Source organism: Mercenaria mercenaria, chromosome 14 (assembly GCF_021730395.1).
Source record: "Mercenaria mercenaria strain notata chromosome 14, MADL_Memer_1, whole genome shotgun sequence".
Lineage (NCBI taxonomy): Eukaryota > Metazoa > Mollusca > Bivalvia > Venerida > Veneridae > Mercenaria > Mercenaria mercenaria.
The window spans coordinates 53,998,893-54,067,833 of record NC_069374.1 but is presented as its reverse complement, the minus strand read 5'-3'; the positions used below and the strand labels follow the sequence as shown (position 1 = coordinate 54,067,833).

Below are 68,941 nucleotides of genomic sequence, written 5' to 3'. Positions count from 1 at the left end.
CGGTGAAATAAACAGAAATCCCCGTCTAAATTTGCGCCACAATCAGGTTTTTAACTTTTTTGCGGTGGATTTACAGCACAAGTTGAAATTTAAATGCCTAACTTAGTCGCGTGTCTAGCAGGTCGACAAGTCGATGTTGGAAACAGAATTCCGCATCTTTTAGCTCCGCACAGCTTGGAGGTGTGACCTTAGCATACATCGTTAAAATCGTCCTGGTATAAAAATTTGACGTTTTGCGCGATATTATCGACTTGTTTGGGTTTTTTAAAATCTTTTTTGTTGTGGGAATTTGACATCACGAAAAGCTAAAATTAAGCTCGCAAAACTTCCACTTTTCGCGCAAGATTACAGATCGACAAGTTAAAATTTAACACGATATGCCAGCGCAAAAAGTAGAAAATAAGGGCTTTATTTCAAGTTTTCGCGGTCCAATTTAGATAACAAGTTGATGGCGGAAACAGGATTCCGTAATTATCAATACATCTGTATGAAAATGTAATACAACACTCCCGGAGAAATTCCATAAAAGGAAACCGTCTTTAAAGAGCAAATACATTGCATACTACCTTGTACTGAATAGTGTGCCATTATACAATGTCACCACATAATTACAGGGGATCAAAGATAAGAGACACTTTAGTTTGTCGCATATAAGATTTAAAGTTTCCATCAAAATTTTGGCAAAACAACGAAGGTTACCATAGAAGTAGTTGGGACGTCATGTAAGTACGATTTTTTTATCATTTACAATACTTTGTCGTGTTTGTAAAAACATTCACTCACTATACCTATGATACAAGGTTAATTACCGTCCAATATATGACATTGACCGTCGTTTTTCGGCGTTAGCTGAATAACATGGATTTTGACCCAGATTGTATAGTAATCTGGACATGGAACAGGTGCGTGCTGAGAAGATAAACCATTTATTAGCAGAGCTACCCGACAGCGTCGCATTACGGTTAGACGTGTGAAAAAGAAAATGAATAAAACTGTGTACAGACATTACTATCGAGTTGAAAATTCGTGGTAAGTTTTTGGAATCGGTGTTGTTCGGGTTTCTTCCAGTACGCAATGCTCATAGTAATTAATCAGTAAGACGTCAATAGACGCTTGCTGTTTACAGTTGACAAAAGCGTTTCGCTTACTGCTTTGAACGTTGAATAAAAATGTAAATGAGCGCCTGATAATAAGAATTTAGTACTAAATACATTTTCTACGAAGAAAGAAAGGTAAAATACAATATTTTCAGTGTGAAACGATTTTCGTCACGCTGCCGCAACTGAAGTTTATTATATATACTTATATTTGTGGTGATGATGTCATACTTCCACACTGGTGCAGTGGTTAGCAAGGTCGCGTTGAAATCCAAAGGTCGGCAGTTCGATCCTGACCAGAAGCGTCTTTTTTGTTTTTAATTTCTTTTTTATTTCAGTTTTTTTTTTATTTTATTAATTATGGGTTTTGAAAGTATTGTAAAAACAATAAAGTTATTCATGTGATATTTAACAAGTGTTTTGTTAGTGATGTCAGGTTCCAATGTTGTACTGTCTGTAGCCTACAGTTGTCAGTAGATAAAACTTTTTTTTAAAAAAAAAAAAAGGCTTTTGGATCAAAATTTACAGGCATTGAACTGTGAAAAACACAAAATGCTCTTCTCCCTGTTAACATATATTTCATCCACAAGCTTAAAAATCACTGACCAGAGTTTATTACTAGAAAAAAAACTATTGACTATAAATTATCAATAAACATCAAAAAGGCTCCTACTAGTAACTACCATTCCTAATCTGTATCAGTTGTGCTAAAAGATTAACCATAAAAATGTTAACTTCGCAGTTCAGTAAATAAAACAGAAGTTTTCGAGAATTTCGGCAAAAAAGTGATTTTCTCTGGGTAAAATTCTCATCATTTACATGTACAAAGCTACTGGTCGGGGGCCACCAACCGGACACTTTTAGAGGTTTTTCGCCATTTTCTCTTTCATTTCCTTCATTACAACTGTGAAATTTCACATGAACATAGTTAGGTGCACCCTTAAGAAGAAGACTTAATTTGTTTACCCCTAACGAATGATTAATGCCCTTTCTAGGGCCGAATGTAGGGTCAACTAAACTATTTACTTTCACTGCTTGGCAGTACCATATATCTGGACAGTTTTTATTTTTTACAACTTATGGGAACCTCTGTACTGATGACATTTTGCTATGTGATGTGAAAACGAGTCGAAGTATTCTGACTATTCATTATTGGCCTGAAAGATATAAATTTTATTCAGATTCTTTTTGTGTGGAAAACTGCTATATGAAAGTAAGAAATGCAGTGCGGATTTCCAAATCCCCCATGATAGTTTCATGCTTCAGTATGAATGACGAAATAAAAAAATGAAATTTCCTCCTCAATAAGTTATTTTTGTCAGATATAATTCCACATCATTGTTAAAAAATCAAATGTGTGTTTGACTAATAAAAGATTGCTAAAATTACAGCAAAATTTAGCAGCTACGAAACTGTCCGGTTTGGTGGTCGTCCGAATTTGGTGGTCCTCAACCAGTAGTCTTTTGGTTTTTAAACAAGCTTTGTACATGTTAATGATTTTCATTCTCCCATACCAGAGGTCTATCATAGCAGTATTTTGCCTTAAAGTTGGACACATTATTCTTTCTAAAAAGAACTCAATCTGACTAAAGTACATCTCCTATTACGCTACGCATAGGATCTGACAACGAGCTATTGATGGCCTCGTTCTGACAACCCTTCCGCTAGCCAATCAAAAGCTACCTTACAGCATTCTGTAAGCTTTATAAAGTCTTGGGTTTTGATATCAACAATTTTTAAGTCGAAAGATTTCAGACAGCCGGTTAGCTCAGTCGGTAGGGCACTTGCTCTTTAAACGAGAGGTTCCAGGTTCGTGCCCTGGGTTAACTACAAATTTTTCTTTCTCTTTGACATTCGAACAAGTTGTCTGATTGGTTCAAACAAAAATAGATTTGCGAAAATAAAAATAGCAATATTGGAAATCCAAAATAAGTAGAAGACGAATGTGAATGGGTCGTTTTCAGATCTTCGTTTAGAAGATCAAGTACTTTAGTCAGATTGAAAAAGAACTGTAACTTTCTTTAGATTTAATCTTAATGCATTCTAAGACATTCATTCATTAATCAGGAATTATCATTAATTCATGAAAATTTTAATAGATCTTAAAGAACATAAACTTCCTAAAACGGATCCATAATCCCAGGTCATTCCAGCAGCAGTCCTTTAATTTTCAAGGGGCACTGGTGATTTTTCAAGGGAGCTCTGCCTTCTAGGTAGCACCTAAGTTCATATTAAGTCTTAAATGACATTGATTATCAGAAGGCACATATTAAATGAAACATATTTAGTAGTTTTGTTAGCCTAAACAAAAATGATATATACTAATTTAAAGTTTTTAGTAATTTATCACCGCTAGAGAAATCGAAAGTAAACTTCTTCCCCCGTTGCGTGCCTCGCTTATGGATGAATGAGTTGTGGCTGGTTGTAACTGTAGAATCAGTATACCCGGTGTCGGACTGTACGCGGTTTCGAACACACGGCAAATTGATGTTCTGCGTGAAAATAAAGCAGAAAATTTAACAATTCTTTGTTATTATTTTATGAAACTGAGTTATTCCTTACATAATTTGACACCAGGAGTCTTTCCCCACTGAAGCCTCGCTCTGGCAAGTGCGACAAAAACAATAACAACATCAATGGAGGCCAGTAGGTCAGCTGAAATTTTTTAAATTTCATGAAAATAATGACTATGCAAACAACAACAATGTGCAAATTAAATTTAAAAAATACTATTCCATCATATATTGTGTAAGTATTTACCTATTACTTTACCAGAATAAAAATATTTCAACATTTATTGAAGGTATCCCAATCTGCAAATGTTTGATTTTTTTAAACTTAGAACTTAATCGAGTAATTAGAGTTATAGGGGTCACTACTAGTGGTTTTAAAAGTTAGGGTTTTATTTTCATGTCAACTGCTTTAGCCTTTTCCTGTACGCTGGTCGACATATTGTGCTAGTAGGTTACCTATGGGGGATTCTGACAGAATCAGCCAGGATGTCAAATCATGCTTATATCACTGAAAGGATACCTATTGATCATTTAAATTTGCTGCTTAGTTGGAATATTTGCAAATGAATAATATGTTCGTATATGCATATCCAAATATTTTCTGTCTGTACATTCTGTTTAATTCTGAAATTTTCATGCGCCAAACATTATTACCTCTACGCCGTTTGTCTTTTTAAAGACATTTCTTGTTTAATTATGCCTTCGACACATAACAATACACTTATTGATTTGCTTGACGGTCAGTAGCCTAAACTGTTTTGCCAGAGATCCAGAAGGCCGAAGGCTGACAGTTTTTATTGTCACATGACACACTCATAATGAATGCCCAACAATAGTTAATGCCACTGTCCTGTAGTCCAACGATAAATTCTATTTGGGTAAAGTAAAAATATGTCTAACCACAATTTAGAAGAATTCTATAAATTGTAAAATGGTATTTATATACTGGGACATTGCAATCTTTAGTATTAGAAATAAACTTTGTTTGGCAAAGTGGGTTATGTGACCGTTAAAGAAGAATAGGGATAAGAAATAAGTTGAAATGTCACTTGTAAAATTAATAGTTTAACTCTGGTTTTGGCAAAGATAAGGAAGAAAAATATACGCATTCGTGTAAGTAGGATTCTTTATATTTTATAATCTTGTCCTATTATTTTACTCAACAAAAGTTATAACAATTTTCATTTAGGAAAATTGATTAAAATATCAACACAAGTTTGAAGTAGATCTCTTATTCTTTTCAGAAAAAAAGCTTTTGTTTGCATTATTTTAATTACACAATCTAACGATTGTGTTTTGTGTGTATTTTCTTTTCTCTCTCTCTATCTTTGTGGCACTTACAACTACCATTATGTTTAAGGACATGTTGTACTCCTTTTCCACAATGGCAAATCTATGAATACTATTTACTGTTAAATATTTATCAAGACCTAAACAAAACATTGTCAAACAGATACTTTTTAACCCTTATCACGCTGGACACGACTGAACTGTTCGCCATTCAGACAGTATCTTTTGGTAAGCACCCCTTTTCATAGTTAATGGTACTGTCCAAATTGAAAAATGAACGAGTTCATTATAGAAATTTAGAAGAGTGAGGGTTAATGTTACTGTTATTGGTATTTCAGCATGATGAACATCAAACTGACGTGTACATCTGTCATCCTACAGCTGCTGTTTATATTTCAAGGTAAATTCATGAGAGTACAATAATGCTGTATTAACATTTTAGTTTTTATTTATTTTGGTTAACTTTTTAAGAACTATTTTCGCTTTCAAGCCATTCTTGAAGACCCAACCTGCCGCCGATGCCATACCCTTAAGGCTAACCATTTTATGTTAGAGTTGGTTCTTACGTCACAGGCACCTGCCAAACCGAGTAATGTTCAATCTCATTTGACCCCGCACCGAGCTTTCAAAGTCATTTAGGACCTCCTCATTCACAGTTCAGTGGTTTACAAAACAGTAATTATATTTAAACTAAGTGGATGGATATATATTATTATTTAATCTCTTCTCTTTGAAGTTCCATGCTTGATTTTCGTTCTACTTTTATGAAATTTTCAGTGCAGGGACAGTTTGACCCTATTGCGTTCACCCTCGGACAGGATTCCCACGTCAACATCCTGGATGTAGCAAATGCTACCCAAATACCATTTTCTGTGGTAAATATTTAAATTTGATTTAGGTTGTAGACCTGTGATGACATCTGTTTACGGATTCCCATATTCGATTTCGCCATTCTCCGGATGCTATGATTTCTTTTCATTATTTCCGAAGGATGCCGAAGTAGTATACGGAGGTTACGCAATCGCGCGGAAATAGCCGATTGTCATTACGGGTTCATCACCTTTTCATTGTCGTTTGGTGTTGTTATAATAAAGAGATATGCTAACTCTGTATTGACTAATTTAAGGATAAGGCATTGCTGCAACTACTTTAACGCCTTTAATGATCAGGTACACTAGAATCCCGTGCTGGTTAACGCTTTTTTGCTTTTACAAAAACCTAAGATTGCCTTCTTGGTAAAAATCATAAACGTTGAATTGCTAGTAATGTAGTGGACAAATTACTGAACATTCATTCCTATACGACATTCATGGAAAAACAACAACGAAAACTGGTATCAAACCGTAATAAGAACTTTGTTCATTGCGCTAATTTTATGTATGTTCTTCCCATTATTTTTGATTTCCTATTTTTGCGATTTTGCGTGGTTTTGTTTTAATCTTTGTCTCTAAGGATCAGTGTTGCAAGTTGGCAAGCAAAATGTTGATTCAAATAGTTTAAGCTTTTCTTTGTTTATTTTCACAGATGTTCACTAACCAACTTTCTTTGTTTATATTTTCAAAGGTGATCACTAACCACCAAGCTGCCTCACTTAACTCGGGCGTTTTCACATGTAGCGAAGCTGGATTGTACAAATTTCAAGTTTACTCTCTCACGAAGAGTGATACTAACGTGTTTCTCGAGCTATACGTCAATGATAAACTTGTCGCATCGCTTTGGGGCCACACCCCTGGAGACTATGCGGCCGCCGGAAATGCTGTTATTCTACCGCTGATGAGCGGAGATTTCGTAAAGGTCATGTCCAGGAGCCAGTATGCTGTTAATGTATATGGGACCCCAGATGAAATATACACGACTTTTACCGGCGTTCAGCTTGGCTCTCTGGAATTAAGTAAGTCGCTGTTTCAAAACATCAGTTGAGCCGCGCCATGAGAGAACAAACATAGTGCACTTGCGACCAGTCTGGTCAGACTCCATGCTGTCCGCTTTCAAGGCCTATAATTGCAATTAGAAAAACCGTTAGCGAATAGCATGGTTGCGCAGGCTGGTCTGGATCCATGCTGGTCGCAAATACACCCATGGTGCAGCTCATAGCTTAAGAATAAACTGTTAAATCCGCATACAAGACAACACTCTTAATATGGAACGCCAGATATGTCTTATGTTAGATGAATACGAGGTATCTTCTTTATTTAGGGTTGTATCTTCTCAAGATCCTGTTATGTCTCAGTAATTACTGTATTATCATGTTGATTTGTAATGCTATCATGACTAACATATGTACTGTTTTGTCAATGTATAATTTTGTTAATCGACCTTCCTATTTTCTTAAAGCAAATGCTATCGTATCCATTGAACATATCTTGTCAGAGTGACGTATTTTTTGTTAATCGACTATTTTGTTTTCGGAAAGGAACATGCTATCATGTCCAGTGTTGTATTATCTTGTCAGAATGACGTGCGATTTTGTTGAACGACTACCCTATGCTCTCATGACCAGTATTCCGATCCCATACATAAACAATGTAAAAACAATTGTTTTGCCAACCACCAGATAAACAGGTGTTAATGCGTGACGTCACGGCGATCTCTCCTATATATTATCTTGTCAGAGTGACATACTATTTTGTTAAACGACCATCCTAATATCTCAAAGCAACATTCTGTCTTGTTATAGTGACGGACTATTTTGTCAAACGACAAAGTAACAAGCTATCATGTCCAGTAAATTTACTATCTTGTCAGAATGACATACTTTTTTTTAAACGACCATGCTATTTTCTCAAAGTAACATAATATCTTGTCAGAGTGACGTACTAATTTGTTAAACGACCACCCTATCTTCTCAAAGTAACATAACATCTTGTCAGAGTGACGTACTTATTTTGTTAAACGACCATCCTATTTTCTCAAAATAACATGTTATCATGTCCAGTGAACATACTACCGGTATCTGTATAGGTAGTATACATACTGGACATGATATAATGTTACTTTGAGAAAACAGGATGGTCGTTTAAAAAAATAGTATGTCACTCTGACAAGTTAGTATGTTCAATGGACATGATAGCATGTTACTTTGAGAAAATAGGATGGTCGTTAAACAAAAAAGTATGTCACTCTAACAAGATAGTATACATACTAGACATGATAGCATATTCCTGTCAGAAAATAGCATGGTCGTTTAACAAAATAATACGTCACTCTGACAAAAGATAGTATTTTAGGTGGACATGATAGCATGTTGCTTTAAGAAAATAGGACGGTCGTTTAACAACGTCACTCTGACAAAATAGTACATACGTTAGAGATGATAGCATTGCAAGTCAACATGATAACACAGTAATTAACAAGACATAACAAGGTCTTGAGAAGATACTGCTCTAAATAAAGAAGATATCTTGTATTCATCTAACAAAAGACTGCACCGGCGTTCCATATTTTAAGACATATAAGTATTAAAAGTAGTCAAAACTACAAAAACTTTTTAAAACAAATCACTTTATTTTTAACCAACGTTTCGGCAACATTAGCCTTCTTCAGGGTTCAAAATAAACATAACAAAGGAAGTGACGTCAACGTCAAACGACGTCGATGACGAAAACGTCAAAATTAAACAAAGAGTTTGGCGTAAAAATCATAAAAAGAATCATAGTATGATACATAAATACTGGTGAAAAAATGCAGTATAAGTGCAATGATTAAGGAATGGCACCAGTAAAAACTGATTATGGAATACATACACAGTAATAATATATACGTATATAACGAGTATTTCAGAAAGGCATTAATACAGAATTTTTGAATTCATTCCTTGTGGAGACACAGTGCCCAAACGATACATCCAGGAAGTCTCTTTTAAAAGCCTTTTCCAATGATTAGTTACTTTATCAATGGGCATAAAAGAGAAATCCTGAATAGTATGTCCTTGAGAATTAAAATGTTCAGAAACAGGTTGTGCAGTTACGGCTGTCTGTTGTGTATTACTTTTACCAGCACTGCTACAAGTTAATTAATCAACTATGGAGGGGGTTAGGCATATTGGTTGCTTAACTGTGTCATGAAAGTGCATACCTTAACAGATGCATGCTATCAGTTAAATTCCTTCAAAAATTGTACATTTTCAAAAATGGTCTTACATCAATGCCAATAAAGTGCCGAGCATAATTTGCGCTTAAATTCGCCTGTCTCACTGAGTCCCATTACTGGTCATAAGGGCTTTTATAATTTGATGGCTAAAAATGTACTTGCGCGTAAAATTCAGGACTCTTAAATATTTAAACCTTTTGAATATATTAAAAAAATACGCCCGATTTCTCGATGTCGAATTTAGTTTCCAGTAAGCCATTTAAGAGCATCCAGTATTTTTTAAAAAAAAACTTTTTGCAATTTTCAGCATATTTATTTTTGCCATAATTGTTTCGTTTGTTATACTGGTTTGTGCATTTGTTGAACTGTTTTTGTGAAATGAATCACAGAACCCGGCAGAGTTGGAAAAATGTTCAGTTCAGACATGGTGTCTTCCACATAGTCATCATAAAAATCATTCACCTCGGCGGGGGATCGAGCTCGCAGTCTACAGGGCTAAATGGCAGATTTTTTGCAACATTGCTGAAATAATAGATCTTTGAAAATAGACAAACTAACATGCCTTATTTTTATTTCCATTTTATGAAGACACTGAAGGTTCTAAATTGTCGGCATTTTCCGTCACTTTAAATCAACACCAGGATATAATTGGAGGCCAGAACGTCTTGTACAATAATATACTAACTGACGTAAATGGAGCTTATGATGTCACATCCGGCGTATACACAGTGCCCTCTAGCGGACTGTACATTTTTCACTTCTTCAGGTAATGTTTAATTTCAGATATCGTAGAATTCTTACGACTTTTTTCCGCAACAGATCAAAGAGCATAGCATTTTAAAAATCCCAACTGCCTGTGACGGGATTCGAGTCCGTGTTGCTCGGGTGCTAGTCCATTGCTCTAACCACTGAACCAAAGAGTCGGCTTCCTTACGCACTTGTCTGAGATTGGCTTAAAACTTACAGGCTCCACGTAAGCGACCGTAACAGCCCCTGTTCAAAATAGTCATTATTTATGATGACTTGTAAGACATCTGGCATAGAAAGTGCCATTTTCGGCACGAATTAAAGTCCGGACAAGATCCCATCTTTCGACTTTTAGGCGTAACAAACTAAAGGGCAAAGCATTTTATAACGAAATATCCCAACTGCTTGTTGAGAGATTCGAACCCATGTCAGTTGGGTGCTAGTCCAATGCTCCAACCACTGAACTTAAGAATCGACTCCCAGACGCAGTTGTCACAGATTGGCTTTAAACGTGCAGGTTTTGCGTAAGCGACAGTAACAGTATGATTTTATATTTCTAATGAATTTACACCGTATTGGTTCGGCACTTCGGCCGATAAGGTTTTTTCTCCGTTTGCAATATATGCAATCCCCGGTTGGAAACCATATTCTCCGTATGCGCTTCACATATAGTTGAATGTTAATTGACACTGTGCCCACTTCCTTAAAGTAAACCTAAAGGCTTATAATGCCTTTGTTTTGTTTAAAATGTGCCTACCACATTTTCCGTTATGATCATAAAATATATTAAATATCAAATTCTTTTTAAATCCTATTTCCGGTAATTGTTTTCTATAATACTTGTTTTGATTTGAATATTGATGAACATATTAGAAAGTTTTATTGAATATTTTGTTTTTATTACCTCCCTTTATCAATTAACTTTAAATGTTTATGTGCAGTATTAAAAGTAGAGCGTTTCTAACCATGTTAGTATGTATACCATCTATTTTGATAGCTGTTTCATCTGTTTTTAACATAAAAATCTGTAAAACTGTCTGCAACTACGCGTTGTTCACACCTGTTTTACCTCTCATTAATAAATTTTACGATGGAGATGAAAATAATAGAAAATTCTATGTAAAATGTCTTTTTATGTAAGGTTATTTAGTTAGTTACCTTATAGCTTAGCCCGCCAGAACAAAGAGTTATACCAAGACCTGTACCACAACAATCAGTATGTGTGTTCGATATACGGACTAACCGACCAGGACTGGGCTGACGCCGGAAATACCGTGCTGCTGCATCTCAAACAAAATGATGAAATCAGCATCCGTGCGGATGGAAACAACAGTCTTTACGGAGCCGCCGATCAGATTTATACCACTTTCTCAGGGGCTCAGTTGGTCACAGACACTGATATGAACTCTGGTCGTAAGTGGTTTCTGGCGTTACATTTTATTATGTTTTTCGAATAATTATCGAAATATTAGAGTGATATTTTAAAAAAAAACTATATCTGTTATTTTCACAGTGAAAAATCCAAATATGTTTTTCACTGGTAAGAAATGATAAAATCAGTAAATTTAGTCAAACCATGAAATGAAAAGAAAATTTGTTTGTTTTACGTGTAAGATTGAAATATCTTTTACTAATGAACACAATATCTTACATTTCCACTCTTGGTAATATCGCTTGTGAAAGATATTTCAATCCTAGACTGAAACAAACAAATATCCTCTATTTAAAATATATATCATATTATCGTTATATAACGCCCATTTCATGATAAACACGTTCAAAGTTGCTTTACATATAGCCAACGCAGCCACACAGGGCGCGAAATTCATCCTCTACTAGCACACACAGAGATATCCGACCAGAGGGACAGATTGAGATAAAGCCCTCAGAACAGATAGAGAGAAATTCTTTTTAGATACAGGTGTGTCTGGCTAACTTAGCCTAGCTCTTTGCGAATAGGCAGTCTGGTTCTTTAACGTGCTCGGTGTATAGCACCGATACACGCAAAACCCAACCAGTACAGGCCTTTTACAAGGGTGTATCCAGGGCGATATGATTTATTCGAACGGGAAATGAGGTGGGCGTGGGGATGGGGTGAACTCCTCCCGCTGGTGGCGGCACGGAAGACCTCCTCCTGAACATTTTTGAAATATTGACTTCATTTGGTGCAGTCTGGCTGCTTTTTAGGGTAGTACTTTGACAAAAAATTATACACACATGCGTATTACGCCCTTGTCTTAGTTAGGTGGGAGACACTCAAGAACATCTCAGAAATTTCCGATTCGAACCCTAGACCTCTGCATTGACAGTCAAGCGTGTTACCGCTAGACAACCGGCCCACTTTATCTAGTATCTGTTTCATTTGTTTCGCATTTATATGCTATAAAAATGAACAAAGGCAAATATTGTTACAAAGCAGAAGCTGTAACCACGGTCATTTGGACAAACTCTTTGTTTTGCAATAAAATGCTTAGATTCAGACAGAGGTTTATAGTATAAATCATATGTGCAGCTGTCTATTGTTCTGAAACCAGAAATTATCACGTTTATATTCACCTTAACCCCACCTTTACTTATATACATGGAATCAACTGACAATTTATCGGTACTACCTTTTTAATTACGATCCCTGCTGTTTGGTCTGTCTTCCAAATAATCAGTCATTGTAATTTCGATGGACTGCCTTTGCACAGAACACATATACCAGTCTGTTTTGCGAAGGACGGGTCAATTAAAAAAAACCCCAAAAAAACCCAATTATAGTCAATTTGTTAGACTGTGCTTTGAAAATACATTATCCGTTTTTTAGAAGGAAAAACATACTGCATTTGCTGATTTTAAATATCTGCAGAAAAACACTCAGTTCTTTGAAGTAGTTTGCATTCAGTTTTATGCATTTACTGACTGCCTATTTGAGAAAAGTCACGCATAACAATTTCCGCTTACCATCATGCCAGAGCTAGAAGAACCAATCACTGTTTCTGTAACAAATTGGATTTGTTCTATTTTTAGAAGAAAAAATCATTGCGTTCTCTGTTGGACTGTCCCATCATGCAACAGTCACCAGTAATAACAAGGTTATATTCGACCGGATCTTCCTTGATCTTCAACACGCGTATAATCAGATGTCTGGAGAATTTATTGTCCCTGTATCTGGACTGTACGAGTTCAACTACCATGCCCTTGGCAAGCAGAATGGAAAAATCTGGCTCGAATTGGTACATAACTACAGGTTTGTCGTGCTTTAGAAATATTTTTGTTTTGTTAATTTCGATTGTGTCGACGTGCATGCATTTTATGTCTTATTATTTATTATTAATCTTTATCTAACCGTATCTGACTATCATCACTTAGAAATGATGGGTTTTACTTAGATATGCATAAAATTAAATGTTACAGTCGTATTATAATCTTAATCATGGGCACCGTAAAATCTAAGTAGGGTTGCCTACACATATCTGAATCATTGGCACTCACTGAGATTTGAATACTTGATACTCAGAGCCAGAGCATGCCAGCCGCAGTTTTATTTACTTAGAAACGAAGCAAAGAAAAATAAAAGTAGTCTCGATATATGAAAGTCTACAAAATGTACAATGGATCTCATATCCCATAGCTCTACATTGAAAAGCGAAACTCATTTCTTCAGTTACTTTTCTCGGACTTTTTATTTTAAGCGACACGAAGAAATTAAATGCACTGAGTACATATGTTAACTTTATACTTTGCAGTATTGTTATTATGTCTCCAACCAAAAAGTAGTGTGGGAGACATATTGATTTACCTCTCTCTCTCTCACTCTCTCTCTCTCTCTCTCTGTGTGCGTGTGTGTGTGTGTGTGTGTGTGTGTGTAACAAAGCTTGTCCGCACTCTAAGTCGAACGTTTCTCATCTGATTTTCACCAAACTTGAACAAAATGTGTTTGACCATAAGACCTCTGCCAAGTTCGATAATTAGCCAAATCCATCCAGGCACTTTTGAATTATGGCCCTTGAATTACTGATTTGATCCACTCGTCCAGACCATCCAACTGAATCCACCCATCAAGACCATCCAGAGAAACTAGACATTTTTGATAGGAACCACTCGTTTGAACAAACAAGGCAGTTGCGGGAGACATGCGCTTTTTTCAAAAGCATCTCTAGTTTATTTTTTATTTTACAGATATGTAAACTCTCTGTACAGCCACACACCCAACCACTACGCCACTGCCGGAAATTCTGCTGTCCTAGACTTAGACGCTGGGGACGTGGTCTTTGTAAAATCTCATGGTGACGTGGACCTGTATGGCACCGATAAGGAAGTTTATTGTACTTTCACTGGGTATTTACTTGCCCCAATTAGTACCAACAATGAAATTGTTGGCTAAAATAAAGTCACACTTATACAATTAGTTTTGTGTTCTGTCATCGTTTTTTGCACACAGTATCTCAGATTCATGACCCTAGCAGTACCTATTGTAAATAAAATTCAGTGATAATAAATAACCATGAAATCGTACCTCGATACATAAAAAAATATTCAATAACTGACTGATATGCTAGCAAAACAACATAAGATCTGAATGTAAAATCCGAAAATAAATTGAGAAATAATTCTTAATACATGTTTCGTGCATTGATCGTACATGTCTTCTAGTATGTCGTGCCGACTAGCCTTATCTTATCACTCTTGCTTCATGTTGCTTCATAAAAGGACGTGTTTGGCATCTTCATATGAGTCGCACCGTGAGAATCCTAACATATTGCGTTTGCGACCAGCATGGATCCAGACCAGCCTGCACATCCGCGCAGTCTGGTCAGGAGCCATGCTGTTTGCTTTCAACGCCTATTGCAATTAGAGAAACCGTTAGCGAACAGCATGGAATCTGACCAGACTGCGTGGATGCGCAGGCTGGTCTGGATCCATGCTGGTTGCAAACGCACTATGTTGGTTTTCTCATGGTGTGGCTCAATATTTTGGCGACTAAACTTTTGCACATACATATACCCTTAATAGTTATGCTTTTTGCAAATCACTACGAATCACGAATAATCCAGATAAAAGGTTGTTAACGTAATAGGCCATATGTCGCGAAAAGGCTGTGGCTCATAAGACAAATGCTGTAATTGACATGAAAAGTTGTTTTGGCAGTGCGTGTCAACGAAGTGACTGTTTTTGTTGTTGTTGTAATATCTAAATTATTAGATGCATTCGGAAAACGTGTCAACTATTTTACTGCTTCACAGTAATTATAGTAGTAAGTGTTGAAACTCGGAAATGAATAACAAAGGCCTTCGCCCTCATTAGCTTTCGCTCGATTCTTTAGTCTTTGCGCATGGCCGCTCAATTAAACGATACTCGATAATTAATTAAAGGGTTCATTAATTGTTTGTACACTGTGGTGCCACACCGACGAGCGCCATGTTCATAAATTTGCTTTACATACATGCATCAGATGCAAGATTCATTGTAGATCGGACACTACTAATTTGGATAAACGTAGAAAATCGTTTCTTTGTATATTTTTGTTAGGTAGTGTCTGTACTTCTACACATATGAAAAAATAACTTTTAACAACGCGAATGCCTTATCAATGTTAGGAATCTAAATGTAGGTTATCAGCTCTTGCAAAAGAAAGAAACAGCAGTTCTAACACAAGGCCGATGCTATGATAAAATGCGTAAGATGTGTCAGACTGATTATGACTTCCTCCGATATTACTTCTCGGAGCATGCGTTTCGTATATGGCTCTTATATATACTTGTGGGTGGACACACGTGATTCAAATATAGTTAGTCCATCAGCGAGTAGGTGAAAACAGACCGAGTGCAACTGCACCATCCCCGCCCACCACACCTTATTCGACAAAGGAAAGTGGAATATCATATGCAATGTTCAGAGTTTGCCCTAATCTGGCATACGTAGGTCAGGTTAACAAAAGCATAAAAATTGTACGTCCACATCGTCAAAAAAGCATGCCAGTAAAACGACATGCTGCCTTCAGACAATTCTGCTCCACTGAGGACCAGACCACTTACTTTTCGCAAGAGATAACAGACTCCTTCCAAGATCAGTCAAGAAAGTCGTGCTTAAATCATGGACTGATAATGATTGGAAGCGAACGTTTGACATAGTCTAGACTGGTGGACTCCCCGTCAAACTGATGAGGAGAGGAGTGGAGTAGGAGGTCACGTGCTGAGGTGGATGCAGTAATATCTCTGCAACAGGACAGCATAGTAAGGTTAGAAGAAGCTAACAGTAAGACGTTCCTGCTGCATCATGGTGTCCATCAAGACTGAGTCTTATCCCCTTCATTCGTCCTGCTTTTCATCAATGGTCTAGTGTCCGAACTACCTTAAGGAGTAAGGTTAAACTCTACGCTGACGACCTGGTGTTATAGTGTAAGGATGAACATGCTACAACAGCCACATACAGGATGCAAGAAGCCATCAACAAGCTTTCAGCTTGGTCTTAGGATTGGCATTTTATGATTAATACAACTCGTCTACCTTGGGGTGACCTTAAGCAAATGGCTAACCTGGAGACGCCACATAAGGCAAGCAGAAGGGAACGTCCGTAGGAAGCTTGTCATGATGTGTAAACTTGCTGGAACGACGTGGGGAGCAAATGAGCACATACTAAATACCGTATATCAGAGAACAGCGAGACCTAATGTAGCATATATTTCATCTGCCTGGTCATCTACTGCCAAAACTAACCAACTGGATCCAGACAAGGTTCAAAACCAAGCATTACTGATCATGACATGTGCTATAAAGCCTACATCAATCTTTCTCATGGAGAAGCTTACATGTATACAGCCGTTACAAGACATGTCTTGTAATCTTTCTTATGGAGAAGCTTACATATATACAGCCGTTACAAGACAGGAGGTATGCAAAGGTCCTGGTTTAAGTAGAGAAGTTCAGCTCTTTCCATCCCATGAAATCCACGTTAGATGGCTACACCAAACATCGGTTCAAGCGTAGCAGCTTCGTTTACAAGGGAATGACACTCGATCGAGAGTTCAAACCTAAGATGACCATACAAACGACTTCCCTAGGTAGTGCTAGGGAATGATCCGAGACTGGCTGTTCCTGATATTGACCGAGGGAATCAAGAGGATGAAGGTATTGTGAAGGGCCTCACACTAGCCATGATCAATGAAGACTATGCCCCGGCAACATGGACTTATGACTAAACAGATCGATCAGCCGCACGCGTCATCAAATATGAGGTGGCAAGAGTTTTCATTGAATATCCATCAGGCAAGAGAGAACACTGCAGCAATTACAAGGCAGAGACTGAAGCATTTATGAAGGCCTCCTCAATGATTGAAAACTTGGCAGAAGAAAGCTCCTCATTCGTCTGTCACAGATGCACATGGAAGCTCTAATCAACAATAAAGCTCCACAGCTGGCCAGAAGAATGCAGAGCCTGAGTATCACCTGCAAAGTAGGATTTCGTGGACGGATAGCTCAGTGGTTTGCACACTGGCCTTCCAATCCTGAGGTTGGGGTTCGATCCCCGGCAGCTACTCGGGGAATTTTCAGAAACGCTTTTCAGTGTTTCCCACTCAACTAGAGGTGTACTGGTCAGGAACCCAGGCAATCCTTGCGTATATCAGTGCTATACACTGGGCACGTTAAAGAACCAGGCTGACTATTCGCAATGAACTAGGCTAAGTTAGCCGGATAAGCCTGTATCTGATTCGTGGGGGCTTTGTCTCACTCTGTCCCTCTGGTCAGATCGCTCTGTGTCTGTACTAGTAGAGGATGAATTATGCGCCCTGCATATGTGGCTGCATTTGAATTATGTAAAGCGCCTTTGAACGTGAAATTGATCATGAAAAGGGCGCTATATAAATCTGGTATAATAATAATAATAATAATAATTTCATAGGAATCCATCCTCTTGTGGACTTTCGGGCAACGAATAGGCATACAAACTGGCAAAGCTCATTCAGAACAACAAGAAAAAAAACTGTGAGCTACAAGGAGAAAGTCACCATCACCAAGGCACTCTCGAGACCAGGAGTAGATGAAGATGCTTGTCATCTCCTTGATCGGTCGGAACAAGTGATGCTGGTCAGGCTTCGCTTAGAGTGCAAAAAGCTCAATGCTCACATGTACAAGAAATACAGTCTGGCAACATCACCAACCTGCCCATGTGGTGAGAAAGATCAGACCTGGGAGCAAGTACACCAAACTGTTTGGAGGCATTGAGGATCTGTGGTGAACAATCAAAATGTAGTTAGAGCGCAAAAAGCTCAGTGTTCACATGTACAAGAAATACAGTCTGGCACCATCACCAACCTGCCCATGTGGTGAGAAAGATCAGACCTGGGAGCATGTACACCAGAAACGCAAAAGGCATGACCAGGCGCAGGCCACGACTTGGCCTATAGATACCTCGGTCCACCAGAAACTGTTTGGAGGCATTGAGGATCTGTAGTGAACAATCAAAATGTACTTAGTATTACACATAATTTAGACTGACTTTAGGCGATATTGCCGATGCTAACACTAAATAGTGGTTAACATAATAATGATGACACACCGGTGGAGATATACTTTATTTTTTACCTATAATGTCAATATTGTCGACAGTGTTGAGTAAGTATCCGGTAAAAGTGCAGTATACTCGGTTATAGACACCAAAAAGATCTACGTTGCAACGTGCGTTTACATAGATAACTTCGCCGGCGTCCAGTTATAGAACTGCAGCGTTGCCGGCGGTGGCAAAATGGCCGGGTGTATGACTGTACAGAGAGTTAACGTATCTGTAAGATAAAAAATCAACAAATAAACATGCATACTGTAAGGGCTTATGTTTCAATGCTTGAATACAAGAAGATGAAAAGTTATTTTACTGCAGATATTGCTGTATCAAAATAACTTCCTTCTGTAGAATAATGTTTCCACGATACAGTCGAAAATTTGCTTGATGTTGATCCCGAGGGGCATCCGTGGCCGAGTAGTTAAGGTCGCTGACTTCAAACACTTGCCCATTACCGATGTGGGTTCGAGCCTCACTCGAGGCGTTGAATTGTTCATGTCAGTAAGCCATCCAGCTGGCTCACGGAAGGTCGGTGGTTCCACCCAGGTGTCCGCACATGATGAAATAATGCACCGAGGGGCTCCTGAAGTCTTCCTCCACAAAGCTGGAAAGTTGGCATATGACTTACCATTGTGTCGGTGCGACGATAAACCCAACAGAAGAAATAACTAAATTAGGTTAATACACAAGTGTGGTAAGCTCATCTGTTTATCAGTTTTAAAACTAATGTAATTTTATTAAAACTATTAATAAAGAGCAACAATTAACAATTAGAAATAAATGTGAGTAAATATTTTGAAATATATAACAAACCTATAGTTATGGAACAGTTCAAGCCATATCTTTCCATTTTGCCTGCCGAGGGCATGGTAGTTGAACTCGTACAGTCCCGATACAGGAACTATAAACTCGCCCGTCTTCTGATCATAAGCATGTTGAAGGTCAATGAATACCCGATCAAATATAACTTTATAATGATCGGCAACTGTTGCATGATGGGAAAGTCCAACAGAGAATGCATTGACTGGTTCTTCTAAAAGATAAATGGGTCGGTAACTTATAGTGAATGCTGTGACAACAAGAATGAAAATCTCCTTAATAGAAGAAATCAGTATTTAATACAGGATTAGGTAGTCCACTAAGAATGAACAAATCTGTTTAACGAGCAGTGCTCAAAGAATAATTTGAAAGTTCAAGTGGAACGCTTGAAACAATGAAAATTTGTTTGAAATAACGTTTAGATCTTTACACTATTTTGTATGTAAACTTGTGGAACCAATCTACAATGATACTTCAAAGAAATACTTTATTGTGATCAGCATCACTGAAAAAGTCAACAAAAGTCTTGTTACTCACGTTCAGATCTAATGTCAGCATCAGTAACTGCTGTGCGCCGGTAAATGTCGAGTACACTTGGTTTGTGGTCCCATACAGACTGTTGTTTGTGTGTGCACGGATACTGATTTGGTCATTCTGTTTTAGGTGTAAGAGCACCGTGTTTCCGGCGTCGGCCCAGTCATGGTCGGTTAGTCCATATATAGAACAAACATACTGGTTGTTATGGTATAGTTCTTGCCAGAGGTCTTTGTTTCGACGGGCTAAACTGTTCAGCAAACATTTCATTACTAAGCATATAACATAATCTTATTTCAGTGATAAACAGTGGCTACAGTTGTACATAGAATCAGTCATCCAGAACCTTGCTAATTTTTATAAGAATCAACTTGCTGTTTTGTTGTTGTTTTTTTTTTTGCTGCAGTTGTATCAAATTGTTAATGTAATTATATTAAACTAGAGCTGACTTTGAGAAAAGCGCATGTCTCCCACAACTGCCTATTCATCTAAATAGCAAGTCAGTCTTTGGGATCATTGAGTCCATTCAACATATGTGTAATAGAGTTCCGCTTAAGCCGGTGCTAAGAGGCGTGAGAGGTGTTGCACATTTTATTACCTCTCATGAACAGACTCATTCGAACTGAGTCTGCTATTATTATTCTTGGTTGCATTCTCTGCTTCCAAAGGATCTTTTTTCTGATGTATTTATATACTGTTTACTCACTATAGATACCGGTATACTTTTGAAGAGTAAAAAGGCTGAATTTGGGTAATTCTGAAGTGCCTGTGGCAATTTGGCCGAGGAATTAAGGTCAAAAACATTTGGCTCAAGTTTAGTAAAGATCCGATGAGAATTGTTCGACTTAGAGCGCGGACAAGAGTAAAAAAAGCCGATTTTCGGTAATTTAAGGCCACAGTTCCGAAGTGCCTAAGCCGATTTGACTAGTTGTCGATCTTGGCCGAGGGCTTATAGTCAAACACATTTTGTTTAAGTTTGGTAAAGATCGGATAGGAATTGTTTGACTTATAGCACAGACAAGAGTCCAATTTTCAGTAATTCAAGTGTCATAATTCCAAAGTGCCTAAGCCGATTTGGCTAGTTATCGAACTTGGCCAAGGACTTATGATCAAACACATTTTGTTCATGTTTGGTGAAGATCGGATGAGAAATGTTCGACATAGAGCGCGGACAAGATTTGAGACACACACATACACACACACACACACACACGCACGCACGCACGCACGCACGCACGCACGCACGCACACACACACACACACACAGAGGGAAAGAGAGAGAGAGAGAAGCACTGTGTGGCGGGAGATATAATTCGCGTTGAAATTGAACGGAATTTGAAGTTGTCTGGACTAACTGTTCTTACATTATACATGTTAGATTCCAATCTTACCTAAAAAAGTGAAAGATATAAAGTCCACTAGACGGCACTGTGTAAACACCGGTACTGACGTTATAAGCTCCATTCACGTCAACTAACACGTTGTTATACAATACAGGTTTTCCTCCGGGAACATCTTGGTGTTGAGTTAAACTGACAGAGAATGCCGATAGGGTGGTCGACGATTCAGCGCCTTCACAACATTTAAAACAAATTATAACTATACATGAAACTAGTTGAGGTTCATACAATGTTTTGTTTGGTTAAAATATTTGATAAAAATACCTTTCAAGACATTCTGCTTATATAAAAACGGCCAGTTACATTCCGAAGCGAAATTAAAGGCAACCATCGTGAACAAACAAGCTCAGTTTGTATTTACCACAGGTCTATTTATATCATCTGAAGAATTTCAAAGTGGTAACATCATAGACAATACACAAAATCCATCAACTCTCGAAATGCACATAATTATTATCTAATGGTGTACCAAATTTATCAAGTCACGAATTTCACATAAGGTAACAGGTCCAGACAACTTCACCCGAGGAATCCTGCCAGAGTTGTCCTGAAAAATCGCATCAGCCCTTACCACCATTCCTATTTACTGGATAGCAGCACCATCCCAGATGACTTGAGGAAAGCATATGTATCAGCAATATACTAAAAGGCAGCAATTGTAAATCTTCTAGCTACAGACCAATGCCCTTGACATATATTTGCTGCAAACTACTAGACTGCCAGTAACAATATCATGTGACACGGAGAAGAAAGTAACATCATATATCCACTCCAACACGGGTTCCGTAAAGGCAGGTCCTGTGACACTCACTTGAGTTCACAGATGAAATTACCACCAACATGGAGAGCGACCAATGGTAAAGTCCACCATAGTCTCCTTCAAAAGATGGACTACTAGTACTACATGTTTGTGGAAGAACCCAACGTTCGAACAAGTTTTCCTGAATGGAAGGAGTCCAAAGTGTAGTACTGGATCGCATATCAGACACTGTAGATGTAGACTATGGCGTATGGCGTTCCCCTTGGACTGTCCCTGTTCCTTTTCCGAGAGGGGGGTTCGTTTTGAGGAGGCTGCGCTTTAATGCGTGGCATTCCCTGTTTGATATTTTTCTTTGTTTTTCTAAGCTCACCCATCCGTCTTTTCGCCTTGACACCATTCTTATACATTGCCACTGCTTGTGACATCTACTGCATCAGCTCCCAAACTGGCTTTATGGGAGGACAAGTGGAAGATGGAATTTAGCCCTAACAAGCGTCAGATGATCTCCATATTAAGTAAACGTAAGACCGTCAAACATCACTACAAACTAAATAACCATATCTTTTAACATGTAAATTCTGATAAATATGTTGAGTGTCCCATCAATGAAAAACTCGACTGCAGTGAACACATCAAGAACGTCTGCAGTTAAGCTTATAGAAACTTCGTTTGGCGTAACCTCACATCAATTAAAGAACTTGTATATAATTCACTTGTCTGCCTGTTATACGAGATTGCTAGAACAGTAAGGGCCCCATAGTAGAAAGGCATTACAAACAGACTAGAAATGTTTCAACCTCAAGGAGCCCGCTGCGTGAAGAACAAGTATGACAACAGACCCAGCGTCACAGATGTTTTTCCGATCACCAGTGGAATTCACTACAAAAGAGATGCAAAGAGTCCCGCTTAACTATGTTCTACAAAATCATCAAATAACAACGTCGATATTAAAACCGAAAACCGGATTCACAATAATATAGGAAATCAAATCCACTTCTAGATAATCGTTCTTAACACATCCCATTCTGCAGAACCCCCTACTGCAAGCAGTTACTCTTCCCATGTACAAACCTAGATTGGAACCACACCTGTAGAAAGAATGTCATTCCGATCAGTTCAAAGCCTTCAAGACTCAGCGAGCAAAGCAGTTTTCCAACTTCCTTCTTTGATTGTATCTTACTCTCACCTTTTAACTCGTTTTTCTCTCAGATGCGCACCCTGACAATAGTAGTTAAAGCTGGCCAATATATGCAAGAAGTAGAAAAAGAATACAATTTAACGAGCTGAGTTTGTTCCGATGACATTTTCATAACAAGTCATTTCAAACCGAAGTTTTGTAATTATGTAAATCGAAGAATGAAAGCGACAGTGTAATGCGCTCATTTATCTGCATAACCCTGTTAAATTTTAAAAAATGGACTGGTCTGTCATTCAGTTTGAACAGTACCATCTATTATTCGGAGATATGTCAAAATCTACTGACTGATTAGCGATCATTACAGACACTGGCCGCAAAGGCAGCATCAGTTGCCGCCAGCAGGCTTAAGGTGTAACATACTCGTAATACTTATATGCACATAAACGGTATCGCCTATCAGAATGATTTAGAAGGTACGAGTATGCGAAAGGCGAAAAAAGCTGATCAAAGTTTCCTGAATACGTTTGACGACTTCAATCTATTTCTTAATGCTGGTCAAGCGGACTGTGGCCATAAAAACCTTAATGAAGAAATCCGATACAAAGCTATTTACCTAATTCCAGCGATCCAAGCTGAATGCCAATGAATGTTGTGTATATTTGATTCGGTGTGCCAAATATATTCACGGCATACTGGCTTCTTGACATGACTTCTACGACATCTCCACTCTTAAGCGACAGTATCACAGCATTGCCAGCCGCCGCATAGTCCCCAGGGGTGTGGCCCCAAAGAGATGCTACGAGTTTGCTATTTACATATAACTCCAGAAACAGATTGGAATTACTCTTTGTGAGAGAGTATACTTGAAATTTGTACATCCCATCTTCTGTGCATGTAAATACACCCGAGTTCAAGTTAGCCTGTCGATGGTTAGTGATCACCTACAAAGGGGAATAAAAGATGAGAACAGTGAAATACGTTTAACAGGAGTAATCAATTGAAATGTGAAATATACTAATAAATGTTTTCAGTACCATAGAGAACTGATGACAAGTAGACTCTTTATTGTTATGAATAATAACATTTTCATATAGTCTTACCACTAACTGTTTTATTTTGAGTTTATTTTCATCGTATGAGATTCTTCGGTTATCGCGTTTCAATATCATTATTTAACATTTACGAGATAATCAAACGAAAGTAATTCAATGTAAAATATTCACCACAGTAAATGGTATCTTAGTATCATTAGCAACATTCTGGATGTCAACATGAGAATCCTGTCCGAGGGAAAACGCAATAGGATCAAACTGGCCCTGCACTGGGAACTATTATGATACATGTAAAGTACGATATCATACATATATATAACAAATGCAAGATGGTATATGTTAGATTTATTTTTGTATTTATCATATAATCGGACTTTGCAAAATGGTATTTAGAAGTCTAATCCGTCGCGATATCCGATCAATACTACAATTAAATGCTACTGTACTCCTACCAGATTTGTAGGGCCTCCGTGGCTGAGTGGTAAAGGTCGACGACTTAGCATCATTTGTGCTTCATTGTTCATGTAAGGAAGCCATCCGGAATGTTGGGAGAGTTGCCATATTCTTGATATATAGGGATTTTAAAATGGCGTAGAGTTCAGTATACTATAGCAGGAATACAAATGTAATCAAAGGAAAGTATGGGTTGTCTGTTATTGCATGATACAGAATTCAGTTTTAGCCGGTTCTAGAGGTTTATTAGGTGCTACAGGGATATTTTCATATAACATCTGATAAACAGACTGAATAAACCCGTGTCTACTTTCATTAAGATACCTTCTATAATGTCAAAAGATCTTCTTAAAGATTTTTTTAGTCCCAGCCGGTGTGTAGAAGTTCAGTTGGTCTTGTATCAGTCAAAATGGCAATATACCTTTAATTGGTCATTTTTGTACAGCCGTTTGGTCACTACATAAATATTTCTACATTATTTGTTGGGTTTAACGTCGCACCGACACAATTATATGTCATATGGTGACGGTTTCCAGACGTTCCCATGTATCGGCTATATACCGTTTACAATACCTTCCACTAGTAGGTTAAGTTGGACTGTTTCCAAGACCGTCTTTCAATCCCTCCTCTCGTCATGGATTGTTGGATGTTGTGTGTGAGTGTTTGCCCAATTCTTGAGTCCAATCGGTCTTCCGGCAAAAGACTTGTTTCAATGTTACATCGTTGCTATACGCCGGACACGTTACAGAACCAGACTGTCCATCCGCATAAAGCTAGGTTAAGTTAGCCGGTCAGGCCTGTTTCTAAAAGGATCTCTCTCTCTCTCTCTCTCTCCCTCTCCCTCTCTCTCCTCTGTGTGTGTGTGTGTGTGTGTGTGTGTGTGTGTGTGTGTGTGTGTGTGTGTCTCAATCTGTCCCTCTGGTCAAATCGAAGTTCCTTCCGTTGCAAACACGACTTTAGTTTCGTCAATGCTTCACTTCCAATAATCATATTTATTGATTAGTACGAAACTCGTAAACCGAAAATGACGTTGACAAGAATAATTCGTCCATTTCAAAGGTGTTTGATCACCATACTCTTTATATCCAGATGGGATAACATAACAACGATATATTCTTCTAAAGATGGAAACTATTGAATTGTTACTAAGTTCTTACTTAAGGTAGTTCTGCACGTTTGGATCGATTTTTTTTCTACAAAATAGAATTTGATTAAACTCTGATTTTTCAAAATTTCAGAATATACATAGGAAATTCAGCAAATAAAAGGATAGGGTCGTTTGCTTGGTTTTTTGCTAGACTGATTTAAAAAATATGGATCTCATGTTATATTTCATAATGGGAGTCTATGGGAAAATCACAACTTTCATAACTTTTTCGCGAATAGAATATTTTCTACAATGTAGATTTTGATGAAACGTCTCACAGTTGTGAATAAAGACATGGCCTATAATTTGATGAAATAAAATGTATAGGTCCGTATGCTTATTTTTAATACATTTGACCATGATTAAAGTGAACCGGACATTTCATGCTAATTTTAAGACATTATTTTGAATTATTTAACGTGTCATATGTTTTAATACTATATTTTGACTTTAGAAATATAGCAACAGTGCCAATGTAATAAATTTACTCACAGCTTGCAATTAATTCATAAAATGATTTTCATTTCCGTACGCCGAATCCAGGCTTTATTCTACGTTTTCTGGACAAACGACGTTACGCCATCACTTCCGGTTTATCAAACGTGCAGAACTACCTTAAGTCCCACATCTTTATTTTAATTCTTGCTTAAAATGCACTTTTTCACTGGATCTTGGCAGGAATTAGCGCGAAAAAAATCCTGTATAAACACGTCAATTTACGTGTTGTTAATACACTCAACAAAATTACTAATCGGTCAGTTTATATTGTATCACTATTTTGTTAATAATGCATGTATTCACACAAACTTTCACATACCGACATTTGAATAAGTACTGCAGCTAATAACACATGTATTGATTTATTTTTGGCCGACACCTGACCAAAGTAACCGCATTAGGCGTTTTGACCAATATAGCATATTTTGCACGTGTAGGAACAATGCAACAATATTCACGTGTTAATGAACACTTTTGGCATAACTGACGAAAGTCCTACTTGAAAACCACATATCATCAATGTAAAACTGACGCAAAAGCAACGCGCTCGGGCTGACGGAATTTTACAACAAAATTCAAAATCGGTCACTTCAATGAATTCTACTTGGGTTAAATTTCGCCAATAGAGCGCGGATGGTGGATAACCAACGATTGAAGGTTCTTGTAAACGGAAATAGGATTAAAAAATGGGGAAAAAAACATCAAAGTAACAACTACAAGCAAATGACATCAAAACATAATGGCTAAAAGGTAAGATTTTCACCATTCTTGCCACTTATTTAATATAAGATAATAGGTAAGGGGAGCACCACAAACACAGCCTCAGAGCCATGCATATGCAAAGTATGCCCACAACAAAAAGAAGCTGTAACGGAAAAATGTAGATGGGTTGCTTCAAAAATCAAACAGATACATTTTAATATTGTGCAAATTATATAACAAATGTGTGTGTGTGTGGGGGGGGGGGGGGGGGGGGGAAGGGGGGGTTGAAGGGAAAGTGGAACAAGGATGAATATTGATAAAGGATAAAGGAATGCTACGTTTCTTAATAACAGTTACCCTACAACGTAAACAACAGCAGCGCAGACACGTACAAAAGACAAACACACGCACACACGCGCGCACACACATACAAACACACGCGCACACGCACACACACAACAAGCAGGAAAAAACAACAGTCGGGCACCGCCTTAGCACGGCCGGTGGCCAAAATTATCGTGCGCACGATAGCTAACTCATAGTAAAAGGAGAGGAGGTGCAAATGTAATGGAACGCAAGAGACTTTAAGTATTGTTTTAGAGAAAATGAGATAAAAGAAGAGCTCATCTGTCAACATTATAAGCTCTCAGATACACGTCATTTTACATGAAATGCATTCGGAGGAAGACACTCCCATTTTTGTCTTCGGGAAACCCACTCCCATAATCGACTCTATACGCCATTTCATGACTCATATTCACCCACCTCTACAAAATTCTGGCTACGCATATCAAAGCAAACATCCATGTTTCATCCATAGATGCTTCCTTATATACAGAAACAAATGACAAAATGGAAATACCTCCTGATATAGCATATGATTCCATGCATATGGGGCTACATTCGGATAAGCACCTGCCCGCGTTCTTACACAATTTATACCTTTTCCCGTATAAACGTCTCAATGAGCTTTAGCGTATGAATACGAATCTCGTAGGAGTTAATGACACTCGGCAATTTCCGTATGATTACGTATAACCGGCATTCTTCGGACTCGACGCGTATAGGGCTGCCAATTCCGCCAGGTGTCGTAACTTCCACTTCAAGCTCGCATGTTGTGAAGATGTTCAAAGAGATTATTGGTTCACTTTTTCATGAAATATTTAGAATATATATTAAACGAGACATAGTTATTTACGATCACCCATCTTCATCTCACATGCTCAGTTTTGATGTGCCCGCCCGCTTAGCTCAGTAGGTAGAGCGTTGGTCAATGGATCTCGGGATCGTGAGTTCGATCCCCGGGCGGGGCATATGTTCTCCGTGACGATTTGATAAACGACATTGTGTCTAAAATCATTTGTCCTCCACCTCTGATTCATTCATGTGAGGAAGTTGGCAGTTACTTGCGGAGAACAGGTTTGTATTGGTACAGAATCCAAGAAAACTGGTTAGGTTAACTGCCCGCCGTTACATGGCTGAAATACTGTTGAAAAAAACCCAAAACAAACAAACAAACAGTTTTGATATAGGATTAAGTCGTCATTATACAGTGTCGGTTGTTGAATGATCAAACAATTTAGCACATGAACCCAGTGTAGGTGAACACGGCTTGTATGTATATAATTCATGTACATTAAACGTTGACATTCTGTCCAATGTATCTGGTGGTTGTTTAATATTGTGAATCACTCGGACTTGTTGGTTTATTTCAAATTGTTTTGTGTCGTATAACAATAATATCAAAGAAATCGTCCTGTTTACATCTATGCCTATACATTTGTATAAAACAGTTTTGAATCAACTGAAGTCGTTTAGATGGTATTGGCAGCCCCGTTAGCTCTGTAACATTCAAAAGTATCTCGGCATGACATAAGCACTAAAAGCTAGAAATTCATCTCGGAATAATTTCGAAAATTTTGTAACATGTGTAAACAGTATTTTTAAATGACAGGATAATCAAAATGTACTTACTAGTAGTATTTTTTTACATAATTTAGGCAGACGAACACAAGATAGTGACGTGGTTAAAATAATAATGATAACACACTGGTGGAGATGCACTTTATTTTTTACCAATAATTTCAATATTGTCGACAGCGTTAAGTAAGTATCCGGTAAAAGTGCAGTATATTCGGTTAAAGACACCAAAAAGATCTACGTTGCCACGTGCGTTTACATAGATAACGTCGCCGGCGTCTAATTCTAGAACTGCAGCGTTGCCGCCGGTGGCAAAGTGACCGGGTGTATGACTGTACAGAGAGTTAACATATCTGCAAGATAAAAATAATCAACAAATATATCATAAGAACCATTATACCGTAAGGTTCTATGTTTCCATGCTTGAACAGAGAAAGATGAAAAAATATCTTATCGAATATATCGCTGTAAATTAATACCTTCTGGAGAAAAAACGTTTACACGATACAGTCGAAGGTTTGATCAGTTTAATTTCTTAACAAGTGAAATTTGCTTTATGCTGATACACTGGTGTGGTAAGCACATCTGTTGATCAGTTTTAAAACTAATGTAATTTTATTAAAACTCTGAATAAAAAGTAACATTTAACAACCAATAATAAATAACTAAATAATTGAGTCAAACCTATAGTTATGAAACAGTTCAAGCCATATCGTTCCATTTCGCTTGCCGAGGGCATGGTAGCTGAACTCGTACAATCCCGACACAGGAACAATAAACTCGCCCGTCTTCTGATCATAAGCATGTTGAAGATCAATAAATACCCGGTCAAATATAACTTTATAATGATCGGCAACTGTTGCATGATGGGATAGTCCGACAGAGAATGCAATGACTGGTTCTTCTGAAAACAAGTCTGTCGGTAAATAGAAATTTGTAAATATATTCTATGATTAAATTTAACAATTTAAATTCATAATTCAAACTATACCAAACATCAAGTGTTTGTGGCAATATGTAATATTCCTGTAAAACGTTACGACCATTAATAGCTTCTGCCATACTTTAATTTTGTGATCACCATGCTTCTGAAAAAGTTAACAAAAGACTTAATACTCACGACCAGATCTCATGTCAGCATCTGTGACTAACTGTGCTCCAGTAAAAGTCGAGTAAATTTGGTTTGTGGCCCCATACAGACTATGATTTTGGTGTGCACGGATACTGATTTGATCCTTCCGCTTTAGGTGTAACAGCACCGTGTTTCCGGCTCCGGCGGAGTCCTGGTCAGTTCGTTCATATATTGAACAAACATACTGGTTGTTGTGGTATAGCTCTTGCCAGACATCTTTGTTTCGGAGGGCTAAACTGTTCAGCAGTGATTAAAGGCAAATTAATTATATGTAAGAAAGGCCCTTTCATTGCTAAGCATATAACATCACGTCATTTCAGTGATTAACATGTACAAATTACAATTAGATTACAATTGTACTAGAATCAGTCAATCAAGAACCTTGCTGATAAATATTTAGTGAGCTATGCTATTGTACAAGTTTCAACTTATTTTTTGATGCAGTTGCTGTATCAAAACTATTAACGTAATAATATTAAACTCGCGTTGGAATCAAATGGAATTTGAAGCTGTTTGTACTAACTATTGCTAAATATATATTTTAAGATTCTTACCTGAAAAAGTGAAAGATGTAAAGTCCACTAGACGGCACTGTGTAAACACCGGTAGTGACGTTATAAGCTCCATTCACGTCCACTAACACGTTGTTATACAATACAGGTTTTCCTCCGGGAACATCTTGCTGTTGGGTTAAACTGACAGAGAATGCCGATAGGGTTGTCGAAAATTCAGCGCCTTTGTAACATTTAAAAAAAATACACACATACATTCAATTGGTTGAAATTCCTACTGAAATACATGCAATGTTTTGTTTGGTTCATAATATTTCACAAAAATACCTTTCAAGACATTTTGTTTACACAAAAACGTCCAGTTACATCGAGAAGCAAAATCAAAGGCAAACATTTTGAACAAACAAAATCAGTCCGTATTCACCAAAGGTCTATTTATATCATCTGAAGAATTTCAAATCAGTAACATCACAGACAACACAAAATAGCCGTCAACTTCCGAAATCCACATTTCATCTAACGGTGTAGAAAAATTACTAAAATCATGAAATTTACACAAGGCAGCAGGTCCAACTTCACCCCAAGAATCCTGCAAGAGTTGTCCCAAAACATCGCATTAGCTATATCCAGTATTCCTATTCACTGGATGTCAGCACCATCCCTGATGACTTGAGGAAAGCTTACGTATCAGCGATATACAAGAAAGGTAGCAGGTGTGATCCTATATCTACAGGCCAATCCTCTTGACATGTATTGGATCTAGTGTGTATTTGCTGCAGACTACTAGAACATACAGTCACTAGCAATATCATGCGACACGGAGAAGAACACACCATCCTATATCCACTCCAACACGGGTTCTGTAAAGGCAGGTCCTGCGAAACTCATTTTTTTCAGTTCACAGACGAAATTACCACCAACATGGACAGACACCATCAAACAGACGTCCTTGTTATGGCCTTTTCAAAGGCTTTTGATTAAGTCCACCATAGTCTCCTACTACACAAGCTGGACTACTAGCACTACGGGGATACTCGATGGCATAACATCAGACAATGTAGATGTGGACTCGGCGTTGGCGTTCCTTAAGGATCAATGCTCGGATCGTATCTGTTCCTTTCTACACCAATGACACCCTGAGAGGCGAGAACTCAAACATCCGTCTTTTCGCTGATGACACCATTACATACCTCGCCGCCATTGCTGATGACATGGACGACTGCATCAGCCTCCAAGGGAGGACAAGTGTATGCTAGCAAGTATCAGGTAATGTCTATATCAAGGATACGTAAGACCATCAAATATCCCTACGAAGTTGATAACCATATTCTTGAACATGTACATTCTACTAAATATCTGGGGCGTACCATCATTGAAAAATTGGAGTGAACACATCAACAGCATCTGCAGTTAAACTAACTGAAACAATGGCTTTGTTCGCCGTAACCTCAACATTGCCTCAAAATCAATAAAAGAACATGTACATAAACCACTTGTCTGCCCATTAAGAGCATGCAAGGAGAGTAAGGGATTAATATAAGAAAGGACACATCAACAACTTGGAGATGGTCCAACGCCGACGAGCCCGCTACGTGAAGAACATGTACCACACCAGATCAAGCGTCAGAGATATGTTGTCCGATCTAAAGTGGAATTCACTACAAGAGAGACACACGGAAGCCTGCTTAACTATGTTCTACACGTCGAATTAAATACTGAAAACCGGATTCACAAGAACAATCATAAATTAGATCCACTTCTGGATATGCATTTCTACCACACGACATTCTAAAGAACACTCTACCGCCAGTAGTCATTCTTTCCACGCACCACCTGCCTGCAGAAATAATGTCAGCTCGGTCAGTAGGAGCCTTCAAGATGCTCAACTAGCTTCTGAATCGCCTTCCAGAATGATTCAAAAGGTAATGAGTAAATTTTTCAAACATGCAAAACGAGAAACAATATTTTTAAAAGCATAAGTTTGACGAATTATCCACAAAACACTTCAGTTCATTTCTTAATGCTGGCCAAGCGCACCGTATCATTTAGTGCTGTCCAGCAAAGATATTTACCTAATTCCAGAGACCCAAGCTGAACGCCAGTGAATGTTGTGTATATTTGATCCGGCGTACCAAATATATTCGAGGCATACTGGCTTCTTGACATGACTTTTACGGCATCTCCACTCTTAAGCGGCAGTATCACAGCATTGCCAGCCGCCGCATAGTCCCCAGGGGTGTGACCCTGAAGAGATGCTACGAGTTTGCTATTTACATATAACTCCAGAAACAGATTGGTATTACTCCATGTGAGAGAGTATACTTGAAATTTGTACATCCCCTCTTCTGTGCATGTAAATACACCCGAGTTCAAGTTAGCCTGTCGGTGGTTAGTGATCACCTACAAAGGGGAAAAGAGATGAGAAGCGGAGCTTGTAACATTGTAACCGATACGACTTACAGAGAAATCAGTTTAAATGGGAAATATGTAGTAATTGTTTCAGTACCATACAGAACTCCCGTTAGTGTAATGAATAATATGTTTATATAATTTTACCACTAACTGTTTTATTTTGAGTTTGTTTTCATCGCCCGATGCTGTGGTTATTGCGTTTGTAATATCAATATTTAATATGTAAGAGTTAATTATACGAAAGTAATTCAATGTAAAATACTCACCACAGTAAATGGTATCTTGGTATCATTTGCACCATTCTGGATGTCAACATTTGAATCCTGTCCGAGGGTAAACGCAATAGGATCAAACTGGCCCTGCACTGGGAAATGCGATGATATCATTTCCGATAAATTATGACAACATACATAACAATATAAAATTGCAAGATTTTATACGACAAAATATTTTATATGTATTTTTATATTTATCATATCATCGGACTTTGTAAAGTGATTTTTAGAAGTCTTAACTCCGTCGCAATATCCGATTCAGAGTGCTTCTTCAAGATCAATAGGACCTCCTTGGCCGAGTGATTAAGGTCACTGACTGCGAATCACTTGTCCCGCACCGATTTAGGCTCGAAAACTTATTGTTCATGTAAAGATGCCATCCAACTGGCTTGCAGAAAGTCCATGATTCTAGGCAGGTACTCGCCATGCCTGAAACATTCTTTGCAGGGGGCACTTGGGGTCTTCCTCTACCATGGAAAGCTGGAAAAGTCACCTAAATTGTGTCCACTTCCTAAATAAAACCTGTATGTTATTCCGACCACTGGTCACTACAGACTGTTTTGTTGAAGATTTGTAGATATGTGAACAAGTTGTGTGCTCTAAAAGTCCAATCTTATTGATCGCACAAATTAAAGACCTAATAAGAGATGAATTTACTCTGACAAAAGTGTATATAGTTACCTTTTATTATAAAAATCAGGAACCCCGTAAAGATTAGTTTTACATCCATCATTCTGCTATACCGTTAACTAAAATAACGAAATGCACGTTAAATAATGTCTTTGACGGTTGTAGCATAGTAGTTCTTTAAGCACTTCTCGAAATACTAGAAGTGTTTTTTTTATTGTTTTTTGATTTGAAGATTGAATACTGCTTAAGCCGGTGCTAGGGGGCGTGGGCACTGTTGCATTTTCCATTACTGCTAATGAACAGACTCAATCAAACCGAGTCTGCAATTTTCACTGTTTGCCTTGTTCTCGGTGCTTCCGAGTTATCTACTTTCCAAATTTTAATCAAAGCATAAGTCAAATAGTCATATACTTGAAACAGTGACTTTATGGAATAGTTCGGACAAACCACATTTTTAACCATTATTAGTAAGTGTTTTGAAATTTTAACCACTGTTCCAACGTGCCCTGTTTTTCGACTAGCCCTGGTCTCCCCTACTCAAAAGCCATGTGTTCAGCAGTTTGAAAGTCTAAACATACCACCGTAATTAGTAAGATCGTTGTATATGCTGTGTTCATTACAAGCTATATCCAGTTAAAAGTCAAATCATCAGGTAGGACAACCACAATGTTTAACGGCTTCGGTCGTCTAGATGCAGTTCATTCTGTGTCAGTCAGGCATTGTATTACTTCATAAAACAAAAAAACAACAAGAGTTTAATACAAAATAATGCAACCAAAATAATAACATGATAAATACCTATTTTATCGTTGTAGGATTGACTTTCTGTGCCGAAACAAGATTTGGTTTGCAGATTTATGTTCGTGTCATTAAAGACTTGATCTTATCTCTGTTTTCCTTTTAGCAAATGTCGATAGTTCATCACCCTTGCAGAAATACTATAAATTGCCACGAATACTTAGTCCTAGGTATATTTTAGATTTTAATAATGCAATGTATATGAATTTGCATTGTTAAGTGCAATATAAAAGCAGTGTTGCAGTACCGTACATTTATTTAGCCATCATATTTAATTCTCCACTTTGCTGATATATATGTATGATTAGAAAAGCGTGGAAAATCTCTCATAAGTAAAGTTTAGTTTTACATTTTAGTTATCAAACTTATATACATAAAATTTGCATTTTTAATCAGGTTTGCTTGCAACCTGTCCAGTGTAGCCAGACTTTGGAGTCGGACTACAATTTTGTTCTAAAAATAGAAAAACTTGTCATGCGCCAAACAACGCAAAATAGTTCTGCGACAGTGTTTCATTACACAGGAAATCAAAATGAAACAAACAATACGTTGAATCATATATTGTGGTTACAATTGCATCATTTCAAGTAGTTATGGTTATAAATATTAATAATTACTGCGCCGTCTATAGTACTCCGGACAGTTAATAGAAAAACACTTAAAACCCGATCGATAAGCTGACTGGCTCTGTACTCTGTTAGAGCGCCTGTCTAAGTAAAAATGCAATTTCCAAACGTGCGGTCGTGAGTTCGAATCCCAATACTTCCTTTTTTACTTTTCTTTTTTTTTTTTTTTTTCATTTTCTTTAACTTTTTTTTTTTTTTTTTTTTTAATAATTCAATGAAGTTATTACACAATATCTGACCACGGACTGAGTAAAATTTCGGTGTCTGTAATCTATTCTTTCCTATTTCTAGCCATAGTTAAAGAAGTGTTTCTATATAAACTGTTTATATGTTATATATATGACATATTTATATAACATAATTATAGTATATTTATATTTTTTCTTTCGCCTTTCGCCTTTTTGTGGCAGTTATCATCAACTCCTGTTCACATCTGAAAAAACCCTATTCCTTCTTGCAGCCCTATCAGTTTTATATTTACTTTTAACTAATTTGATTCATTTGCAAAACTGTAGCATCTATTTCATTTTCAAAAAGCATCGTGCGTATTTGGACATGTGAGCGTAGATAAAAGAAATATTTTTTTCTGACTTACTTTAAGTATGAATGTAAACGTATTCCTATCATACACTATAACATTACCATTCGCATTTGAAGTCTTTCCTCTAAACATCTTTCAAAACATCTGGACGTAATGAACTTACCAGACTATCACTTTGACCTTGCAGATAATGTTCTACAATTACCTGCTGAACTCAAAGTTCTCCATAAACAGTTTTCAAAGAGCTTACAATCTTCTAAGTTCTTCTGCCGAATAAGCCGCAAACATTGGTCTTACTGCGAATATCCTGCGAACTAGTATCAAATCTATCGAAGCATGTTTGCGTTTGCTAGTGGCGAATATTCCGCGATTACTTCCCGCGAATGGATATATTCGCGACATGTTCACATCTTTTTGACCACTTCGTGAGCGAATATTAATTCTGCTGCAAAAGAAAGCGACAGTGTTTTCTTTATGTTTGCCAGTATCTCCTGTTTCAAAAGTCAGATGGCATCATGTTTGACATGTATTTAATGCTTTTACGCTCTTTTCAGGAACAATATAATTGCAACAGAGTTTAGGTCTGTATATTGCGCCTCCTTTTCATAATCAATTCAGTGTTTTGTACATGATGTAGAAATGAGTCGCAAATTTGTCATATAAGGTAATAAGGAGAAGCAGCTAGGTAAAGGGTCTCGCCACATGAGTATTATTAATATTCTAGAGGGCTCGCTTTGACATATCACTCGTTTCTATATGAGCCGCGCCATGAGAAAACCAACATAGTGGGTGTGCGACCAGCATGGATCCAGACCAGCCTGCGCATCCGTGCAGTCTGGTCAGGCTCCATGCTGTTCGCTTTTAAAGCCTATTGGAATTGGAGAAACTATTAGCGAACAGCATGAATCCTGACCAGACTGCGCGGATGCGCAGGCTGGTCTGGATCCATGCTGGTCGCAAACCCACTATGTTGGTTTTCTCATGGCACGGCTCATATGTTTTCTAATACAAAGGAAGATAACCCTTAGTCGTTTATCGCAGAATGCAATAGTCTTGTTTACAGAAAAAAGGGAGTGTATGATAATTATTATATGGTATGCTTCGTCACGATGTCTAGTTTAAGGCACAGATATTAGCAAAATATCAAACTATGATTGCAATAAACAGACTTTTAACTAATTGGTCGAATTTTTCAACTTGTCCGCTCAGCTAAAGTAGGGTTTTCCATTGTGTAAAGGACTTACTAGTATCTTAGTGTCGCGCCCTGGCTCATCACTCATGTGGCGAGACCCTTTACTAGCTGCTTCTCCTCTCTTGCTGTATAACCAAGGAACATCTTAGGCATTCTTTCTGGTGCATTGTTATGCGGGTTGTGTCGCTGCGGGGATGCTTTTAACGATAATTTGATTCGGAAATTCGAAAATATAATTGCAATTTACGTAATAAAGTATCGTACACATTACTGTCTTCGACAAAACAATATGATCACCCAATGTCCAAAGGCAAGACAAATATTTCGAGATGATAATAAAGACATTAAGTGCACTGTAACATCTTATAAACAGACTGGATCAAACCGAGTCAGCTTTTATGTTAGTCACTTGCTTTCTATGCTTTCAAAGGATTTTCTTTATAGATTTCATTATTCTCAGCAACTGTTTGTAAGTGCAGTTTATCTTGTAACAGATAAAGTGACATGGTCATTTTCGTACCCTATTAACTTCACAGAATTTTGTTCTCTACATGGATATGTTGAAATTGGTCATAATACCCATGTTAAAGAAACTAACGCATCCAATAAATCGTAGTGTTTAAGATCCAATCATGAAGGTCATTTCATACATCATAACAAGGAATTTCTTACGTTTTGGAGGCATGGAGCGAAAGTAGTACGAATGATTTTGTCCCTTTTGGGTACGAACCTAAGCTACGCAAACCATTAAGTTTAGCACACAGGCAGTGTCCGTCTCGTACGAATTGAAGTTTAACATATTTAAAGGAGTTCATCACAATATTTTGTGCGCAACTCAATCGCGCAGCAAGCGAGAACCACTGTAAGCAAATTTAACGATTCGCCGCTGAAAGTGCATTATTGTCGGATATGAAGCGCACTTGCGCAAAAAAATACTGTATATACTGACAATATGGGTCGTGCATACTTTACCTTTAAAAGTGATGGTGTTTATGAGAGAAGTAGTCGTAGGAAGTACGTGTTCAAGGAATCATTGTGGACAGCAAAATTAAACCATTTCATCGAGTAATGATTCAGCCGACTCACAAAAAGTCACAAAAAAATCCAGAAAATCTTAACGTAGAGTTCAAATGTGACTTGCAAAAATGTCCTTATACTTTTTGTGCCCCATCCCGAATTTCACGTAGTAAGACCAAAGTTATGGCCCTTGAAAGTCAAAATGCACATAAGGAGCCTAAAAAACTGTGTCGCATGTACCTCAAAAAGTATATGGCCTAGAGTCATGAAACTATACAAGAATTAAATTCAACATGCGAAGATGTGCACCAGCGCTATTATTAGATGTTCCACTCAGTATAAAACAGATTTATGTCCCTTGATTTAGTAAAGTATATACGTAAATGGCATGAAAACTTGTGTTGCACGTATCCCAAATAGTTTTTGATGTGAATGCATGAAACCTTAAAGGAGTATTATTTAGCATGTGAGTAAGAAAATTAGTTATGAAGCTATTTAAAACATTGTGCAATTTGTTGTGTAAGAAAAAAATGGTAATAAGTTTAGGTGGGTGGGGTAACGAAAAAATACCTTTGTGGGTGGAGTGAACAGTTTTTATTTTTTCTTGAAAACAAGTAAGGGTTGATATTATTTTTTGATTTAGTATTTTTTGTCCAAGTTCTAGCTTACATAATACAAAAAAAATGGTAAAATTCTGTCCGCTAGATTTTTCATAATTTTAGGAAATACTTTGTGTTTTTCTCAGTTTCGGATACTTTCGACATCTGTCAAAAGTATTTTTTCTGTGTTAATATATCTATATGTTGACATTTTATGAATAGTTATAATGGTTTTATTCATTGTGATGCAAAAACAGTAACATCAGAGTGAATTTTTAAGTAAATAGCTGTTTGCACCAGTTTTATTATGACATGTATGTATTGTTTCTTCAGACAAAAATACCAATCTAGTGTTCATAATAAACTTTGAATATTGAAAAAAGAAGCGCGGATACCTATCATTTTATTTTTTATTTTAACTTGTGATACATCAGTCTATAAATATGCAAAGTTATATAAAAATCTGTCCGCTAGAAATAATTGTGAAAACATCTTTAACATCGTAAAGTGCATATACCATTTCAGAGATATCATAATAAAGCATGGATTTTTTTATTCTACTCCTTTCTGACCACCTTCTAAGTCAATATCTATACATGTTATTGAAAAATTAAAAAAAATATTCACATTTTCTACATTTTTCAATGCTCAGCTGGTATTTCCAGAAATATATTACTTTGTTAAAATGTCTCCAAAATATGTAGCTTTTTAAACATTCATTTTCTTTGAATCATATACGATAAAACTGCTATGGCGCTAACTCATCGTAATTAAGAGACGAAATTTTCATAAACAAAATGTCTAACTTTTCAACATTCATCTTTTTTAGATACTCAATATTCGGCCTTGCAAACAAAGCTTGTAAGACAATCAATAATTTTAATTAGTTTAACATTTTTAATGAGATTATTTAATGCAGTATAATCCAATTAAAACAAAGTATTTATTCCAATATTTATTTAGACATAAACTTTTATACACTGCCTACTGTAATGTTACTAAACTTCAATACATAAGACACTATTATATACTTTATAGTAATACTGGCATATCTCAGATTTTACATTTAGGGCACCGTACGATGACGTATTCCAGATCGAAGGCACAGCCCAATGACGTTATCTAGTTTAAAGGCGCCGTCCAATGAAATTGAGTTAGAAATGACGTAATCGAGTTTGAAGGCGCTGTCCACTGACATTATCGCAAGCCCATTCCAATGACGTAATCGAGTTTGAAGACCCATTCCAATGACGTAATCATGTTTGATGGCGCCTTCGAATGACGTAATTGAGTCCTAAGGCGCCGTCCATGACATAATCGAGATTGAAGGCGTTGTCCAATGACATAATCGAGTTCTGATGAGTTTCAAAGCTTTAGCTCTTTTAGTACTTAAAGCAACATGCCTCTAGATTTGGCTAAAAATAATCTTTCTTTCAAATTGAAGTTTTAGTCATGTTATGAACATTAGAATATGAAGTTTTGTTTCTAAAATAATTCAAAAATTCCAAATCAATAGAAAAAGATGACCGCGTCGGGAATCGAACCCCGGACCGACGCGGCAATAAAGACATCTTCCCGTCGTCGTAGCGCTATAGCTGAAGTAGTGAATAATGACTTCGAAATATAAATATTTATAATCGAGAAAGTTTACCTGGAGTAAAAGCGTGACAAACGCTTTTTCGATTTTCATCGTAAAAAATAGTAAAAACAGCAATTCTCATGTGTTTCCTTAACATTAAGTTTGTCAGTAATTAAGATTTAAAACCTTCTTAAGAAATATTGCTTTTATTTCACAAGATATCTAAAAAAAATATTTTTTTTGTCTAACGATCTGGAGGCATAACGCTTTAAGAACAGTGAACTAAACAAACTGAATATACCTCATATTCAGTTTTGTAAAAGAGAGCACACTTTCCAGTATTTACGCTCGATTTTAACAAACTGATTACAGCTTAGGTTACATTTTGTAAAAGAGGACAATGGTGCTGAGCAAAACGGTGTTGACTGTCCAACATGGGGTAGTAGGGTAGAGTCATATCTGTACATTTTCAGTGGAAACCGGTGCAGTTTTTGTTACAATAATTATTTTAATTATTTACTCACAAAGGAAACTGCATTCTTTATTCTATTTTAAGTATACTTACTTCAGAACCAGCAAGGTCTACCTTTTCATTCATTCATAGACATGTACATTTTTCTGAATGCATCTAAATATTTGCTTAAACAATCGAAAAGAAAAAGTGGCGGTTGAATATCAAGCAACCAAATGCACATCATACGGCCTAAGACTAAAAATCTTACTTTCGTTTTCAAGTTAACAACAATAGGTATGAATATGAAAGAAAAGTGATATAAATTCCGTTAGTGAAATAATGTCCTTATAGTGACTGATTTATGGCCACTGGCTTATTTGCAAATTATTTCGTTGAACTGAGGCTGAAGCTCTGGAGAAGTTAATCCTTTCACTAAGCTTTGTCAAGTGGAACAGAAATATCACAAAATTAACCTTTTTATTATATACTTATATAAATTCTGTAAAAAATCGGCTTGTATTTTATAAGTAAATATGAATAGGCAGACAAAATTCTGTATTGTACCTTTTGTATTGTATGTTACCGGACTACTCTGACACAGTTCTATAAATAGCGCACATAAAACTCCACTTAGTTCCATTTGAACATAGATAAACATTGACGATTTCGTTAAAAAACAAAACACCAAACAAAAGGGTCATTATAACAATAGCTCGATCTGGGAAAAAAATTGAAGATTACGTTCAATAACAAGACACTGAACAAAACGTTGGAGGTATATAATAAAAGGGTCATTATAAAAGTAACTCGATTCCACTCTCGTGGATTTTGCAAGGTCGGTTCACACTCGTGCGCCTAGTGAGATTCGATCTGGCAAAAATCCGCTCGAGCCGAATACAGCAGCCCAGATCGATCTACTGTTGTAATTACCATATTGTATAAAGTATTTTCTCTTTAGGGCAAATACGCATTATATAGAACTGAAGTTAAATCATATAACAGGCTGTTGCTACTTGTTGTAGATTATTAAGTGGCTGCTGACCATGATTGTAATTGGCGCGCCTGTGTATTAAGTATTTTGGCGCAGTGCTGCGTAATATAAGCCTAAAGGGCGGAATGTAACTTCGAAAAAGGTATGTAACTCACTAAAATATCATTATATAACTAAATGAAGAAAATTATAATACCATATGTGTCATTTTATGTTTTATAGTTTCAGATAATTTTTAGACAATGTAAGTGAATCAGGGTATGCATGTATAAAATGTATTTCATTTTTATGATTATACGCAACTTGCATGCAAACCAACTAAGTATTTTTCTCTGTTTAATACTAACCTATTTAGATGGAACAATAAATAATTTCTATCCATGTTAAAGTCTATGCTTCTAAAACAAGATAGTAAATACAAAACATATATTAATAAATGTTTACGCCGAAAATGGTTCGAGGTATATTTTCAGAGAGTCAGACTGTTCCTTTTTTATATAATTATAACGCTTTTCTTCTCACGATCACGAGACAGTGAAAGCGAAATATACAGTAATAGAAAATTGTGTTCTAAAAATTAAAAAGAAACACGATATTATCTATTCGGAAACCAGAAAAAAATACCGCGGTCACAGGGTTTTTTTCTCCTTAATTTGTTTTACCATTATTTTGTTGTTGCCACTTTTGACATTTTGCATAATTGAGCCGCGCCATGAGATAACCAACATAGTGTGTTTGCGACCAGCATGGATCCAGACCAGCCTGCGCATCCGCGCAGTCTGGTCAGGATCCATGTTGTTCGCTTTCAAAGTCTATTGCAATCATGTAGAGAAATTGTTAGCGAACAGTATGGATCCTGGCCAGACTGCGCGGATGCACAGGCTGGTCTGGATCCATGTTGGTCGCAAAGCCACTATGTTGGTTTTCTCATGGCACGGCTCATATAAAGAGCAGAACTGAGGCGTTCTCATATTTGACAACCGGAAACAAAATTCACTTCTGGTCACAGCGAGACTGCGAAAATAGCTTTAATAGTTCAGTGTGGGAAGTTTGCGAGAAGTTCGACATTCGACATTCGAATAGGCAACGACATTAAACATTCAAAGCGTGATGTCGGCGATAAGTGAACATTCGACATTGGACATTCGAAACGGGAACGACGTGTTTCACGCTTCCGTACATAGAATTTAATTTTGTCATAACAATGCGTTTCTATTTTGTTGGCGACTCTGTTATTTGGGAGAAGAAAAATTCAAACCTCGTCGCAGCGAAAGATCGTTCTAGAAAAAAGCGATGTACTCATGGAAACACGACAAGATGGCTCTGATTAGATCAAGTACAGATAGGTTGGATTTGTCATATAGATATTCATATATAACCTTAGGACGGCCAGCACATATTTATGCAATCTCGCCAGGCATATGTATGTTTTTGACAACACAGAAAATGACGTCACCCGTCCTTCAGCTATTTCCGGAAGTAAATAAAATGAAAGTAGAAATGCTAAACTTGAAAACGAAAGCCGCATTTTGATTCGTAGATAGTCAGGGGTCACGCGCAGGGGTCACCCCGTCTAAATGTATGCGCGAGGACTTTTTTTTTACAAACTGAAATTACCTGGGCTTTAGTACAGCATGTCAGCTTTTAATCTATGAAAAAATATTTGAGCTCTGGATAAACAGAAATCCCACAGGGGTCCGTAACGGACCAAGGGTACATTGATAATTTTGGAACTTCATCAAATCGCTCAAAATGTCATTTTTGATGTTGTCTGAGAGTGTCAGAATATGCCTCAGATGTAAGATATAACCGTATTTGAGAGCTGCAGACCTAGACATTTCAGAAATATTTTCAAAACAAGTTTCGTGTAATAAATGTTGTTTCTACGGAAGCGTGAAAGGGCCATCAGACGCTAATACGTTTTAGTACGTTAAGGCTGCGGAAAGGATATTAGCAATTGCTACGAACATTGGATCTGAAGACGTGCTTTTGATAGCCTCGTTCTTGGGTGAGGTTATTTTTGTTATTCTCGTTGACAGATACGTAATGACAACCTCCACGTAGGAATATTTTCAAACAATCATCACCGACTCCAAGCGAATCACGTGACGATGGGAAAACCAAATGATCCTAAAATGGCGACATGCTTCATTATGCCTGGTAAATCAAATGCTTACCATAATCTACAGGCAAATTGACATTTATTGCAAAAATATAATGAAAGTATTCAATGTATCTATAGATTCGTCACATTTTCTGACTGTACAAATAATTTCATTGTTTACATTTTTAGCAGGTGCACGTCACAACACCAGAAAAAGAACTATATAATTTTAGTATTACAGCAATATCATCATCATCATCATCATCATTATTATTATTATTATTATTATTTGCAAATTATATAGTTATTGAGATACAAACTTTGAACAACAAAATTAAAAAAATAAATAAGAAAAATATAATTCGGCTGAAATTCAGCCCAATTTTTACGACTGTACCGATAAAGAGAGATTATCAATACAGGGGATAAAAATGCAAATCAAAATTGGTAATACTGCCCTAACTAATCACACATAAAAGTAGATAACAATAATTGAACAGATCAAGCCAATAAGCAGCAACAGTTTATGAGCGTTTAAAACTAAAGATGAAGGAAAGAATGTGAAGCTGGGGATATCACAAAAAATGTCGCAGAACTATAAAGGTTGAATACCACAAAATCCAGCTGTTCTTTATTTCATAAACAAATCCACTTACTTAATAACGTTTTTCCGACATTTTCAAGCATATCACATTTTCAGAAACTTATATTCCAATCACGAACTATACCGCTCCTATAGAAAAGGAAAAGAAAAAGGAGTGTTAACTTTATATTATGACTGTTAACTTTTATATAAGAAAACTACATTGCTATTTAAGTACAAGCAGCTGGATTTATTCTTTTTCATTTCTTTTAGTCATAAAGGCTGATCACTACCAAATAGAATGTAAGCCTCCGCAGGTTTAGTTACAAGTAGTCCAAATATAAATAGTACTAATCATTTTTCCTTTCCTAGTGCATTTTCTCGACAGAAAAGTGCTTACTTTTACCCTACCGCGTTTCAGTATGTATCACTTTGCGTTCTATTGAAATCGGCATGTTCCTATTGCATGCTAGGTAAAAATGGCGGCGTAAGAATTTAATGTCTCGAAATGAGAAATTGAAAGAAGCGAAAAGTAGTAGTTTTCTTATATAAAAGTTAACACCCTCTTTTCTTTTTTTGTTTTCCTCAAGTAGCGATCTAGTTCTTTATGGGAATGTGTCTCTGAAAATCTGATATGCTAGAAAATGTCGAAAAGTTGTTAGGAAGTAAGTGGATTTTATATGAAATAAAGAACAGCTGGATTTAGTGGTGTTCAGCCTATTATAGGCTGATCACTACTAAATAGAATGTAAGCCTCCGCAGTTATATCACAAGTAGTCCAAATATAAATAGTACTAATCTTTTTTTTCTTTCCTAGTGCATTTTCTCGACAGAAAAGTGCGTACTTTTACCCTACCGCGTTTCAGTATGTATAACTTTGCATTCTATTAAAATCGGCATGTTCCTATTGCATGCTAGGTAAAAATGGCGGCGTAAGAATTTAATGTCTCGAAAAGAGAAACTGAAAGAAGCGCAAAGTAGTAAATTCAGCGGGTTGTATTTAACGAACTGTAGTTTCCTTATTTAAAAGTTAACACCCCCTTTTCTTTTTGTTTTTCTAAAGTAACGATCTAGTTCTTTATGGGAATATAAGTCTCTGAAAATCTGATATGCTAGAAACTGTCGAAAAACCGTTACGAAGTAAGTGCATTTTATATGAAATAAAGCACAGCTGGATTTAGTGGTGTTCAGCCTAAAATTCTTACGCCGCCATTCTACCGCGGGCATGCGATAGGAGCGTGCTGATTTCGATATCTAATGCTACACATATATACTGGAACGCAGTAGAGTGAAAGGCAATACAATGCTATTAAGAAAGACTATTTGTTATAACCCTGCGAAGGCTTACATTTGATTTGGTACTGATCAGCCTGTATAAATTATATCAAGGTAAGGACTTTCTTGTGGATAAGCATCTTTAAAAAAAACTATGCTCAGAATATGAGAGATTCGGGACCAGAAATCTTTGAAAGGAATGTTAATGCCTCAAGTCTATAATATACAATTATTGCCTTTTGGTGAGGTCGATAAATCCACATATCGACCGAACTTAAAAGGCAACAATTGTTTTAATAGTAAATCCAGTCTACTTATAAGTATAAACATTAACTACAAATATCTGCAGTCTTTGGTCATTTTTCGTGGTAAATGTGTACGACGTACTCATTGTTTGAGGTCAAACGGTGATGACATCACGGCTGGAGTTTAATACGTGTTTTTGGCTCCGTCTTCGAGTCAATACGACTTTTTATCATTGATCGTGTGACTACATCTAGACCAGTGGAAAGGACTTTAAATACAGATTTAATGATAATATCAGTTACCAAATTTATATATAAAAAGATGACTAAACTTGTATTATAAAAGTTCTTACATGTAACATCTTTGACAATATAAGTGAAGTCCTCTTCTATGATTTCTTAAATCATTTAAAGAATTAAAGAATATTCAAAATCGGCTTAAAAATGAGAAAGTTATGAACATTGAAATATTTGATCAAAATTGCGCCATTTTGTTTCCATTGCACCAAAATTAAACAAAATGGCGGATTTATTGAACTTCTGGATACGTATTTAAACTGTATTTACTTGTTTCTGTAAAAGAACTTCTCTACTTCTTCCAGTTATATTGAAAGAAATTATCATGTTTTACATCTTACACTAAAGAAACATATAAATTTAATCTGTTTAAAGAATTATTATTTTGCTAAATAGAGAATACAGCAAAATTCAGTGTAAACTACGTCATAAATACACTAAAATGGATACCTCCATGATCAGCCATTTTTCTTAAATTTCATACTGCCATTTTTTAGGGGTACTATTTTAAAAATTCTTTCAGCGTTATGAAAGGTTTGAGGTTGGCTTTCATATGAAATTAAGTTATTGTCAGGCATTCTTTCCCCTTTAATTTGTGGAAATCGTTGAATTTATATTGTATTTGAAAGGTTGTTACAATTTTGCCCTTGTTCAGTCTGGTTGTTATTGTAATAAACAATCTGTCAGTTCTTTATCTATTAGCCACTTCACTTCAATAAAACTCATTGCTTTCCTAGAGAAAAAAAACAAATTGAAATGGAGGATGTGCGTAAACACTTAAACTTCAAACAAAAAAATATAAAGTCGAATATTATCATGATTTAAGCCAGTGTATCTGGATTGAGAAAGTTGGCAAGGTTCAACATTTAAAAATAAGTTGTTCGCATTTTGACGAATGCGGCGGTCATTTAACTGGAAATGTGATAAGATATCACTATCTTTTTTAAACAAACCTAATGTTATGATAAGATAAAAACATAATCTATCCTCAAACGACATAGAACATGTTGTAATATATGTTGTACATCCGCACTTTTGCTAGAGTTTCGCGAAAATTTGACAGAAAAGTGATTATAATAGCCGCCGGTTTCTTTTTGCCACGCCGGTATTTGGCAAATTCAGCCTATGTTTATACGCGCTTCACAAAAATTGGAAACTGCTTTTTATTGTTATATATAGTACCTCGCTTCAAAATTAGTATGAATTTATTTCATATCAGTACCAGAATTTTTGTAAATATGTATGAAAAAGATTGCATTTGCCATGGCAAAAACGATTTTACGTTGGCAAATCGGTCTTTTGCCGTGTCAAAATATTTTGCCATGGCAAGAAATTTTGTTTTTGCCATTGCAAATTTGTTTCTAATTTCTGAAAAACATGTTTTCTCTATTCTGGACATTATGAACAGGTAGACTTATAACTTTTTATAACTTTATATCTTATTTTAAAATTTTGCCATGGCAAAGAACTGCTACGGCAATTTTGTCATGGCAAAAAATGTCGATGGCAAAATACTGCCATGGCAATACGTTGCTATGGCAAATATTCTGAAAAAATCATGACAACTGAAGCTTGACAAATTCAAAAACAGTCGTTCTGTTGCTTTAGCACGGGAGGGATGTGGGAACGCTAAATTATAGAACTTCGCTGTATGATACAATTAACATTAAATGATAAAAGTTACAAAACTTCACGCTAAAAGATACAAAATTTCTTAAGGGGTATATGGAGAATTTCTACATTTGCGGACTGTTTCACGATATTATTATCTCATTTATTGCACGACTTGTCACGCAGAAATTTAAATATAGGTTTGCCTGTTTCTTTTTCACATTCATATTTTTTCAACAACACGTTTGTTTTGTATTTGTCAAGTTCCACTTTGTCATGACTTTTAATAAGAATATTTGCCACAACAAAAATACCTTGCCATGGCAGATTTTTGCCATGGACTTGATGTGGCAGTTTTTTGCAATAGCCCTTCCATGACAGAATTTTGCCGTCGCAAAATTGCCATGGCAGTTGTTCGCCCTTGCAAAAACTAAAAAAAGAAGTAAAGTTATAAAAATTATAATTCTACCTGTACATATGTCCAGAATTAGAGAAAACATGTTTTTTGAGACAAAATAGAAAAAAAAATCTTGCCATGGCAAATGCATTTTTTTTTTCATACAGATTTACAAAACGAGTACTGAAATGAAATAAATCCATACTATCTTTGAAGCATATTAGTAAATACAACAATTTTAAACAGTTTTCATTTTTTAAGCTTGTATAAATAAAGGCAGAATTTGTCAAATACCGGCGTTGCAAAAAGAAACCGGCAGCTATTTTATATTGTCTTTCTTGCTTTGAGGACATAATATATACGTGTTTGTCTAAATCATTTCATTCTTTTGTTGTGGACTTTCAGTACTTTAATTTTTTACTTCGGACAAGAAACGAAGAAATAACTGATAAAGGAGAAGCGGTTTTGTATAGTTAATACATATGCAATCTTTCTTTTGTTAATGACACCTCTGCAGAGGTACTACCTCTCTCCAAGCGAAGAATCCCTTTCATTCCCCGTAGACAGAATTTCTTTATTTAAACCAAAAGCTTTGTAAATAGGACAAAGAATACAGAGGTTATGATTTCCAACTCTCCAGATTTCTTCGTGTTTTGTCAACGTAAAATTACTGTTCGCCCAAGTTGCTCTGCCAATGGAATTGCTCCATTTCATTCAAATCTGACCATTCCATAAACAGTTGTATGTATTTAAATTTAATTGTCAAGTGTTCCGAATTAATAGACTCCACCCAATAACACTGTACATATTCCTGGGACTATCTGTAAGAAGGGTGTAAGTTAAATATAGCAGTTTTAAGATATTATTTCTCGCTTCGCTAACGCTCGCTCGAAAATAATATTTTAAAACTGAATCCAACTTTTACCCTATACTTTCATGTATATCAAATTGTTTACTTAAGTATTCATAAGAAGCATCTTCAGCTAGGTGTCTAGCTAGCGCCTTCGACTTGTTTTGCAACTATCTAATGTAAAGAAAACTGAGCATTCTGCTACGAGTTTTATTTTAAGCAGGTCGGCAGCGGGGCGGGGATTTAATCCTTAATCTGGCTATAATCAACCGTACGAGGTGAAGGTCAAGTAATTCGGAATCGGTGACATTAACCACACTATCGAAAGATTTATAAATGATTAAAGTACTAATTTGTAACCTACTTGCATGGGAGGAGGCTAAATAGTGCAATAGGCTTTAAATATTTCAGCTACGTGATCAGTTGTTCGTAGTAGTAACATTAACACAGTCACATTAAAACGGGAAGTATTTCCGCACACAATCTCTAGTAATCTAATAGCACGGCTTAATTAATGGTTTAAAACTCCACAAATAGCTACGCAGCTGTCATGTGCCTTTTTTATTTACTTAATTAAGTACACTTAAAAACAATTTTATATACGAATGTGATATGGTGACCTGCATAGGCAGTATTTAATAGTATTTTCAATTCAGAATGCGCTATATATATATCAACTTTGATTGTCAACAAATCGTACAGAACTTTAACCCATGATAATATGTATTAATAATTTACATTTTACATATTCAGTGATAAAAAGGATACAATAAAGGTATGTGGACTTTCTGTTTTAGTAGTGAGTTTTGTTAATTGCAGAAATGCAGAACTTATTTGAAAAGGAAGGAAAAAGAAATAAACTAGTTTATGAGGGTTTGTTGTTGTGGACGTTTTTCTTTTTTTTTTTTTTTTTTTTTTTTTTTTTTTTTTTGATGTTGTTGTTTTTATAACAAATAAACAAATTTATTTTATGCTAACTAATGAAATACTGTATTCTATCAGTTAAATATTTTCATATCTCATTGCTCACACTGTGAAAATATGAAATCTATATTTTCACACTGTGAGAGATATAGCTCCGCCCCCCCATTACATTGGGGTATGAATTTTAAATTATTTGCTTAAAACAGGATGAAAATTGTAGTCGCACTTTGTTCTTTATAGTATATTTCTCGATTCAAATTATTTTACTTAATGAGAATTTCATAACGTTATGCAGCAAAAAATAAAATAAAATGGAACTTTATGTTGTGTGCGTCTATTAAAAATAGTTGCAAAATGCACATCTAACGTATTGAGCTAATAAAGAATTTGTTGTTCGGATATGGATTACTCACTCGAGTGATTTGAATTCATAAAACAAACATATCCTTAAAAGACGTTTCATGTGGTTTATTTTTTCTGCTCGTATTGAGATTGTTTCGATAAATACCGCCGTATATATGATCGTATCTATATGTACATTAATACAATTTTCTATATTTGCGCTTTTGTCACGTTGCGTTCGCGTCCAAACGGACGTGACGTCGTTTGTCTTTGTACGTTGTTATTCTTGACAAACATAAAGTCAAATAGTCAAGAATGGATGTCTGGTATTTAATCAATGAAATATGCACAAATACATGAATAGAAAGTCATTACTTACAAATTTACAAGTAAACGTATTTAGTTAAGGCGATATACAGGGAGGTAATCATAGACAATGGATTCACTAGTATTTTCCACTATTTTTATCAATATTCAAATCTCTGACAACTACATCAGGAAACAACGATCGAAAATAGGATTTTAAAAAGGGATAGACATATTCTATGATCATAACCAAAAATGTGACAGTCATTATTATAAAGAAAGGCATTATGAGCTTTTAAAAAGTCCGCACTATTTGCTTTTTCCCCGTTTTTGTGAAACAATGCTCGGTCTCTCGTTAACACACAAATATATATGCAGCAGGATTTGATCTTGTCTTATCTTTTACAAATACAATGTACATATAAAACAATTTGGGAAAAAAAGGATACTTTATAATACGACATACATAGTAAGTCTTTAAACATAATTATTTGTTGTAAATCCATTAAAATGAGAAGATCAAGTTTGCCAAAAACATTATACCAGTGAATGGATTTTTCCTACGGCATTTTGAGCCATATTCTCTGCCAAACATCAAACACTACCGACTGCATGAACGTGCAACAAATGGGCGGAAAATCATCTTACATGTCAAATGTAGAAAGAAATATCATAGGATTAATTAAATTGTTGTTCTTGTTTTTTTTTCTAGTGTTTATGCATATGTAAACCATGCCTTATAAAATATACAATAAACGTTAAGTCCCGAAATGTGTGCGTAGCAACACACGGTTTTTATATGTATGCATACTAGAACAAAAATAATTAAAGGCATATTATTCCAAATAAACCCATTTTCGCGCCGAATTTTAATTTCAATGATTTTGTACAAGCAAAAGTCCAGGTGATCGGGAAATGAATATCTGAAGGACTTAATTCACTCGTTAAAATGATCACTGACGATGTTATTCTGAAAATAAATGTTATTTACTTTTTATTTTCAGTGATTAATCATGGGGACAGGAACTGGCCATACGGTTGGAATAGGCTCGGTCATTTCAACAACAGATTTCTATGACGTCATGCAACGCGATGATGCTTACAACCACACGTCACACTTGAATGACAGCTACGGGGACCATGTAGGTTACTATGGAGATTATGATCCTTATTATGGCTATGATGAATATTACTACTACGACCACCTCTACGAAATATTTGACTTTGAAATACCAATCTATGGCTACATCTGGCCAATCCTCGTCATATTCACCATGTGCTGCAACTGCATTGTGATTGGTGGATTCTTGCGCAAACGCATGCGCAATGCAACAAATTTGATACTGGTTTTCATCGCTGTGTCAGATTCTCTTACAGGACTTGTTACGTTACCGGCCACGTTTCACATTTTTACAAAAGAGAATTTTGTTCTCACAAAAGACTGGTGCAATGCGGCAATGATTACAAGGTTATACATTTCACGCGCCTTTCATACTGTGTCTGTCTGGGAAACACTGCTTCTGGGCGTCCATAGATTCTTACAAGTTCGGTATCCAAACTTGGCAAAGAAATTCTGCACAGTACCAAAGACACTAGCGGCAATATTGATGATTTATATCCTGTCCTTCGCTTTGCACATATTTCATGCATTTGATATCAAGGCCGTGAATGGACTTTGTGAATGGAATATCCAGGAACCGTGTGGCTGGGCTTGTGTTTATATTTGGCTTTCTATGCTTCTATGTCATCTGCTGCCGTCGTTGGCATTGATCGTCCTGGCCATAAAAATGGTCAGAACCTTGAAAGAATTTGAACAAGAGTCGTGCGTACACAACAGGGCCGGAAGACGTAGACAAAAACAACGCAGCCTTACCCTTATCGTGCTTTTGGTTGTCGTGATATTTCTCGTACCGGAACTGCCTTATGGCATTTTTTACTTCATCACCGTCAGTCTCAGACACGCGGGAAAACGTATCCTTCCCCTTCGCACCAACAGACTTATACATTGTATCTATGAGATCTTACTGGTGGTCAGTTTCCATCTGAACTTTTGGGTTTATTGTATAATAATACGGAGTTTCCGTTCTTGCATAAAGAGTTTGTTACGTTTGGTGACGTGTCGTCCAGCTGATTTCGAACGTCTGGAAGGTGAAACGACGTCATCAAGTGGCGGTGACTTGGAACTAGTTGGCATGACAACAGAAACTGACAAAGAACAGATATAGATTGCTAAACAAACGCCTGTATTAAGCACTGGAACTAACTGTACGAGTTCAAGATTAGATTACACATATTCTATGTACTGTAGTATATTTTTTATTTCAGTAGATTTCAGAAATTGCACAGTATGTTCAGTGTTTGTCATTCCGCTGTGAACATGTTTTTTTTTGTATTATATCATTTTCTAAACGCTTATATTAATGTATTATGTATGAAGGTTTTTTTTTTGGTTGCAGCTTAGCCAACAACGACGGCTATATTCAACATTACAACAAGGCTCTTTCGAGGTCTGAAACAGATAGGGGGTTTCAGAAATCTAGTCTACCCGTATGGTGTCTGTATGATGTCTGTTACCAGTCTAAACATTGGACTGACGTCACTACTTTCCGTCTAGTAATTGCGACAGTCTAAAATCGCTACCGCCTAACTGCTTTCATGGGAATAATATAATATACTGTTCTCCTTTTGAACCCAGCACTATTGACATTATCCATAGAAGATAGGAACAATCACCTGCTTTCTTATTTAAAAGACTGTTATGTCTGCACCAAGATTTATGTAGGACAGTCCGTACACGTTCTAAATATTTCGGAACAATAACCGTTTTCACACCAGTGACTTAGACTGTGTGCAGAATGTTCGGAGTACCGGTAGTCAAACGAATATGCCCGAAATGACCAAATAACGTTAAAAATCATGCAAGCGTTAAATACAAGAATCGCTTTTAATAAAAGCTAACAAGTGGCTCGCTAAAGCTCTTGTTATGAGATGACAGGGATTGAGACCAAAGTGACATGCCATTGCAGGGTCTATGAATGTTTGAAGTACTGCTTCAATATTAGAGAAGTGTCCACATAGTCCCAATGCAATTTTTTGTCATCACTCATTATTTCCACAAAAGAAGCAATCTGAATCATTTTGCCTAAAAATAAATATAAACATGTATCTGGACCCTGAAACATTTCCAGTGTTAAAATACCCTTATGGCATTAATTTCAAATACGCAAGCTTTTAAATGCTCAACTGGATCAGTTACCCAACTATTAAGCTCGTTTCTGCAAACAGGGAGAAGAGATTAATGCAAATTTCTATTTAAAGTACTTGCGATAGATTGATCCTCAGCATGTCATTTAGCTCTATTTGTTAATTTAAAATGGCCGAGGCCTAGTAGAGCACTGTGGCTTTTGTAAGCCAGCTTTTGATCTGTCGCTTTTCATAAACGAACCGCCATTTTATTTTAGGTGAAAAAGCTGGGAAGGTGTTGAAGATGTTCGGCGATTTAGATAGTTGTCATAGTAATACTGTCTCGCCGAGGCGAGACAGCAAAACTAAAACTGGAAGATGGAGAAAGGTTGCTGTTAGGACCCCGAAAATTGATGGGTCAGACTGTTGACCACAAACGAACTTACATTAAACATATTTCTGACTCCTTCATAATCTTCGACTGCTGTTTAGCCTTGGCACGTGACTCTAATGTATCACACTGAGAATGGGGAAGTATCTAAACTGTTACCCCTTATTTTCAGGGTAAAACACCAAATCATAGAAAGAATTAGTGGTTTTACATAAAATCTGAGCAGAATATAAAACATATTTATTCGTCTACATAACAGTTGTCAGTTTTACTGATACATGTATATACATTTTATTCCGGAAAAGGCCAGCATAAAGGAGCCATATACTTTTGAACAGTTCAACGCCTTTCCTTCTGTGAAGGGCTGAATGTAATGTTGTCAGAACTTGTTGCCCAACCAATGTTGAAACTTTGTGTATCTATTTGCAAGTATATATACTATACAGACAATAAAATATGGTTAAATCTTCTTATAGATTTTATTAACTATCTCAACAGCAGACTTGAGGTGCCGTTTGACAGCCGTAAAAAGTGCCCCCGTACTTGGGTACAAAAACCATGTTGCAAACGTGCGGCTATAGAACTGGTGACATAGTATTAACTGTTAGTTTGGTAACAGAATTCATGATCACCTATACCAGTATTAAGGTAATAGAATAGTACATTTGTCCTTGTTATTTTAAAAGATTTGCCGCAGAAAAGTCCATATTGTTTGGTGGTCTACATTTTCCATTTCGTCTTTATTCAGTAGTCGCAGCTGAACGAAGTTTTGAAAATGCTGGATGGTAAAACTCATCCACCATTTAAGCGACTAATACCGATGAACTGTAGAAATGCTGATAAAATTCTGACGTTGCCAAGAGTATCAGCTGACAATGTACCTTTACATGACCTTTTGATACAGGCTTTGTGTCCTTTTTCAAAGTCACTACAATCAAAATGTTTAAAGTGACGGTTATATTTCTTGTATTCGGAACTTTTGCCTGGAAAGTATTTGCAGAAAATGTAGATATTAGTGATGGAAGAGTGTCTGACATACATTCTACGGTCGAATCGTTATTTCGGAGGGTCGAGTCCTTACAAGTGAAGCAGGACACGCCATATATTCCGCCAATGTTCTGGCAGAAACATAGGGGAATGTGGGAAAGTGACGTCAGATTCTATTTTCATGGTCACGAAGAGCTATTTTTGTTCAGGGAAGCGTTCAGCATTTATGACGACAACATGTTCGCAACAGCATGGATTACGTCATGTTTGTTAGAGTCGTTTAGATACGGAAATGGTCCGAAGCCTTCCGAAGAAATGATAACCGCGGCAGTATTAGCCATAGAAGAATACCACAATAAGAATGTTAACTATTCTAATTCTTTGATGACATTCTGGCCTCAAAAGTACAACGAAACTTACAAAGCTTGGACTAGCTACCCGGTTAATTTACATCATTTCTTTGATCTTGCTGCTTCTTTTAATGCAACAACTCTGGAGGAAATCCTTGACAAGATCGGCCTTAAAGATATAGCAGAGATTATGGAAAGGTTACTAAGAAGCGAGTAAGTATTACAGCACACAAAAAGTTTCTTCTCTAGGACGGAAGTAGATTTAGTGAAAGAGAGCATTACGTGTCATTTTAAAGCGAGACGTGATTAACCGGTGCAACTACAGAATTTCATCTACGATCCAAGGAATTGATAGCACATTAATATCTACTTAGAACTCTTCATGCAGGAACACATAATTCCAAACATATTTCAGATTATAAGAGATATAATCAAGAATAATTCAACTCTGTGTGCATATTATCAAACATGTATAAGGTATTTGTACCCCTTATGAACCTCACATCAAACCGAATGCACTTTTTCTACTTAAGGGTCTATGCCGGTCAAAGAGTTCTTACACGCGTATACTTAACACAATTAAAATTCACGTTTTATATGCTAACACAATATTTGACATAGAGGGCATACAGTATTTAGCGCATCTCTATCAAAATTGAATATCTTTTCAGACGAGGATACCTCCACGCGTTCATGATCCCTCCAGATTTCGACGATACTTTTGTCAATTTGGGTCTTGGTTCTTTACTAGCGGAAATGAAAGAACATTTCCCCGCTTCGCATGCGCAATGGCAATCCCAGAATACAAACGTCACTTCCGTTTTCGACGCACTGAAGAAATATGCTTACAGACCAATGTCCTCCAACAAAGCGATAAATTCGATAGACGGTCGTACATACTTCTATCTGAGATACTTCCTTGAAAAGGCGAAAAATAATGGAGAGGACATTGCATTAGTTCCTACATGGGTAAGATTTAGTGTTTACAGACCTAGTGTAAAAACCTATCCATCACCGGGCCTAAGATTACAGTTATTTTTATCATATGTTTTATAAAGATACTGTAAAATACTGTAATTTTGCCTGCATTTCACATCAAAAAAAAAAAGAAGAAAAAAAAAAGAACACACAAAAGAATGAACCACACAGAACTATTACAGAAAAAAAACACCAAGCCTAATAAACATGGGATTTCCACCACCACGAACCAAATCACATGCGTATGAAGAATAGTCTCTTAATTGACGCAATAGGCAACACTGACCCTATAAAAATGTCATTTTGTGCATATTCTGACATTTTCATTCTATCAGATTATACATGTTCCAACTATTCCATATCTCTTATATTCAGTTATGCCATTTATTGCAGCCCTCATCAACATTCACCATTAAGCAGAGGAACTGTTTTCTTCCTTATTTTAAACCAAGGGCAACCCACTATAAGTCTTGTGCCAAATGTCACTTCATGCCTTCCCTATTCTTTACGTTGATATATGTATATTGGACAATACGATATGATTGATCTCCAAATTAAAATAAACGTTCTTTCCTATACAAACAAAAAATACATCACATACTTGAGTGTCATATATCTAAGAGTCACAATTCCTTTCTTTCCAAACATGTTGCACAAAAATGGTATGAAAATTTATCAAATATGCGTGCAACCTGCATTAACATCTTATAATGATATCTTATGAGTTCACTAAGTGCTTTACCATTTTTTTAGATCCAAGACGCTGATGAACTCAAAACTTGGGGACCGCGTGGAGTCAATATGCCACTGAATGCGAACAATATCGATGTAACTGTGGCGGCTAATGGGGTGTTCGGGACCACGTCCTCTATATTGAATGGTGTGGTCGACGCTAAGATACTGGATGACCCCGAAATACAGGTAATAAATTTATGTTAGATTAGATTTAAGCCAGCGGAAAGGAATGGGAATTATATTTAAATGACAATATTAAAAATATAAATGCATACGATGAAATTTGCGTTTTCGCGTTCAACGTATGAAATAATTATGTGCATGCACATGTCGTGGTCAAATTACTTATTCTTATTAAAAATATAAGTCACCATTTATTTTAGCAAATATACGTGAATACATCAAATCTGATAGCGTTCATGATAGAGACCAACTTCAGTTCACGCCATGACCTGGCACTACTTTACTACCCCTCAGCCATAGAGTTCTACTGGTTTGTTGCAAGAACATACGGGGAAATTAGGAGGAAGGAAAACCAAGGTCCTTTACCACATCCAGTAAGTAACAAGTATATTTACTAGAAAATATTTGTGTTGTTTTGTTCCATCTTCAATAGATAATGTAGTGAAGTGAAATTCAACCATGTTTTTTTCATGCATTGGACATACTCGGTACAGATCTAGAACGTACAAAGAAAATCGGATACGTATATGAGTAGTACACAAATGAATAAGTAAGTGGTCCAAAGGTAAAGACGGTTTACTAAGAAGTTAAATGCTATAACATAGCTAGGAGCGACTTGTTTTCATACACTATGAATCGATTATCAAAAATGATGTATAGAGGGCCGTGAAAATATTAGTTCGCGCCAAAAGGTTGTTATGCGTGCAGAACAGCATAGCTGACCAATCATAACGTGCTCTCTTTTACAAAACAAGCTTATATGCAGGGATAGACACCTGACTGGACACGATAAAGCAAACACGGAGTACACCACAATACAACGGATCACAGAGTACAGACGTGATACAACGGATTACGGAGTACTGTTACGATGACTGTAATGACATGTACATGCAAATATAATACATAATAGAACTATTTTATCAATTAAAACTAAACAAGGAAACTTGACTTTTCTACAATCTCCCTTATATTGTTGGAATGTCTCCAACATTCTGGAATGTCACAGATATTACGGAATGCCATTGTTGGAGCGTTTACTATTTCTGTTGCACTGTAATCTAATTTCATGACGATCTGACCTCATTAACCACATTTTCCATATTTAGTCTTCAAAAGTAAACACTACGTTCTTCAATCTGTCACCTATTTTCGCGAATTCAACTTAGGGTATCTCTTGTCAAAGTATATGTATCTACTATATTATAATAGTGAAAAGAATGCTATACACAAACTGCAAATTCTCGAGCATGTTTCCCAGAAATTTCGGTTATAAAGCTGAACAGCTTTCGTTTAAGTGTTTTTACATTTTATACGTAATATAATTGACCATCATGTTTATTCTTTTTTATTCAAACGACTATTGAATTATACCTGTACCGTATATTACAGATTTTAGAACATGTGAAAATCGTGTTAGACAAATCTCTACACGTGCATATGACGTCAGCGGTTCTGAACCAGTCACACATCGACAGCGATGGCAGTATGTACTTTGATGACTTTGTTGGAGACGGGGACTTGGATGCAAAGAACAATACTGTGGTATGCAGTCTATTTCTAAGCCACTTGCTTTCCTTGCCAGTATCATTACTTCCTTTTATGTTCATGCACGCGTTTATTCCCTTGACATCTCTTAAGCAAGTCTGAAATAAGAGAAGGCTTATAGATAAGCCAAGTCCGACAGACAGACCATTATTCAATAACATGTTAAAAATAAAGTTGAAAAAGACACTGGTAATGGTAGCCAGCCTACAAGATGATCATAGCAACGTTTGTAAAACGTTAAACTCTCGATCAATACTTTTGGATCTAGCTGATATTTTATAAGGATGTTGTAAACTTACAAATTACATCACTTTTAATGTGTAACTTACTAACTAACATGGCATGCAAGCATTTAAAAATTTCTTATTCCTATTGTACCGAAACCTAATGGCTATCTGAGGCGACTTCTTTATCTATAATCGGCACATACTGTTGAGCTTTAATTTGATATTGTTTGAGCATTCAGTTCGGGTAGTTGTTATCTATGGTTGCAGGTACGTGGTCAAGACCGTCTTTTCACTACGGGAATGGCCATGAATGCTCTACTTAGCACGTGGACAGTATTTGATGAAAATTCTAAAAAGCTCTTCTGGGAAAAAGGTAGTGTTTATATAGGATCATTTTGAAAGTTTAAAACCTGAATATTAGATTGTCAATATAGTTGTGCAGCCAAACGGGAAGATGGATGGATGGGCGGTGTCAGTTTTCTTTTTTCATTTCCGTTCAATTGCTTAAGTTTGGTTTGAGAAATTTAAATGAAAATTTGTGTGTTTATATAACTTAGATTAATATCAGTTATGACTGCAAATGGAACCAATGAAATCAAGGTCATGTATATTACTCTATGTTACAGAAGGTAGAAGAAGAAACAGTTTCTGCTCATTAATTGTAGTTTGATTGATATATTGCTATTAAACTTGGTCTACGTGTATCTTCTAGACAAACCAACTTTGGAATTTTATATGATATGGAATCCGAATGGGGTCAGTTTAAGGTCACCATACCTTAAATGCTCTATACATTTTAGAACATTCCATCGTAGTGCAGTGGTCTAAGGCTTTGAAATATGAGTGCAGCGGACATGTATTGTATTTAATCTTTGTAAGAGTGTAAGAGGTCTTTTTGTTTGGTTTTTTTTTTGTTTTGTTGTTGTTCTTGTTGTTTTGATATAAAAAGTGCAATTTATACCCTTATAAAGAATTAGACATAGTGATGCTGCATGGTATGTTGGTAGCTTTATAGTACAGAAAGATTGGGAATTGTTGGGTTTTTTTGGCCATTATGGTCCAGATCGCTGTAAGATTAAAGTCACTTACTAAAATTAGAGAATGCTTCCCTTGAAAAGCCTGTTTTTAAGGCAATTTCTACATCATTTTTTACTACATTAACTGATGAAGATTATTTTACAAAAATGTGTCATACTCGTGATATAAGACCACGAATGCTAAAACACTTTCAGTATCAAGAAGTGACAGTTGTGGCTACTTTCTGTTTTATTTGGTAAGAAATACCCTAAACTAAGAAACAAATTTTGTTCTCAGGAAATGACTTTTCTGAACAGTAATCCTCATATGAGCCGCGCCATGAGAAAACCAACATAGTGCTTTTACGACCAGCATGGATCCAGACGAGCCTGCGCATCCGCACGGTCTGGTCAGGATCCATGCTGCTCGCTTTCAAAGCCTGTTACATTTAGAGAAACCATTAGCGAACAGCATGGATCCTGACCAGACTGTGCGGATGCGCAGGCTCGTCTCTGGATTCATGCTGGTCACAAACGCACTATGTTGGTTTTCTCATGGTGCGGCTCGTATGTTGCATGTATGTAAATCAATGATAAATATGTATGTCACGGGTACCTTACAACTTAAATATCGTTTACACACTAAAGCGTTGAAAGGTTTGTTAGAGATTCGCGTTGGAAGAATATTCTTGAATATTGAATCTCATTTTGATTTGATGACAGTACACACAGTTTTTATCTAGACATAGTTAAGAATATTCAACATCGGTCTAGTACTGCCCAGAATTGTGTAAACGGTATCATATTTGTCAGGTAAGCGCGTTGTTGTTGTAAATATGCATATGCAATCTATATTGCTTTATTCTGCAGAAAACCTCAAAGGTGTCTTATATTATTTAAAAAGCCCGTATTAATTTCCGCTACAGATACTCCTCAAAGTGTGAAGGACGTGGTATCCAAGTCAGCCATGTTCCTGGAGAAAAACATATTCGGATTGTCTTATCAACCGTGGAATGCCTTTTTCTCAGGATCTGTTAAAGGAGAAACGGTAAGACCCTTGGTGTATTCATTCCTTTTCTAGATATGTATTGTAATTATGTGATATCCCGATATTTCAGGCGATATGTGCAACCCCATTTACCTCCCAAAAATATGTTTTCACTTGTAATTTTGATTAAAAATTCTCTCCATTCTTTTACATATTAAAAACATTTCGATATCTTATACACACAAAACAATTTGTTTTTAAATAAAATCTGGAAAGTAGATCCCTCGAAAGCACCGAGAACAAGGCAAATAGTGAAAATTGCAGACTCGGTTTGATTGAGTCTGTTCATGGACAGTAATGAAAAAGCAACACTGCCCACGCCCCCTAGCACCGGCTTAAGTCATTTTAGTCTGAATTGTAAGACATTTATGAAATATACCACTTTTAATTTGATGGAATCTTCCCGCTATTTTAATATAACGACTCCCCAAGGACCCTAGTGTTTTTCGAGAGTTGACATACTATTCTATCAACAAAACAAAACAAGCAACAACACTGTATTGAGCTTCTGAGCAACAATAAGTCTGAAGATCAGTAGTTGTTTTTTTGTGACACAAACACATCTTCGCCCTATTGTTTAAAATGTTCCTAGGTAACACAGTTGAATAGAGACTTATGCTACAACGTTCCTTCACTTTTCTATACCTTTAAACATCAATTCATATCAGTCAGATCCGAATTAACAGAAAGCCCTGGTCTTGTTTACTCTAACGTTTTATGTATGTGGCTAAGATTTAAAAATGACAACTCTTCTAGTTGCTATTACTGCCTTTATACCCAGGAAGGATCCAATTTGGGGAGCGCAGCCAACGCCTCATCCTAACCCCCATAGCCCGCCTCCTCTAAAAATAAATCTGGAGAGCATACTGTAACATCAGTCAGTGTAGATAAAATATTGGACTCGCTTCGCTCGCAATACTTTATTTCATTAGTAACTGCTGAAATTATTAGAATAGAACCATCACAGTCTATTAAAAAGCTATCAACCTGTTCAAAATGGGGAAGGAATGGGGATTTAAAAGATGATATTGGTTCAAATATTTATGTTCAAACTATGGCAGACATAAATCAGGTTTCACCATTTAAACACACTGGCCAAACTTTTTCCCGAAGGGCAAAACCCCGGACTAATTTACAGTCCTTACTAGTTCATCAGGGACAGAGCAAAATAGCATTTTTTAAATCCAACAAATACGGGGTCTAGATTACTTATGATAAGCTACTTCTGCTTCCCACGGAAAGAGATTATTGAAATCGTAATAGACATTGTCGGTTTATGTGAAGTCTTACTGTGAACATCGGATGCGGACTGTCTGTAGGGAGCGTTTCAAAACACATTTGAGCCGTGCCATGCGAAAACCAACATAGTGGGTGTGCGACCAGCATGGATCCAGACCAGCCTGCGCATCCGCGCAGTCTGGTCAGGCTCCATGCTGTTCGCTTTTAAAGCCTATTGGAATTGGAAAAACTGTTAGCGAACAGCATGGATCCTGACCAGACTGCGCGGATGCGCAGGCTGGTCTGGATCCATGCTGGTCGCACACACACTATATTGGTTTTCTCATGGCGCGGCTCATTTTATTTTTCGAATTCAGAGTAATAACTCCGCAAACATTATTTCGAGTGTTACCTTTTAGGAATTTTGCCGTTTTAAAATAAGTTTGCTAATTTGTAGGTATATTTTGGTCATTAAAATAGCAGTTATACTGTTGAACAAATTCAAATCATTTAAATTTTACACAAAAATATCTTTACTTAAATTTTTTTTATTTGCAAATTTTCCCAAATAAAACTATTTGTAAGAGCATTTTTTCTTATTTCACTGGTGTTGATGGCGTTCCAAAATGATGAAAAAGGACCTGTCTACATAATTTCTGTCTCTAATAAGGCGTAAAGAAAAAATTGTTTGTTTCCGGTATCCCTACCTACCCTAAATTTTTGGCCCGACCCTAAATGTTTTATGGCCTTGGAGAATAATGTTTTCAACATTTGTATTCATCTTTTTGACACAATATTTTTCGAAGTTTCCCTTAATTAAAAAAAAAAATATAAAAAAAAATAAAAAAAATCCGACCTACCTACCCTAATGTTTTTGAGCATGTTACCGGAAATAGACATTTTTAGGCCTAATGAAATATATTAATATCGTTATAATCATTCAACGTAAAATCCATAACTTATGAATAATTAGACATTCAACTATTCCTGAGACGTTTCAGTCAAATCACAAACAGTTTACTGGGAGAAGTAGTCCAAACATTTCTTTTTCACTGCAGTAAAATTAATAATGAACATAACTCCGGAAAAATATTTTGAGCAGTATGTTGCAACGATATACACATATTATTTCAGTAAATCCATTAAGGCTTCGATGAAATCTGGGCAGAAGGTTTGAAGTTGAATTACAGAAATCTCTTCATATACTTTATATATGGTAATCAAAGGGTCATTACTCAGTACAAGTCATTTAAATATGAACCTGTAATACATGCTCAGCTAGAATCTATACAGATCATTCCTATGACATTGTATTAAAATCCTGCTAATTATAAAGCAGTTTGGACAAATTTCATTCAAAAAATAAATATAAGGGACCCTAAGTCCACAACAAAATCCGAGGATACGCACAAGGCTTTATACATAGAGGATATTTGTTTGTTTTGAGTGAATATGGAATGTATCTCACTGAGAAGTGAGAAAATTTCAAATATTTTCGCGAACGCGTAGCGCGAGTGAAAATGTGAAAACTTTCTCACTTCGAGGTAATATATATTCCATATTCACGAAAAACAAACAAACTTTCTTTTTATTTTATGCTTAATTACGTTGAGATGTGCATTTTGCAATAAATTTTAAGACGCGAGAAACAGACGCGCGTAAACAGACATGATGTCTGACGTGTTTTGACGTTAGAAAGACGCACGGAGCATAAAGTTCCATTTTATTTTACTTTACAAAGTGCGACTACAATTTTCATCTTGTTTTAAGCAAATAAATTAAAATTCATACACACTGTACAAGTAGATCGGCATTTACAGTGAGTGATATAAGTGAGTGATATTGATTATATCCCACTGATAAAACACATTACAAATGTATTATCAAGTCTTTCATTATAGTCCTTTCCATGCGGTCACATGATCAATGATAAAATGTCTTTTACATATATAAAACTATTTTCCATTCGCGATCGTGCAACATTTTTCCATATCATGACGTGGAACGCTTTCATGTCGGACGTGGAATGTTTTATTAACGTTGTAATGAAAAGAATTGCGTACCGTCCATGGCGTCCACGCACACGTTGCGACAACAAGTCTACGTCATTTTCGTGAAAAATAATAATGCGCGTCAGTTTGATTTGTTTATTACATTATCGGAGAAATTGTTTTCGTATTTTTCCTGTCTTTCGTTTAACGATAATTTAGATATAAATTAATTATTTGACAAAGGATGTGTAATAAAAAGGTTATCAACATTGTATATGGATATATGCACTCGTTCTTTCGCGGATAATATTCACTCCTAAAGTCGCGCAATATTACCGCTGCAGAAGTCGTGCATATATCCACATAAGAAGTTAATGACCTATAAATATTGACTGGAAGGCGGAGCCAAAAACACATATTGACCGCCAGCTTTGATGTCATCACGGTTTGACATCAAAACAACGCGACGTCGTACATAATTTACCACGAAAAATGACCAAAGGCTGCAGATATTTGTATTGAATGTTTATACTTTTTAAGTAGGCTGGATTTAGTAATGAAACAATTGTTGCCTTGGGCTGCGCCCTCGATTGATACCGCTTTTATCAGGTCGATAAATCCACATATCGACCTAATCAAAAGGCAATAATTGTATAGTATTTCATCAGTTAGCATAAAATATATACCGGTATTATTTCTGTGAAGTTCAGTTTAAATCCTTGCAGAGGATTTTCAGAAGCTAAATCAGGCTATGTGAAGACGGACGGATGGACGCACATCTGACGAAAGCAGACACAAATTGTACCAAATGAAATGGGAAACATAATTCATGGAATCTATGTAGATTTACTATATTTTCTTTTTAAAGAAATCTTATTCTAAGTACATTTATATTTTGGAGAGCTCTTGATAAAACACTGTACCCATGCTTGGTTAAGGAACTCTAAGACTTCTAATGTCTTATGAGAACATTCCTATACTAATATTCATTTAAATTGTCCCATATTAAATTACCTCCTAAACAAGCATAGAACATAACCCAGACTCAGTCCTATACAGTCTGTATATGATACTTGAATGACGTTCTGTCATAAACATTTAGTCAGCTACTGTAAGAGTGAACGAAATACATGTATGTTTTGAGAAGACCCCCAGGATTTACAGCGCATTCACAGTTCATTGTCCACATCAGCTTATGCCGACCATGTCTAATAGCATGCTTGATTCCGGACAGCTAATTCACATTTGACCTGGGCGCCGTGCGATAAATTTGTCTACGATTTTCCTTACTGTTTTTGGGGTATCGCAGGTGGCTACGGGCTATGGCGTATGTGTTCACATTACATACGAGTATCGTGCCATTTTTGTGCAGGCTTTCGAGGGAAGGCCAGGAGAAATCCGTACGGACTGTGCGCGGAGATTATATGGAAATCGTGCAATTTCAGCGCAGTTGCCGTGCAGTTTCCGCAAGCTTTCCACGGAAATCGTACGGCGCCCGTAAGGCTTCCGTGCAGAGGTTGCGCAGAAAAGATACGGCGACGATGCATATTGACTACAGTGATATTTTATTTCTTTCAGACCTTTGCTTATTACCCCGTGAACCGTATAAATAGCTCAGATCCCAACCACTACGACCGGATGTTGGCGTGGGAAGGTGTTATTTCGGAAGACGAGTACCAAAACTTACTGAAGAAAAAATGGTTCGGTCGCCAAAGTCCGATAGATTTCCATGGTTACAATAGCTACCCAGATTACTGGCCGTTCTGGAGTTCAGAACCGTATACATATGTAACCACGATGCTTGCACTATCTAAGTTTTCCAACACCTATGAATCGAACACATCTTAACATAATAACGGCACGAACTAAATTAGACAGTCCATATGCATAGAGTGTGATCAACAAAATATGTCCTCTTTATCATTATGTTGTAACGAAACATCACAATGTATAGGGACAAAAAATTACAGATAACTCTCTATTTAAAGAAAAAAGAATGAGAATAAATAAATATTTTCTAAAGTGCTTCTTCTATTTCATACGGTTACATTGAGTCGGGGTTTCTGACTGGCGAGTCATTGTTAGAGACAAAAGAGGGTACTGTTCAACTTTTTGTCGTTAAATAGATATATTTTAGTAAACATTTTACTATAACTTCTTGGGTATTTTAAGAATGCCATGTCTTGAAATTGTGTGCACTTCCATTACGTACGTAATTAGATCTATACATCATTATTATTGCAAGAAAATTCAATGATCCAATAATACAAAAGAATACACCATTGAAATGGCATTAAAATGTCATTATCATTTGCTCATTCTGAAGAGGAACAAGAATACAGTTGAAGGCATCCAAATAAAAGAGGGGCGCCGCTATGTTGTACCATTGTATATCCATTACAAATAGCTTCTATGCCAATGCGTGTTCATGCGTCTTTAAGTCAGTATATTATAAAATGCAAGTTATTAACAACAGACCGACAAGAAACTATAATTTATATTGAATATTAACCCGTGCATTCAATATTTGATAACGAAGAACAGAGATTAATATAATGGATATGCATGAACTTTAAATATACTCCCGCCAAACAATCACTAAATGAAATAGTCGCAGCTGAGTCACGTGATGCTTTAGCCTCAAATATATCTTTTGCAAATGCTGAAGTTCGTGTTTCCACACATTTTTCTTGCTTTTCGTAAATGCACATGTGTAAATTTTTTGTGTCTTCGTGGTGAAGTTAATAATTCGTACCCCGTCCACTGTCCCTTCCCCAAGCCATTTCTATTCCTATAAAAAAATGTATATAAGTGTCACGAATACTCGTGAGCTCTGCATTTAAGGAGAGGGAGAATAGTGTCTGGAGCCTGCAAATATACCCGTGCACTAATTGACTAATAATTTGTCAGAGAGATGACAAAACACAGCTCTCGCCATAACTTCTATAATATTAGTGCGCAGGCGCATAGAGAAGCGCGAATATCGTGCCAAATGGTAATCAATAAAGTATGAATGAGGCCCTTCACCTTAGTTATGGGATGGTGAAATGAAATGAAAAGTGAATAGACGAAAAAATGAGACGAAATGGACTGATGGAAGGAACACATGACAAACAGATAACACATGACATACAGATACAGGATACACAAAAACATAGACTTGGGCACATGCATATTGTCCCTGTGACATTAGTATATGTATATCGCTAATGGGGCCCCGCAGAATTAATGTAAGTCTTTGTACTGGTATGGTACTTTTCCAAGAAAATACTCGTTCTTATTAATTCCTTAAAGCTAGAGAAAGCGGTAGTGTCGTGAAATGAGTAACCAAAACAGGGGTAACGCTTCAATCGCATATTGACTTATTTACTTACATAAACTGTGTCCTGTTTATCTTTCCAGACACATGCTTCCTACCCCGTGAACCGTATAAATAGCTCAGATCCCAACCACTACGACCGGATGTTGGCGTGGGAAGGTGTGGTTTCGGAGGAGGAGTACCAAAACTTACTGAAGAAAAAATGGTTCGGTCGCCATAGTCCGATAGATTTCCATGGTTACAATAGCTACCCAGATTACTGGCCGTTCTGGAGTTCAGAACCGTATACATATGTAACCACGATGCTTGCCTTATCTAAGTTTTCCAACACCTACGATTCAAATGTGTTTGATAATAATTATAACGTTTACTAATCCTTGTCATAATGGTTACGATTAATTCTGCCTTTGCGACCAGTGTAGATCATGATAAGCATGGACATCCGTGCAGTCTGGTCATGATCTTCACTATCCGCCATTCTGTCAGTATCTTTTCGGTAAGCACCCTTTTTAACAGTCAATGGTTTTGTCAAGATTAAAAGATGGACAAGTTCATTATAGAAATTTAGCTGGGTAAGGGGTAACCATTATTATGTCAAACTTAATACGGACAAAACCCTCCCCCGGACAAAATCCCCCTGCTCAGTTTGACCAAGACGGACTAGACCCCCCCACACACCTTTCATTTTTACCAATAATGTAAAAAAAAAGCGGTGTAGGGGATTTTGTCCGCCTTGGCCAAACTGAGCAGTGGAATTTTGTCCGGGGTGGGTAGGGGAAGAAGTGCCCTATATTCCTGTCCGACATGTATCTTGTATTTGCATGGAGTGCATCATGAAATATGAAACAAAAATGTATCCAATAAAATCTATCTAGCATATTTGAATCTTCTTTCGTTGTTTATTCTGCATAGGAGTTTCTTATTTTTGAGGCCTAAAAGTTGCAATTCAGTAAACAATGTTTTGTTACATGAGCTGCCAGCTGACACGCATTGTCATCTGTCAGCATACACCCGTCCCAGTCCCAAGGAATGGTCTGTGGCCTCGTTAAAGGTTTTCCTTAATAGTTTCGTCCAAATTCCCCGTGCTGAACGGTTTATTTTATTTAAAGTCGCCATTGGTAACGCATATGGACGACTGCTACTATTGTTTCAGTTGGAGGAAAGTTTAAGAGGCAAAAGCCACCTGAAACTTCTCTGACAGATATAAAGCACAAGTAAAAGGTATTCTTATCTTAAACTTAGTGTGTTTTTTTTTGTTTTGTTTTTTTTTTCTTGGTTTTTTTTTTTTTGGATGAGCGGTGGATCGACCTCACGGCCCTTGGTTAGTCAGGCAACACTACGTCCTCTCTAAAAGTCGGCGTTTGACCCATATACA

At 36.6% G+C, this 68,941-nt stretch overlaps 5 protein-coding genes across 10 annotated transcripts; 3 read left to right on the top strand and 2 right to left on the bottom strand.

Annotated features, from left to right (window-relative positions):
* Positions 1-582: 582 nt before the first annotated feature.
* LOC123526879 (uncharacterized) lies at positions 583-14,129 on the top strand. 2 transcript variants are annotated; one of them, XM_053523520.1, is made up of 8 exons: positions 583-722; positions 5,239-5,300; positions 5,678-5,775; positions 6,464-6,791; positions 9,578-9,755; positions 10,902-11,149; positions 12,749-12,968; positions 13,901-14,129. In XM_053523520.1, the coding sequence occupies exons 2-8, from the start codon at positions 5,240-5,242 to the stop codon at positions 14,103-14,105; spliced, it is 1,338 nt and encodes a 445-aa protein (XP_053379495.1). In that variant the 5' UTR covers positions 583-722; position 5,239; the 3' UTR covers positions 14,106-14,129. The 2 variants fall into 2 exon arrangements, with proteins under 2 accessions (XP_053379495.1, XP_053379496.1); XM_053523521.1 differs by lacking the exon at positions 583-722 and adding an exon at positions 4,641-4,723.
* Positions 14,130-18,025: 3,896 nt separating this feature from the next.
* Positions 18,026-24,097, bottom strand: LOC128548191 (uncharacterized). Its single transcript, XM_053522635.1, has 7 exons — positions 24,029-24,097; positions 23,542-23,869; positions 21,022-21,202; positions 19,634-19,880; positions 19,091-19,371; positions 18,440-18,500; positions 18,026-18,166 (listed from the first exon to the last, which is right to left on the bottom strand). The coding sequence occupies exons 1-7, from the start codon at positions 24,095-24,097 to the stop codon at positions 18,026-18,028; spliced, it is 1,308 nt and encodes a 435-aa protein (XP_053378610.1).
* A 4,741-nt stretch (positions 24,098-28,838) lies between these two features.
* LOC123528253 (uncharacterized) lies at positions 28,839-35,756 on the bottom strand. 2 transcript variants are annotated; one of them, XM_045307983.2, is made up of 8 exons: positions 35,681-35,756; positions 33,713-33,780; positions 33,023-33,120; positions 32,417-32,744; positions 30,387-30,567; positions 29,821-30,068; positions 29,385-29,604; positions 28,839-29,053 (listed from the first exon to the last, which is right to left on the bottom strand). In XM_045307983.2, exons 2-8 carry the CDS (start codon positions 33,762-33,764, stop codon positions 28,846-28,848), a joined length of 1,335 nt encoding a protein of 444 aa, XP_045163918.2. In that variant the 5' UTR covers positions 33,765-33,780; positions 35,681-35,756; the 3' UTR covers positions 28,839-28,845. The 2 variants fall into 2 exon arrangements, with proteins under 2 accessions (XP_045163918.2, XP_045163919.2); XM_045307984.2 differs by lacking the exon at positions 35,681-35,756 and adding an exon at positions 34,240-34,440.
* Positions 35,757-41,446: 5,690 nt separating this feature from the next.
* On the top strand, positions 41,447-54,435 carry LOC123527564 (sex peptide receptor-like). 3 transcript variants are annotated; one of them, XM_045307116.2, is made up of 2 exons: positions 41,447-41,600; positions 51,397-54,435. In XM_045307116.2, the coding sequence occupies exon 2, from the start codon at positions 51,406-51,408 to the stop codon at positions 52,615-52,617; it is 1,212 nt and encodes a 403-aa protein (XP_045163051.2). In that variant the 5' UTR covers positions 41,447-41,600; positions 51,397-51,405; the 3' UTR covers positions 52,618-54,435. The 3 variants fall into 3 exon arrangements, with proteins under 3 accessions (XP_045163051.2, XP_045163052.2, XP_045163050.2); XM_045307117.2 differs by lacking the exon at positions 41,447-41,600 and adding an exon at positions 45,395-45,534; XM_045307115.2 differs by lacking the exon at positions 41,447-41,600 and adding an exon at positions 49,354-49,595.
* A 413-nt stretch (positions 54,436-54,848) lies between these two features.
* LOC123527563 (uncharacterized) lies at positions 54,849-68,443 on the top strand. Of its 2 annotated transcripts, none has more exons than XM_045307114.2 (8): positions 54,849-55,516; positions 55,975-56,272; positions 57,035-57,202; positions 57,400-57,573; positions 58,592-58,744; positions 59,242-59,347; positions 60,917-61,038; positions 67,650-68,443. In XM_045307114.2, the coding sequence occupies exons 1-8, from the start codon at positions 54,906-54,908 to the stop codon at positions 67,938-67,940; spliced, it is 1,923 nt and encodes a 640-aa protein (XP_045163049.2). In that variant the 5' UTR covers positions 54,849-54,905; the 3' UTR covers positions 67,941-68,443. The 2 variants fall into 2 exon arrangements, with proteins under 2 accessions (XP_045163049.2, XP_053379493.1); XM_053523518.1 differs by lacking the exon at positions 67,650-68,443 and adding an exon at positions 65,826-66,512 and having other exon boundaries at positions 54,852-55,516.
* Positions 68,444-68,941: the final 498 nt, after the last annotated feature.

Coding starts and splice junctions, on each gene's coding strand:
- LOC123526879 (XM_053523520.1), top strand. CDS start 5,240: ATGATGAACATCAAACTGACGTGTACATCTGTCATCCTACAGCTGCTG. Junction 5,776..6,463: donor CCCAAATACCATTTTCTGTG/GTAAATATTTAA, acceptor ATATTTTCAAAG/GTGATCACTAACCACCAAGC. Junction 12,969..13,900: donor GAATTGGTACATAACTACAG/GTTTGTCGTGCT, acceptor TTTATTTTACAG/ATATGTAAACTCTCTGTACA.
- LOC128548191 (XM_053522635.1), bottom strand. CDS start 24,097: ATGATATTGAAACGCGATAACCGAAGAATCTCATACGATGAAAATAAA. Junction 19,372..19,633: donor TGCTGACATTAGATCTGAAC/GTGAGTAACAAG, acceptor TCTTCTATTAAG/GAGATTTTCATTCTTGTTGT. Junction 18,167..18,439: donor CCACCGCCGGCAACGCTGCA/GTTCTATAACTG, acceptor TGTTCACTACAG/ATCCTCAATGCCTCCAAACA.
- LOC123528253 (XM_045307983.2), bottom strand. CDS start 33,764: ATGATGGATGTAAAACTAATCTTTACGGGGTTCCTGATTTTTATAATA. Junction 32,745..33,022: donor CCAAGATACCATTTACTGTG/GTGAGTATTTTA, acceptor TCCCCTTTGTAG/GTGATCACTAACCACCGACA. Junction 29,054..29,384: donor GAACTGTTTCATAACTATAG/GTTTGACTCAAT, acceptor TTTATCTTGCAG/ATATGTTAACTCTCTGTACA.
- LOC123527564 (XM_045307116.2), top strand. CDS start 51,406: ATGGGGACAGGAACTGGCCATACGGTTGGAATAGGCTCGGTCATTTCA.
- LOC123527563 (XM_045307114.2), top strand. CDS start 54,906: ATGTTTAAAGTGACGGTTATATTTCTTGTATTCGGAACTTTTGCCTGG. Junction 56,273..57,034: donor TTGCATTAGTTCCTACATGG/GTAAGATTTAGT, acceptor CCATTTTTTTAG/ATCCAAGACGCTGATGAACT. Junction 61,039..67,649: donor GATCTGTTAAAGGAGAAACG/GTAAGACCCTTG, acceptor TTATCTTTCCAG/ACACATGCTTCCTACCCCGT.